Here is a 72089-nt window from a genome sequence, read left to right on the forward strand (position 1 = left end):
CGGCCATGTTGAAATTTAATACTGTTTTCTAGGAGTTGTTTGGCTTGTTGAGCTGAACTGCGAATACTCAAAATAGACTTTATAAAGATTAACAAGTTTCACAAAAATGTTACTAAAAGTTGTATAACCATCTCACACTGCAAAGTCTTTAACACCTCGAACACTTCACATAAAATAACAACAGCACCCGAGCAAACCTAAAAGGAAGGTGTCATTACCAGTAGCACAGCGGTGCTTTATTCAGTAACATCAGCATCTGCAAACCCTCCAAACATTGCTTCACGCTTTCTATATTGTTTGGTAAAAATAAACTTTACAAATACAGGCAAGTATCGCTTTATATCTCTCCTGTAATGATCATGATTTCCCATAATTAAGAGGACAAATGCACGATGCTTGCTGGGCGTCTGACGGCATGCAGCAATGAAGACAGATGGATGTTAGTAGTCACACAGTTTCCTGGTTAACTTGCAAAACCGCAAATGCATTAAGGGACATGGAAACCTTACATGCATGCATTGTAGGATAAAAATTTTTTTTGCAATTAGGCTTCATTGAAAATTTTGTTTTCGATAGCCTCTTAGCTACACTTTCTGCTGCTGGCTGGAGAATGAGTTATTTAAAATTCTGTCAGTGAGCTTGTTTTGATGGGCAGTTTGCAACTCTGTTTTTCTCTGAGTTCCTGTCAGATGACTAATGACCACAGCTGGCCTTCAGCTTCATCTCAAGCCATGGCGACTTGATGTTAGAACAATCTATAAGAAGATTGACCTTGTGCAAGCTTCAATGGGTCCACCAGAGTCTTCATCGCCGTTATCTTGATAGTATCATGCCATCGGGTTACTGGTCTTCCTCTTCACCTTGTTCCTTCTATTCTTCCGACCATGATGTCCTTCTCCAGTTATTGCTCTTAAGTATGATGTGCCCAGAGTAGGCAAGTCGTAGCTTGGTGATCCTCGCTTCGAGAGACAAGTCTGGTTGTCCACCTATGTATATATAATGCAACAATGCTACTCACTTGGGAGCGATCTGAGGTATCACAGGCACCATTTATATTTAAAGTCCGGCTGGTTTATTTCAGTCCTCATAAACCACATCACTGGAAACTCAAATACAGCCCTTGTCTGGCATAAAGTAAAACATAAAGTAACAAGTCCATACAATAGTGCTGGTTAGCCCGTCTGGCTTAGAGTCCAGTTCTTAGTCCTTTAACAAAGGCACTCAATCCAAGAGATCTGCACCCCTCCATACATACAGACATGTGTGAGACAAACAGGTCTCATTTCACCAAGTGAACTACACCCAGGGGTGGAGATATGGTGAGCAGCCCTTCAGTTGTTCATAATCAACCTGTCAATGCCAATTAACCCCTTTTTGTCCTACATGCACTAAAGTATTACTTCAGGTTCATCTGCCATCCACTATGTGTCTAACAGCCACCTTATAATATATTTTTTTTTATAGGATCGCAGACAAAGAAAATAACAAACCCGCCACTGCACTATATTATGATAAACCACAGTAATTAGCTATGGCCACTAACAATATACAGAGCTGCGGTGTCGCACTCTGTACATTTTGCTTACATCTGGTCACTACTGGTGCAAATATCAGCTGATCATTGGAGGTACTGACTGGAGGACAGACCCCTTTGTTCTCATATTGATGACATATCCTAAGGTTAAGTTATCAATATATTAGTTCAGGACAACCCTATTAAGCACTTACCGTATATACTCAAGTATAAGACGAGTTTTTCAGCAGCACATTTTTTGTGCTGAAAAAGCCCCCCTCGGTTTATACTCGGGTATATACCCGAGTATATAGAAATTCCATTGGTGGATAGCGGGGGGGGGTTGCGGCGGCAGAGGAGCGGGTTGCGGCGACGGAGGAGCGGGGCACATGCAGTAGCCGGCTGCTGCAGCTACCACGTGTATCCGCTGCTAAAGGGAAATGAACATTCCCTCTTCTCCACTCCCATGGGCGTGGAGAGAATGAATATTCATTCTCTTTAGTAGCGGGCATGGAGGAGGGCTGAGCCGCAGCTCCTGCTGACAGTGCCCGCTACTAAAGAAAATGCATATTCACTCTTCTCCACAACATAGTGTGGAGAAGGCATGGAGAGACGTGAATATGCCGGCAGCTCATATCAGCATCTGAGAGCGCATGGCTGTGGGGGATGAGGAGGCCATACATATCATGATTGGGGGATAAGGAGGCCATACATACCAGGATTGGGGGATGAGGGGGCCATAAATATCAGGATTGGGGTATGGGGAGGCCATACATATCAGGATTGGGGGATGAGGGGGGCCATGCATACCAGGATTGGGGATGAGGGGGCCATGCATACCAGGATTGGGAATGAGGGGGGCCATACATACCAGGATTGGAGGATGAGGGGGCCATACATACCAGGATTGGGGGGATGAGGAAGCCATACATACCAGGATTGGGTGATGAGGGGGGCCATGCATACCAGGATTGGAGATGAGGAGGCCATGCATACCAGGATTGGGAATGAGCGGGCCATACATACCAGGATTGGAGGATGAGGGGGCCATAGCTACCAGGATTAGAGGAGGAGGAGGCCATACATATCAGGATTGGGGGATGAGGGGGGCCATGCATACCAGGATAGGGGATAAGGGGGCCATGCATACCAGGATTGGGAATGAGGGGGCCATACATACCAGGATTGGAGGATGAGGGGGCCATGCATACCAGGATTGGGGGATGAGGGGCCATGCATACCAGGATTGGGGGATGAAGGGGCCATGCATACTAGGATTGGGGGATGAAGGGGCCATGCATACCAGGATGGGTACATTTACTAGTAGCTGCTGAATTTCCCACCCTAGTCTTATACTCGAGTCAATAATTTTTCCCAGTTTTTTGGGGTAAAATTATGTACCTTGGCTTATACTCGGGTCGGCTTATACTCGAGTATATATGGTACGTGTAAATTTAGAAGTAATTTCATGAGCGTCTTCTTATAATCTAAAAGAAATGATTGAGGCAACTAAGATAGCAAATAGTTAATTGATAAGGGTTTATTTGCAAATAACATTCCACTCCTAAAACCTAGTAATTGTTCCTGGGTAGAAAGGATATGGAGGAAAAAAACAAAGAGAGCGCTACCTAATCGTAATCAGTAGAGGCTAGAGTATTTATAAATAATTATTTTATGCTCACCTGAGCAAGTTGTGCTGACAGGCACAACTCTATTGCAAGAGCTTATGATATCGGGGTTCTCAATGCACGGTTTGCAGCTCTTCCATGGGCGGTGGTGGCATATTTTTCCTAGCCCGACAAAAGCCTCCACGTGGACAGAATATAGTAATTGGATCCTGGAGGCGCTCCTGTGGAAAAGATGAGTTCCCAAGCAGCTACTGGACCTTTCCGATGTTTGGTGCAGTCAGAATGTCGAATAAACTACAGAGGTTAAAAAACTTGTGGATTCATTAAAACACATAATAGAAAGGCCGTTGTTACACATGAATAAGGATGGGGATTTGACAAATCACATAACGCGTTTCTGCTCAGAGAGCCTTCATGGGGTGTGTATCAACTTGAGCAGAAACGCGTTGTGTGATTTGTCAACCCCCCTCCTTTTTCATGTGTAACAACGGTCTTTTTATGATCTGTTTTAATAAATCCACAAGTTTTTTACCCTCCGTGGTTTATCCCACATTATCTGCAGTCCTACAAGCAAAAAGTTCTAAAAGCATCTTCAAGCATTAAGTGCAATAACTTCGGAATACATCCGGCCGCATTGACATAACTGTATTCTCATTAGTAGGAAAAGAACGTTTGGACATCAATTTAAATTCTCAGATCCTAATGACATCTTCAATTATAAATGTCTGAAGAGTTACTATATGTCTCTTAGTATTTTATTTCATCTATATGCTGCTTGGGTCAGGATGTTTATTTTCTTTAGTCATTCTTGAAGTCATTAAAGGGTTATTTACATCTTGGCAGGTTGTCGCTTATCCACAGGATCGATGATAACTTGCCAATCCTTGGGGGTCCCACCACTGGAACGTAATGATGGTCACATATGCGCTGTATGCAGCCGTCTCTGGTAACCCTATAGACAATGAATAGAGTGATGGCCACACGGGTGAAACTACATTGGGTGCAGTGGTTGTAGTGTCAGGGGCTTAGGTGAGCCAAAAAGGTTCCTTTCTCCCATAGAAAATGACCAATACTATAAAAGACCCGTGCTAGTTGGGGGATCCAGTTGGATATTTTACATTTGGTCCCATGAACTTTAAGTTACACCATTGCGAATGCATGGCAGCTCCTTTCCAATAGGGTATTTAGACCCCCGCTCGTCAGATCGGAGTGGATCCCAGTAACACCACACAAGGTAATCAGCTTCTGCCTTTGGGATTTGTTGGACTTGAAGGACCTGTGTTTTTTTTCAACCTTAGAAACAAATAAATTATCCTGTACAGATGGGAGTAAAATGGAAATTAACCTCACATTACTGTGGATTTTCCTGGCTCAACCAGAGTCCCAGATTATCCTCATCTGGTTCCAGTTTCAAAAACAAAAATGGGTCCCTTACAGGACTCCACAAGTCCAGCAGAAGACAACCTTGGAAGGAGAAGTATTTGCCTTTAGGGTCTAACTTCCTTTGGCGAGGAGGTGGTGGGAGGTTTGACAAGTAATTTATTGAACCTTATTAACGATATTTCTTCTTGCACTGGCAATAATTGAGAAGATGATGCAATTTAAGATGGGCATAATGGACCAAAAAGCCCTAATCTGACACTACCTGGGACCTTCACCATTAGCAAGAGCTGAGTTTTGAGCTTGTCTTCATCTGGAAGTCCAGTAGACCCTGCTCCATCGCAACAGAATATTTCAGAGTCAGGTTCTCGGGAACAGTGGGGGTCCAAGCTGCTGCACCCTTTAAATTATTCCTTTCCATTTATTAGGGCACTGGTTCCTAGTCAATTACTTTTCATACATTTTGGCTTTGCTCTTGTCTCACCCTTTGCTTTTACACCTGATAAACTTGTAAGAGAATTGCAAATAAATCCGACACATGGTTGCAAGAAAAGCTCAAACCTTTGATTATCGATGACCGATCGGTCACCGTGCTGTATATGCTGAGTACCGCCAGCATAGTACTGCTACTAGTCCTACTTTGCCCTGACAGTAATGCAGTGATAAGTTCACTCCTGATTTATGCAACTTTATTATCCTTCAGGTCTATTTGATGTATTAATGTAACTTTTCTAAGTTTGTGTTACTTTTCTTGCTTGAACTCTGCAATATACTGGTCCTCTATTATACCTCCTGCAAAAGTGTGAATGAAAACGATTGTCCCACTTTGGGGATTTTCCTTCCTTAAATTTGTGTATTTCACGCTCAAAATCATTTTATAATTAAGTTTTGTTAAAAATGTTGCACCGTTCGGCTTCTACAGACTCTTTGTTTCCTGACACATTCAACTTTGATGTGGTCTGTGGCCATAAATCAGCTGAGAGGAGCTTAGAAAAAGACAGATAATTCTCCTGCCCGACAGTCAGTATGAGCTCACTGACGGATTTTCATTTAACTCATTCTGCAGTCAGCAATAGACAATGCAGCCAAAAAACTTCAGAAGGCAAATGGTGCAAAATGTTTAATGAAACCTAATTGCAAAAATGATTTTTTTTTTAGCTGAAAATGCAAGCATTTAAGTAAAATAAGAAAATTAGCCCCAGAGGTGGACAACTCCGTTACTTTAGTCACGATTGATCCTCATCCCACCATTGCCAAGTTAAATGGAAACATCAAGTTATAAATTTATTCATACATTTCCAGGAGGAATAACAGGGGAGAAGGACAAAATGATAGCGCCGCTCACAGGCAGAAACAGCACCAGGAGGTAATTAGAAAGAAGCTTCTATTTATCATTAAAACACATTGGCATATTTTTAAAAGTACTGGACAACCCTTTCAAGCCTCATTCACATTTCTGATTTCTCCACGTATGAAAAAAACAGACCGATTATTCTCCTTAGACTCTGATCAGAGTTTGATTGGTGTTGTCCGAGTGTCATCTGACTTTCTTGTACACGGAGAAATTAAAAAAAAAATTCTCCACCTTCTCCAATCTGACAGTCCATGAAAATCACTTCAGTACAGTCGGATTGCCAGTGTTAGTACTTACTGCCTGGTTCTGGAGTTGGAGGTATAGTTCGTGGTTGGAGTTGGCATTTGGAGATTTGTTCAGGAGATTGTTGCTTAGTGTTTGTCTGTGTGCACATCCTCATCCTCTCCTATTTGGTTTCTCCTTCTTTTAACTCCCCTGTGTTCCACTCTGTTGTTTGGTGTGTGTATTTTATATGATTGTCATTTTCATTTATCCCTGTCCGTCTTCACTTGTTTGGTTAGTATATTCTTATACACTTCGGCTTCCCACCTCTTGGGGGAGGGGTGGGGCAGATAAGGGTTGATTTAGGAGCATAGTAAGGCACGTGACCCCGGCATCTCCAACTTCAGGAGCAATCCAGCGAACAGGGATAGACTAGGGCGCTCCTAGTTCTAGAGACCTGGTTAGCGACCCCAGTTCCTAGGCACTGTGTGACATTTTTTTTGTGATGTTCCAATACACACAAAGGAAATAAACATTTATAACAAAACATGTAATTTCAATCATTTTCTGGGAGAAATACTTAATTTTCTGGAACAATTTCAAGGTTGCCAACACTTTCGGCCATGATTATATATATAAAGTATATACATATAAAAGAAAATTCTATTTGCCGCTCTTCATGCTTGCCATTACTTTTGCAGTTTTCCATCTTGAGGACGCCTATTCCCTTAGATATCTGCTAATAGCAACACGGAGATGTTACATTTCCATTAAGAAGTTAATTGCTGGCATTTTCAGACCCGAGATGACGTGGCATTAATATTGCAAATTAATTGAAGAAAAAAAAAACAGTTGAGTAACTGGCACCAAAGGGAAGAAGAGTGCGCTAATGGTGGGAAGGAACAGACGGGAGGCCTCGTCTGATACCAGACAGTTACAGTAAGGAGGATTCAGTCTATACTTCAGGCACCGACATCTACATCACAGTACTTGAATGTAGCAGACGGTAGAGGACGACCAGATCTGGGCACAAATCATTGACCTTTTGCATCTACCGGGCAAACAGAAGAAATGTACCAGACATGGACCTTACCCAGCGCATGCATCTTATATCTCGTCAGTACCTGCACAGGTAAGAACTCTTGCTAGACCATTGTCAATATGCATACCAATATACCATATGAATTGCACTAATTAACCCTTTATTTAATATCTTATAATGTTTCGAAGCCCAGGAATATAACTCAACTCTTAAACCGACCCTTGTAAGACTTACAGACTACTTGATGCATGGGTACAACAAGGGGGTGAGACCGGTGGAAGACTGGAAAAGCGCAACGACTGTGTACATAGACATCATGATATACACCATTCTGGGAGTGGTAAGTATGAAAGTTCACTACCCCTTCTGCTTGTATTTGTAGTTCCCCTTCTATATCTAAATCTAGGTAGCTCTCCATGGTCATGTGTGGGTTCATTCCTGATCTGCAGCGCTACAATAACCCAGAGAAATCCATCTGATATGGCAGGAAACCTTATTATCATTCCTCGCAGGAAGAAAACCACAATAGCAAATCATGCAAACCCAATTTAAAGCTCGACGACTAATTTGTTTTTAATCAAATGTTATGAAACAAATGCAGAAAAATAGAAGATGATTCTACAAATGCCGCAGATGAGGATTTGCATGGCAAAATGCATTTTATTTTTACATTCTTTATAGAGCAGGGGCGAGTGCATAGGGAATAAAGGGGCTTCTGGAGACCCTGAAAAGACAGATTGCTACTGGTATCATTGAACAAGTTAGGATTCCTGTGCATATATAGAATACAGATACTGTATATATACATACATAATAGATTTTTAAACAAACTGCCACCACCAATATCAAAATGTATGCTGTGCAAACATATGAAATATATAAACATATATTTATGAACATCTCATTTTATAGGAGATGCATCTACCTACTTTAAAGAAGCGTTATCATCCATTTTTTTATCCTTTTAATATATTACAATCATTATATTACATAGCACTGTACACTTACAATTGCTCATTTTGCCTTTCTACCCAGCTAATTCTTCTCTTTTCCATTAGGGGCTATGATATCACATGATTAAAAACTGACTAGCTGAATCCTTCTAAGCTCTATGTAGAAACAGGAAGTCTCTTTTCGTTGCATGAGTCATCATTAGAACTACAATTCTACATCACTGTAAAGTCCCTGGCAGCCCAGCTCCATCCTCTCTTTAACTTCTGACTCAGCTGCTCCACTCATCCCCCTGCCAGGGACTTTGCAGTGATGTAGAATTGTAGTTCTAATAATGACTCATGCAGGAAAAATAGACTTCTCGTTTCTAAATAGTGTTTTCTCCATCTGTGAAAAACTTTTGAAACTCTGACCAAACGCTGATGGTAAAAACTGACCTAACTTTGATCAAAATACTGATGAAAGTAGGACCGATTTTCTCATGCAAGAAAATCACTGACGTCCTCGGGGTGGCTGCTGATGAGCATATGAAAAATTGTCCGAGTTTCATCCAGAAAGCATGGACAATCTTTTTCTTCCAGGAGAAGTCCGTGTTTGGAGTTCAGCTCTGGACACTTAGTGTCCTGTCGGGTATGAACCCCGAACTTTAAAGTTCGGGTTCGCTCATCTCTACTCGCCATGTGTGAATTCAGGATATCAAAGCTCATCCAAGCCAATTCTGAAAATATATAAGACCTTAGAGTTACGCTTTAATCTCGTACATTCTTCCAAGAACATTGAGCAAGAGAAGAGTTTGTCTCATTCAGTTGCTTTGAATGTCTGTGTCATGTTAGTTTTTTGGAGACAACCCTACCTGCGCAAAACCGCTATTTTTGTTTTATTTGATTTGCGAAATTTTTTGATTTTATGTTCCCTCTTTAAACATAACTTGGTCATATCTCCATTTTTTTTTGCAAATAATTACTGTCATGAGGATGAGAAAAATCAAGTAATGACAACTTACATCTGGTACAATCAGGTAAATTTTCTCATTTTATATTTTTAATAATTTGCATATTTAATTTCCCAGAGGAGCCTGCCTGACTTATAAGTCTCCTCACTCTAACATGCCAGGCTTGGCTGATCACTCTCCACAAGAAAAAATGTTACCCCTTAAACTCCAGTCCAGAGCCTCTCACCTAGCCAAATCAGATCTCATACTTTGCACTGATGAGGGGCATCCACCCCGAAACATTGTGTCTGGAAATTTAGATTCTGGTTTCTCTTTTATCTTAAGTCATATTGCAAGGCTCATTAAAGAGTCAATATTGACTTTTAGGATTGCGCTTCCAATAGGTGGCACTATAGAGTTCTAGCCCTCTTCCTCTCTGAAGGGACAATTTGCATATTTAATTTCCCAGAGGGGCATGAATGGCTTATAAGTCTCCTCACTCTGACATGCCAGGCTTGGCTTGTCACTCTCCACAAGGAGAAATGTTACCCCTTAGACTCCAAATAAACACAGTATTTTTTTGTCTTTCTGTGTTTCTATCAATCTTTAACTTTATTATGAAATATTACTAATTTCCTTATCTGATAGTTGTCGATAACAGAATATTAAAAAAAACAAAAACGGGGCAGATTAGTAAAAAATATGTGCCACATTTATTAAGTATTTTAGATACTTTTTGCGCCTCAATAGACAATAATATATTATGGACATCATAGGGTCCACTTGATCCATCCCCACATTATATGGATAGCCATTTTAATGGCTTCCGTGAAATATATACCACAATGCTTGACTGGCTGCAGCTTCACTCAATTACATCAGCTGTTTGCTAGAGGTGCTGGGAATGGGATCTGGGGCTAATTAATAAAGATGAGCGAATTCAAGTCTTAACTGAATTCTCCACAAATTTAGCAAAAATCCAAATTCTACAGAAAACATTTTTTTGCAATTTGCTCCGTGCAAATTCAACCTCAGAAGGACGGCGGCAAAATCCCCCCAAAAGACTGACACGTCACTGCTCACCTGTCCCACCATCCTCATTGCCAGCTGTCTGGTGCTCCACTCCTTTCCGCCATTGTGTGCCTCATCTTTGGCCTCTTCATTCTAAGCTAGGACTTCTGTCACCGACCAGGCATCTGACGTTCCTGCCGACTCGGCACACAACGCGAAATAAAAATGTTGCAACGTACGTCGTGATCTTACGATGCACAGTGACGTCCGAGGCCCGAAAGTCCCAGCTTAGAGTGAAGAAGGTGAAGATGTGGTGAACGATGGTGGAAAGGAGAGGCGCGGTGGGCCAGATGGCAGCCAACAGTCAGGAGGAAGAGGGAAAGGTGACGTGAGCAGTAAGATGAGTAATAATTATTTTTATTTTTTTTAACGCTTACATTTATTATGCTCTGGGGTCTGCAAATAAGGAACATCCAATTCACAGTCAATGATTTTTCTGCGAATGGACTTTCCTAATAAGATCCATGCAATTTGGCAATTTCAAATCTCACAAGATCCGCTCATCTTTACTAATGAGAAAATCCCTTTAACCTTCACTGTTTTAGAATATAGAGAAAATGCAATGAATAACACATACACACACAGTAAAAACAATCAAATACAATAACCATCAGCTTAAAGGGATTGTCCAGTCTCAACAAAAACTTTACACGAGGTAAGATAATTAAATTCAGCATACTCACCTGCTCTAAATTCTGTGAATCTGCCTTTGTGGTCTGCGCTGGGACCTTTTCACTTCATGTCCCGATGCAAACCAATGGATCTAAAGGGAGTATGTCACAGGTGTGTCAGAAGTGACAGACAGTGGCCCTGCAGTTGGTTGCTGGAGATCTCTATGTTTGGCATTACAGACAACTTCTTAGAAGCTGTATCTCTAGGACCCAGCGGCTACCTTCCTCTGGCTAATTAACACCCTGGCCTGGGTGTATAAATACCTGCTGTTTGCCAGAGGGAGGTGCCGGTGATATTCATTACCCCTTGAGAAGGCTTGAGCAAGAGCAGTATTTCTTCATCATTGATGCTAGAGGATGTGTGCGCATTTGTTTGGAGTCAATTACAGCTAAGCGATTTTCCCTTGTTTGTCCCCCCTTTTTGTCTTTAGTGTTCAGTGGGATCAACTAGTGCTCATCCCCTCCCTTCCCTAACCTGAGCCTAATGCCAGGGAAAGTAAGGGCGAGGTACGCGTGCGGCAATTGGTGAAGAACCAATATAGGGAAAGGGAGTTAGTGGAGACAGGGAGACGCTAGATCTGCCTAGGAGGTCTCCACCCCCCCCTTTCCCTAGAGTCTGGGATCCCTTTCCCTCTTCTCTTTGTGTTGGTCTTTACCATACCTTGCGTGACATTGGTACAACTATAATAAGTCAGTGGTCAAGAATGGGGGCGGCCAAAGGTCACGTCAAGGTCTATGGGCATGCAAAATTTGGTACCTCATTCTGTTCCTCTCCAACTGTCAAATGGCTGGTGCCTGTAAATACTGTTTCTTCTTTGCAAGGCGTTGATTATGCAGAGCACAGCAGGTGAGATGGCTATGTCATTGACTGCTGCACTCTACATAGGCAGTAACCAAAATTAGAAAATTCAGCATAATGAAGTGAGCTTTCAGCTTTCTCATCTTGGCTGCTGCCTAAGCAGAGCTTAACAGACGATGACAAACTCATCTCGACTGCTGCGCTTTGCAACAGAAGCGATCAAGATGGCAGAAGATGAGCAGCAAATGAAAGAGCAAAGTATTGAATTATATGCACTGCACGTTATTACATACAGTCATAATTTAATACTAAGAGCTGTAATTACGTGACACTATTTCTAACCCTAACTAGGGCTAGGGTAAGAGCTAGGAATTTGTTTAGAGTTAGAGTTAGGCTTAGGGCTAGAGATAGTTTTAGGGTTAGGATTGGATTTAAGAGAATATGAAAAAGTTCCAGCTTCCATGATCCATTAAAATTAAAATAAGCTTTTTTTAAATTATCTACAGACACAAGTACAATAATGCAACGCGTTTCTGATCACCTACCATCCTTATTCATAGCCTTAAAAAAATTGCTGTGCTATGAAGAATTATAAGTGATCTGAAATGCGTTGCATTATTGTACCTGTGTTTTACCCATTGTCCGTAGATTATTTAATAAAAGCCGGTTTTAATTTTACTGCATCGTGGAAGCTGAAGCTTTTTCGTATTCTCTTACTGCCGTGCACAGATCGTATGAGCCATACACCTGGGGTGAGTTAGCTGGATTTTCTTTATACTAGAATTAGATTTAGAATTAGGGATAGAATTAAAGGTAGGGCTAAGGCTAGGGATAGGGCTAGGGTAATAAAATTGTTATGTGAGAAAGTATTTAACAATGTGTAGCTTTTTATTTTTAAAACGTTATATCTGACTTCAGCACAAAATAAACGAAAGCCAAAAAACTATTCTTTTTTTTGTCGATTTAAATATTACTTTTCAGTGCTTTACTTGCACTATTAAAAGTTTTATATGAATGTAATACAGTACAGACCAAAAGTTTGGACACACCTTCTCATTTAAAGATTTTTCTGTATTTTCATGACTTTGAAAATTGTACATTCACACTGAAGGCATCAAAACTATGAATTAACACATGTGGAATTATATACTTATATATCCAGCAGCATGATAACTGCGCGTATAGTTGTATTTATAATACACATTTACTATTTTTGTAATATTTTATGCCATACAGTCCTGGGTCGATGAGTTTCTTACTTGGGATCCGGAAAAATTTGATAATGTAACAAAAATTTCAATTCCTACACAATGGGTATGGATACCAGATATTGTGGTCACTGAACAGTAAGTATGCGTTACTACACAGTAAGTATGCGTTATTACTTTTAACTCTTTCATATGATAGGTGAATTGTTAATTAGAAATATACTGAGCAGTCATGGGCTTAAAGGGGCGTTTTGGTGAAGACAGCACTTGTCTATTTTGGTCCGTGTCTGTGACTATGAACGGAGCTAAAGGGCAGTTGAATGCCCAGCCGCTTAAAGGGGTTGTGCGGGACTTTCATATTGATGGCTTATTGTTAGGATAGATCATTAATAGCTGATTGGTGTGGAGCACGACACACAGCGTCACGATTTCCCCACTCAGTGTGTCTTGGTCTCGGTGACTGACAGCTCAGTCTTCCTATCTGGTGCAGGGGTGTGCTGGGCTGTCTATGTTTTGATGGACAGTTTAGCCATCCAATCTGAGTCTTGGAGGTGCTGAGCTTCTTTCAGGTGTTCCCTGTTCCAGGTGATTACCCAGCTACTTAGCTGAGATGTCAGTCCCAGATGACTGCCAGACATACCATATACTCTTTAGTATGACTTGTATTTCTGAGCTCTTTTTGTTGATCTTTTGCTGCATGACATTGGACCTCGCTCTGACCATCCATTTGCCTAGCCCCTTTGCTCTAATTTGCTTTCTTCCCGGTATTCTGACCTCGGATGTGACCTGACTTTGTCTTTGTCTTTTCCCTTTAGTTTACTATGTGCTCTCTTAGTATCTGAGACCAGAGAGTTTGACTACCCTACCTCACAGCCTGTCCTTCAGTAGTGACAAGCATCACACCCAGTGCCCCCACCGATCAGCTGATACCGATGTCGATGCTCAGTTGTGGAGCTTTACAGCACAGTTCCGTCAACTGTATAGTAGCTGCAGCCGAGTACTACACACCCATCCCCAATTCAAATCAATAGGATGCAGATGTGCAGTACCCCGCTTTGGCGATCAATATAAAAGTCCTGGGCACCACCTTTTATTCTACTTCTCCACTTTTTTTTTTTTTTAAACTTTTGCCAACTCTCTATAACTCAGCTGACCTCCAATTTGCCGAATTTGCATTGATCAAATTGTAAAATATTTATACACTGGTTAATACAGACTCGCCGAGAATTAAATTCTACTTGCATAAATGTATGTGCTCATCTCTAAATTAAGTTTCATATATCTTTTATATTATGTGTTCTGGATAAAAGTCATTTGGTCTTAAAAAAAACCAAAACACTGACTTTAATTTTTCCTTGGTTTCCAGAGTGGATGCTGTGGAATCTGCAGACGTGGCTTTCGTCTACCTTGATTATACGGGCAGAATCTATAACAACAAACCCATGCTAATAAAATCTTCCTGCAAAGTAAACCTCTATTATTTCCCATTTGACCATCAGAACTGCTGCCTGACGTTTACTAGCTGGATTCACACAAGTACGTCTGTCCGAACTTCCACCGCTACCTTACCGTATTGTTGTGATTTGATTGGTTATGTTATGCACAAGTTAACTGAGACTTTAGAAAATTAATACCTTAATTAGTATTAGTTAAAAAAAAGTTGAAATTTTTGTATTTTTTTTAACTTTTGCCCTTTTCAGTACAAGACATGGATTTATCTTTTTGGAGACATGCAAATGACACAAAGAGTTTTACAAGTCTCTACAAGAAAAATGGTGAATGGGATATTCTGGAAGTCATTCCCAGCTACTCGGTACTTACTGAATACGAAGATGGTCACAACTTTGGGATGGTTGAGTTCTATGTAAGTTAATGCCTTTTTGATTGTTATTATTATTATTATTATTATTATTATTTGTATTTTTGAATTAAATTCCTGGCATTTTAGATTTTGTTGTTATATCGATCTAAATCTGTGACTACTACAGAATATGACATTTTAATCAGTGCTGTAGGTCAGTGTTTCCCAAACTCCAGTCCTCACGGCCTCCAAAACATCATGTTTTCAAGATTTCCTTAGTATTGCACAAGTGATGGAATTATTATTAAGGCATCAGACATGGCCACGTGTTCTCTCATCTGTGCAATACTAAGGAAATCCTGAAAACATGATGAGTGTTGTCCCCGAGAACTGGAGTTTGGGAAACACTGATATAGGTAAAAAAGATATTCTGATGTGTCCTACAACATACCAGTGGATGCCGCCATTGCACCTGCTACATGGCGCCTTAACTTGTTTGGAGCGCCATGTGAGAGGCAAAGGTCCCTTGGTTGGGGTCAAATTGTGCCTGTCCATTTAAATTGGGAGGGATTCATCATTTATATATATACGATACTCAGCTTTCTACAAATAAGAGTTCCGGGTAACATTCAGCTGATGAGGAGGTCCAATGAACATGTTATACTAGCAGTGTCAGATTATATAAATTAAAGCGGACTTGTCCACAAATGTTATATTGCATTTTTAACCCCTTCCCAACATGTGACTTACATGTAAGTCACACGACAGGTGTGGGTGTACGGTGCAAGCTCAGGAGCTGAACCCGCATCATACTCATCAGATGCCAGCTGTGTTACACAGCTGACATCTGTCTCTACTTGCCTCTTAAATGCTGCTGCCAATTTCTGACAACTACATTGAAAGGCACGTGGGTGATGCCAATGAATGCAGTTTCAGGGGGCCTGATCACATGTCAAAGTTCCCTAAGGGGACTTTAAAAAAAAGTTTAAAAAAAGTTTTTAAAACACACACAAAAAAAAAGAATCACCTCCTCCCTTTTGCCACTTTAAAAAAACAATAATGGTAAAGTGAATGGTGTCATTCAAAACTACAACTTGTCTTTTAAAAGACAAGTCCTCATATGGCTTCCTCAATGGAACCATAGAAGGTTATAAATCTTGGAAGAAGGGGGGGATAAGACGAAAGCACAAAAATGAAAATTGGCTGTGGCGGTAAGGGATTAAAGATATCTCTTTGACCTGGTGAAGCAGGTGTACTTACATTGAAAATTCATGACAGAGATGGCTGTGCAATACTACCATTAAAATTAGCATTTTATGAATCCAGCTCAATGTAATATCAGGTGAGAAGACTTAAAAAAAAAAGAAATTTATAGCCACACGGATATGTATTTTTATAGTAAATATGTGACGCCCGGGTGGAGGAGAGAGTTGGATAAAAGTACTACGTCCATGTTGGTTGGACTAGGGGACGCCTCTCCTTCCCCACTCGCTAGCCCACCCTGAGAGTTGGGGTACTCGGAAGCCGGGCCACTGTGCAAGGTGGATGTAGTCGCGGCCTAGGCCCGGTCCGTGCCCAGGGTTGTCACATTAAAAAAAGTTAAGGACTAGGAGGGACGGTGACAGTGATTCGAGTGGTTATATTGACTATGCCACCTGTGGTTTCTGGTGATGCTCCAACAGCACTGCGTTCAGTCTTCTGAGGCGGGATGTAGTGGCAGCAACAGATGGTACTACTCCCCACAGGCGGAGCAGGGCCTCAGGGCAGAGGAGGCAGGAGGATGGGAATAGTAGTGAGAGATGTGGTGCGGTGTGGTACGGTGCCGCGTTGCAATAAGAAACCGGAGGCCATAGGGTTAGTCTTCCAAGCTTTACTCACAGTAGATTGCGCAGCTGCAAGGCTTCTCCCTGCTCCTCACGGCGCTCTGCGGCCACCAGGACCGGGGGTCCGACAACCTCCAGGTAGTTCAGGTGCTTTGGTCAGGACCCCTCACCAAAGTGTTCCTAGACTTTCCACTAGTTCCTCTCCTATCCGTGTGTATACTAAGGCCGGGTCTCCCTCTGGACTATGCACAGAACAAGGGTACGGGTGGCGACTCCGCTCCGTCCGTTACCCGGTGGGATCCTCTGAGCCTCCGGGCTTCTCTGACTAAGACTTGAAGTGACAGAGTCAGATATCGGGGGCCGGTACCCCTTTTGCAGCAGGACTCCCTCTGACTAGGCCAGAATAGTGAGGCAGGTGGCGTATGCCACTCTTCCTGCATCCTCCTGGGATCCTTTTGCCTGTGGAGCTTTACTCCTCTGCTCCCCTCCAGGCCTTCTTAGGTAGGGACCTTGACCGGGTAGAGACAGCCGTTAACTCTTGCCCGCTCCTCGTCTCAAGGCCAGAGAACGAGGACCATGTCCCCATCAACTGCAGGTTCACACAGAAAGCCACGTTCAGTGATGAAGATCACAATCAAAGACCATAAGCCCAAGATGGCCATTTATTAAATATGAAATATTAAGTGTAACCTAAATGTGCGTCCTCCACCCTCACCCACTACTAGGTTCCCCCTATCTTTGGTTCCCCCCATCTCCTCTTATCCCGGCTGGGGCAGCACCCTGGTGCATATAAGCCCCCCTCAGGTGGGAGAGGTGTAGTGTTGGATGCAAAGGTGGGGTCCTGACTGCTGCACCATCCTTACCTCGAAGGAGAGATACCACACCTCATTAAAGAGATGCAGTACCCCTGTGGCGACCGAACCCTCAGGGGCGCCACAAATACACTAGCCTCATCAGGCCAAAGAAATCAATTTAATAATGTGTGATATTTGTATTGTGAAAAGTAGTTATAGATACGCTTTAAAGTGGTTTGTCAACATGACATAACCCCTTAGACTGTAATTCAATTTGCTCCTTGTAAATCCTGGAGAGAAAAAAAATCTTCATATACAGAATTCACTCTTAAGACATCTGCAAGATAAAAATCTGAGGAAATTATATATATATTTTTTTTACTTTCAAAATTTGGGTCGATAAATTTGGCTCTTGTGGGATGAAAATTTTAATTAGTTACTCATCGTCTTTGGGACAGTAGAGTATCCAAAATTGACCCCATTATTAGGGTAGCAGATTACCATTACCCTTAGTGCACTCTGTAGCATGTAGACCACTTCTCGACTCTTTTCTTAGGTGAAACAGAGAGTGGGTTGGGGTGAAAATAGAGTTTTTCTCTAACCTCCATAGTATACAAAAAAAAGGGTCATGACTACCTCCTAGAACAGGGGTCATGTTATCGACGTAACAGTTTCCCCAGGCTTTGGTGCCTGAGGGTAACAAAAGCCATAAAAGAAGACGTCAATATTATAACCAAGACTTGGTCAGTTTGAGACACTAATACAGAATTGTTGGGGCTCATGGGCATCCAGTTTATCCCAAAGCTGTTGGACGGGATGAGGTCTCGCGTGCAGCTGGTCATGTTCTTCCACCAACATCATCAACCATGTCCTTTTGGACCTTGTGCATGGGGCACAGAAAAGGGCCTTCCTCAAACTGTTCAAACTTCCCCTTGAATGCTGAAGTATTAAGAATTCACATCACTGGAGATAAGGGGCCTCTGCTGACCCCTGAAAAACAAGCCTGCAAAAACCCAAATTTTTGGCAGATTATTTAAATATAATCATTTTAGCATTTTGATTTTTTTTTCATTTATTTTCCTGCCTCATTCTTTAGATAATAATAAGAAGAGAACCTATGTTTTATGCTGTGAATCTTATATTGCCCGGTACGTTATTAATGATCATGGATATCGCTGGATTTTACTTACCCCCGGAAAGTGGAGAGAGAACATCTTTCAAGATCACTCTGCTCCTCGGATATTCTGTCTTCCTCGTCGTTGTATCAGACAATTGTCCTCCCACTGGAACACCACTAATAGGTGATTTTCTTTTTTAATAGTCCTGCACTAAAAGACGAAAAACCAGGCTTAGCAGAAACATTCCCTAGAGTCGTTATTCTCCAGGACTGTCTCAACTCTTTGTGTTCCTTCCTTATAGGCTCATATTTTGTAATATGTATGGTACTTCTTGTGATCAGTGTGATGGAGAGCATATTCATAGTCCGAATAATACATCAGGAGACTCTTCATCGATCGGTTCCTCAGTGGGTGAAGACACTAGTCCTGGAGAAGATGGCTACACTGGTCTGCTTAAAGGGCAAGGATTATTTTGCTATATCAAGCAATAATATATCAGATATATCAGAGCAAAAAGAGGACAATAATAGCACTGGTAAGTAATAGACTGGAGGTTAAACCAACAACTATATTTCATACATAGCACTTAAAGTGAACCTGTCACTTACAATCTTTATGTAATTTTATTACACAGTATAAGTGTCCGTGTTCTCCTGAATCTGGCGATGTTTTTCTTCTGTTCCTGCTACTCTCCAATTCTTAGATATGGCCCACTCTTCCCTGGGTATAAATCTGGCCTTTTTTGCCAACTGGGTTTAGTCATCAGATAACACACCCACAAAAAAAATCTAATGATCACGCCCATTTGGATAACAAGACTAGATTTACGTAGACAGAGGAAGGGGCTATATCTCAGGAAAAGAAAAACAACACCAGAGTCAGGAAAACAGCAACATTTACAACAGGATACGCAAATTACAAGTCTTCTTTCAAGTGGTGTTCCCAACTGGGACATTGAGAGGATATGCTATAAATGAGTCATCTATAAGGGGGCAACAACTGAGAGAAGCATTTCAAGAACGGGGCACAGTTGCGCTCAGAAATGGAGAGGTGGCTCCATACGGCTACATCTCCCTTACTGACAATTAGTATTGAGCGAGCATGCTCGCTACTGCTTGGTGCTCTCCCGAGCATCTCATTGCTTGAGATGCTCGGCGCTCGCCCAGTATTTCCGGGGTTGCTCGGTGGGAGCTCGGGTCCCCTCCCTGCATGTTTGGAGATCTTTACAGAGCCAATGAACATGCAGGGATTGCCTGCCACTGACTGTAATGCTGCAGCCATGTTTGTTGTGGCATTACAGTGATTAGCTGGCCGCACAGCGTCATCAGGTCTATATCAGACCGGGCGCCGCCATGCTCGTCACAGTCACTCCGGAATCAGACAGTGTAGGGAGAGGTGTTGCTGAGCTAGGGAGAGATTTGCTTGTTTCTAGTTAGTGTAGGGAGAAAAACCGTACATTACACATATCCATCTTAACAAACAGTCCTTCTGAGGACTAATCCATCTGCAGAGATATCAGGCAGGCAGTGTATATAGGCAGGCAGGGTATATAGCCGACTGCAGTTCATATAGCACAAGAGGCTCCATTCCAGTTTTGTCTGCTGCTGCTGTTAGATATTTCTAGAAATAGGCCCAGGTCTCAGAGGCCAGGAATATTTTTTTTTGGATCTTAATTCTCATTATTTGCTTAAAAAGCAATTCAGAGAACATCGTTTTTCTGCGCCATTTGCTTGTTGGCACTGGGCAAGCTGAAATTGTGCCACAACAAACACCCACATCTTCTCGCTCGACCTTCCTGTCCCAATTAAAAGGGGACCGCAGAACACCACTATTGAACACAGAGCAGTGTCAAAAGGTTATTGGTTGGATAGCAGATAATGCTTCCAGTCACTTAACCACCACCACCTTGTCTTCCACACGGTCAAGTTTCAGTAGCCGTGAGTCTGGACCGCATATTCCTCACCCTGAACCTCCTTCCTCTCACCATGTCGAGTGGCCAAAGACAACTGATCCCACACTTGGAAACTCCAAAGAGCTGTTCACTTTTCCATTTATAGATTCGGGCCTCTCGTCCGTTCCACTTGAAGCGGGGCAAGAGGAGATTGCATGTAGTGATGCCAAAATATTTGAGCAGCCACGGTCACACGAAGGTGACGGTAGGAAAGTGTCACAAGAGGTGAACGATGATGAGACACAATTGCAAGAAAGTCAGGAGGAGGACCACAGTGTGGAAGTGGAAGACATGGTGGATGATATAGTAACTGACCCAACCTGGCAGGAGGACATACAGAGCGAGGAGAGCAGCACACAGGGGGAGGGAGGCAGAGCACCCCAACAGGCAGGAAGAAGCAGTGTGGTGGCCGCAGAAAGAAGGCAGGCAACTGTTCCCCGTAACACCAACACAAAGGAAGTTGCCAGTACAACTGTTAGGTCTTTTTAAAGACTCTGCCAATAACCCCAAAAAGGCCATTTGCACCACCAGCCAGGCCAGCATCAGCAGGGGTGGCAAAACGACCAGCCTGACCACCACCAGCATGATCAGGCGCATGGCAGCAAAGCACCCGACTTTGTGGGCCGAACCCAGGGTCCTGGAACAGTGTCTGCGGATGGCACCACTGCTTGTTCCGCTGTTGTGCATGCAAGCCAATCCCCTGTCCATAGTGCATGCGAAGATGCCTCCTGTCCTGCACCTGTCATTGCACACTCTCAAGTAGGAGCATCAGGAAGCACGTCCACGTCCTTGTCCCAGTGCAGCGTTCAGTTGTCCATACCCATGTCCTTGGAATGCAAGCGCAAATACACAGCCAACACCCCACAGGCCACACTACTAAATTCCCACATTTCGAGACTGCTTGCGCTCGAAATGTTGCCTTTTAGGCTCGTGGAGACGGAAGCATTCCACTACCTGATGGAGGCGGCCGTTACTCGGTAATTGGTCCCCAGCCGCCACTATTTCTCCCAGTGTGCCGTCCCCGCATTACACAAGCATGTGTCCCAAAACATTAGCCGTGCCCTCAACAACACAGTTACTGGGAAAGTCCACCTAACCACGGACATGTGGACAAGTGCTTGTGGGCAGGGACGCTACATCTCACTGACTGCACACTGGGTTAACATAGTGGAAGCCGGGGCCCAGTCAGACGTTGGGACAGAACACATCCTCCCAATGCCAAGGATCGCAAGGCCCTAGGTTAGTCAGGGTTTCCACCACAGTCTACAGCTCCTGCACCGAATCCTCCTCTTCCTCTTCAGCCTCCATCTTCGAAATGACCACATCAGTCACCAGCTTGAAGCACTGCAGCACTGCCTCGGCCAATCGGCAACAGGCTGTGTTGAAGCTAATATGCTTAGGTGACAAACTGCACAATGCTGAAGAGTTGTGGACAGCTCTGAAAGAGCAAGCAGATCTGTGGCTCACACCGCTGAACCCACAGCCTGGTATGGTCATGTGTGACAACGGCCGGAACCTGGTGGCGGCTCTAAGGCGAGGCAAGCTCACACACATACCATGCCTGGCCCATGTGCTTAACCTTGTGGTTCAGCGATTTCTCAAATCCTACCCAGAGCTGCCGGATCTGCTTGTTAAAGTTCGCCGCCTGTGTGCCCATTTTAGAAAGTCAGCTACAGCTTCCGCCGCCCTTGCCGTGTTTCAGTAGTGTTTGCAGCTTCGGTCTCACAGACTCCCCACGCGTTGGAACTCTACACTGCAGATGTTGGGGAGTATTTGTGAGCAGAAGAGGGCAGTTTTTCAGTACCAGCATCAACAAGGCCGTCGGTATTCAGTTCAGACTCCACACATAAGACCTCAGGAGTGGACATGGATGCCAGACATATGTACCATCCTCCAAAACTTTGAGAACTCCACCAAGATGGTGAGCGGCAATGACGCCATAATTAGCGTCACCACCCCGCTTTGACAAAGAGGATGCATTGCAGGCGGAGCATGATGAGATGGAGCAAGGAACCATACAGGGTGATTACACACAGCCCAGCCTCATCTCATCCCAACGTGGATTGGGTGACAATGAGGAAGAGGAGGAGGAGGAGGAGGAAGAACAGGAGCTAGTTTCATGTGCTATAGACGGTATTACCTGCACAACTGTCATACCGTCTGTTCAGCGTGGATGGCCTAAGGACAGAGAGGAGGAGGATGAGAGCATGGTCACTCGTCCTCTTGGTGAGGACACAGAAGTCTTGCCTGTTAGCAGTCTGGCACGCATGGCTGAGTTTATGTTACACTGCCTTTCCCATGACCCTCGCATTCTCAAAATTTTGGGTGACAGTCATTACTGGTTGGTGACACTTCTAGACCCATGCTACAAGGAGAACTTTATATCTCCTATTCCTGAGGCAAACAGGTCTACAAAAATGGGGCAGTACCAGAAGGCCCTTGTTGTGGAACTATTAAAAAAATTCCCATCTGAAAACGCTGGTGGCAGAGGTCACAGTTCGTTGGACAACCAAGGACTACAGGCGAGAGAGACGCAACTCCAATCCAGCAGAGGCAGGGGAACACTGTCAAAGTCCTGGGAGAATTTTCTCAGCCCCTTCCATCGTACAAGCCCTGAGGCGCGGGGTACTCTCACAAGGAGTGCAAAGGTTGGGAAGATGCTGAGGGAGTACTTTGCCGACCGTACCAACGTCCTCCATGATTCCTCTGTGCCTTATAATTATTGGGTATCCAAGCTGGATACGTGGAATGAACTGGTTCTCTACGCCTTGGAGGTCCTGGCCTGCCCTGCCGCTAAAGTTTTATCAGAGCGGGTTTTTAGTGCCGCTGGTGGAATTATAACTGATAAGTGCATCCGCCTGTCAACTGGAAATGCTGACAGGCTGACTCTTATAAAAATAAACAAGGGCTGGATTGGGCCAGACTTCTCAACACCATCGAATAATAACAGCGTAACAAAAACTCAAATCCAGTGTCTTTTTTTGGCAGGTGTATTCCCATGCACCTTTTCACACCCATACATGGGTATACGCGTCCTGATTTTGGCTATTTGTTCTTTTCCTCCTGCTTCTCCTCATTCTCATTCTCCACCACCATATCACCAGGGTGACCGTGGTCTGTGATGCAAAACAAACATCATTTTTAAAGGGTGTTTATGATACCCGTAAAAAAAAATTTTTATACAGTATGTTCATGTATACACCCCAGTGGTAAATGTTTGTCAGCCCATACACTTAGTGCATGGGCATTACAAGTATAGGATACCCGCTTCTTTCTAATGGGAACATTTTTTTATGAGGCCCTCCTCCACGTCTTTTCTAAGGGGCATTGGAGTGCCTCTCAATTTTTTGCAGCCCTTGCATTCACTCCATAGTCCAACACTATGGGAGACCCACTTCCTAATAATGGGAACATTATTTCATGAGGCCCTCTACATCTCTACCAAGGGGCATTGGAGTGCCACCCAATTTTTGGCAGCCCTTGCATTCACTACATAGGCCAACACTATGGGAGACCCAGCCGCTGGACTCACTACATATTCTATAACTGTATAGCAGACCCTCTCCTTTCTAATGGGAACATGTCGTACTCGTTACTGTAGCCATGCTCTCTGTGTCTTTAAATTCTTTGTGGGATTTTTCCTAAATTTTGTCAGCTGTTGGACTCACTGCATACCCTATAACTGTATAGCAGACCCTCTCCTTTCTAATGGGAACATGTCATACTCATTACTGTGGCCCTGCTCTATGTGTCTTTAATTTGTTAGTGGGGTTTTTCCCAAATTTTGGCAGCCCTTGCAGTCACAGCATGGGCATTACCACTAAAGGAGATCCGCTCCTTTTTAATGGGAACATTTTTTTAATGAGACCCTCCTCTATGTCTCTTCAAAGGGGTATTGGGTTGCGTCCAAATTTTTGGCAGCCTTTGCAGTGACGGCATACGCAATAACAGTATAGGAGACCCACTCGTTAATAATGGGAACAACAAAGCATAGCCGGCTGATGGCTCTCTAACAATAGCGAGGGCCGACTGCTGGCCTTTTAAGAATAGTAAGGGCCGCCTGATGGCCGTATAAAAATAGGCTTTGTGACTTTCAGAGTCCCTCCATCATAAATGAAACAGGATGTGTCTGATGATGTGTCACACACCACATGGCCAGATAAGGTTGTAAAATGTTAAAAAGACATTTCCCGGTGAATGCATTTGTCTTAAAAAATAACGTAAAAAAAACAGTAGGATCTTTCCTTAGCATAAAAAACAGTCGCCAGTGTAACCTCAATGTAATCACATTGTTCAGCTCCTGCACCTCCTCCTCCATCTCCGAAATGACCATATCAGTCACAAGCTGAAAGCACTGCAGCACTGCCTTGGCCAAGCGGCAACAGGAGGTGCTGAAGATAACATGCTTTATACTTAGGTGACAAACTGCCCAGCGCTGCAGAATTGTTGAAAGCTGTAACACAGCAGCCTGATCTGTGGCTCTCACCGCTGAACATACAACCAGGCATGGTCATGTGTGACAATGGGCGGAACCTGGAGACTGAGAAATGACAGCAGGAGTAGATATGGTTTCCCTCTATGCCAGTCCTTTCACCGAGCTAAAGAATATGGCTGTGATGAAATACTACTCCCACTGAGAAGCTGTTTCAGATTGAAAAACATTGGGTCCACCAGAGGATTTAATTCTGAGGGCTCACCTTTCTCCACCGCTCAAGAGCCCCATGGCAGTTGCAAAGTTAGCGCTATCATGAGCTCTCCTGATGTAGAAGCCAGGGCTCACCAGAGGATTCTCTGGTGGGACATTCCAACCCTGCCAAGAAGCAGTCCTGGCTAAGAAAAGTGTGTGGGAAGGTTCCCAGACACTCTATGGCTGCTTTTTTACTGAGGTGGAAACCCATGCAAACACAGGGAGAACATACAAAATCCTTGCAGATGTTGTCCTTGCTGGGATTTGAACCCAGGATCCCAGGCTGCAAGGCTTCAGTGCTAACCACTGATCCAATGTGCTGCCATTCATCCTCTGATATCTAACAGGCTGGAGAAACTTGCACCTACTGCCACTCTATCTTCAGCTCCTTTGTGAGAAACTAATGTATTTGGGCAGCCACTCAGTCTACCAAATAAAATTCCTGAGAAGGAAATTGGGGATGGCTTAGCTACTGGTACTGGGGGAAGTGCTAATACCATGGCGCCGTACCATAGTTTACTGGAAATATTCCAGGCTGGTAGGAGGCAAGCAGATTCCCACAGAAAAGTACCATCAGTAATGTTCAGGGATCCACGCTTGTAGAAGGCAGAGGCAATACCGGGAGAAATAGTGGCAGCTGGGGACCGAATATGGACACCTGGCCGCCGCCATGAGGTTGTGGACAGCTTCCGCCTCCACGAGCCAAAAAGGCCACATTTCAAGTGCAAGCAGCTGCCCATAAATCTGGCAGTTTAGTTTTGCGGCCTGTGGGTGGGTGGCTGGCTGCATACTTGCTCTTGCATTCGAAGTAACAGAAAACTAAGCAGATGGTGGCCTCTATCATCATCATGGCCTCACCTCGGCACTATTAACTCTCCTGAAGGAGAAGCCAGGGCCCACTGGAGGAGTCTCTGGTTCTCTGGTGGGCCCGTCCAACCCTGCCGAGAAGCAGCCCTGGCTAAGAAAAGTGTGTGGGAAGGTTCCCGGACACTCTATGGCTGCTTTAAGAACGTGGATTGGAAGTACTTATGCATGTTATTTCTCAAACCGCATTGCCGATCAGGCAAACTCTGTAGTCATGAAATTAAAGGCGCAAAGAAAGATGTTTGCGTGTCGAAGCACCACCGACAAGTAAGAGCTGGTGATGGTGAAGGACTTCCTGGGAGAAATGACACCCAGAGTAGATACAGTTTCCCTCTATGCCAGTCCTTTCATCGAGCTAAAGAATATGGCTGTGGTGAAATACAACTCTCACTGAGAAGCAGTGTCAGACTGAAAAGCATTGGGCCCCACCAGAGGATTTGATTCTGAGGGCCCACCTTTCTCCCCCGCTGAAGAGCCCCATAGCAGCTGCAGAGTTTGCGCCTATCATGAACTCTCCTGATGGAGAAGCCAGGGCCCACCCAAGGATTCTATGGGAAGTACGTGGGAAGGTCCCCGGACACACTATGGCTGCATTTTTAATGTGGACTGGCTCCGTACCATCCCTGGCCACATTCACCTGTCCACGTGTTTGTGGTTAGGCGGTGCTTCCCAGTAAGTGCACTGGGGAGGGCACAGGTAATATTGTGGGACACGTGCTTGTGGAAGGCGGAGACAACAACGGGAGAAATTGTGGCGATTGGGGACCGAGCATGGACACCCGTCCGCCGCCGGCATGAGTTTGTGAAAAGCTTCCGCCTCCACGAGCCTAAAAAGCCACATTTTAAGTGAAAGCAGCTTTAGAGGACTTCCTGGGAGAAATGACAGCTGGAGTAGATATTTCACCAAGCAAAAGAATATGGCTGTGGTGAAATACAACTCTCAGCAAAAAAAGCTTTGGACTGGCTCCGTACCGTCCCTGGCCACATTCACTTGACCACGTGTTTGTGGGTAGGCGGTCCTTCCCAGTAAGTTCACTGGGGAGGGCACAGGTAATGTTGTAGGACCCATGCTTGTGGAAGGCTGAGACGACACCGGGACAAATAGTGGCGGCTGGGGACCGAGTATGGAAACCCGGTCGCCGCCGCCATAAGGTTGTGGACATCTTCCACCTCCACGAGCCTAAAAGGCCACATTTCAAGTGCAAGCAGCTGTCAAAAATTTGGCAGTATAGTATTGCAGCCTGTGGGTGGGTGGCTGGCTGCATACTTGCGCTTGCATTCCAAGGAATGGGGTAGGGACAACTGAACGCTTCACTGGGACAAGGACGTGGACGGTGATTGTTGCAAGTCTGCAATGACATGTGCATGGCGGGAGGCATTTTCGCATGCGCCAAGGATCACTTATCATGGGCACTCTTTTAGGCAGTGACCTGGGAGTCAGAGATACTTTCAGGAGTCTTCCCCATGCTGTTTCCATGTTTTTTCACCACTGTATGCATGTGTCTGATGATGTGTCACACATCACATGGCCAGATAAGGTTCTAAAATCTTAAAATGACATTTCCAGGTGAATGCATTTGTCTTAGTTGAAAGCAATGCAAAAGTGCAAAAACGCATCAAAAACTCTACGTGTGAACATAGCCCAAGGTGTTGAGGAGTATCTTTGGTTTTGGTAATTTATTTTGCCTTATATACAAGTCATTACCCTGGAAAAAATGTTCTTTAACATATTTCCCAGGAAAATCCATTTTGGTTTAGTTTTTGTATGTTTTATTGTGAGTCCATAAAAGTGGCGTGATACTCTGGCAACGTTGTTGACAGCAGTGACCTGGGAGTCAGAAATGCTTACAGGGGTCTTCCCCATGCTATTCCCATGTCATTTGAGCACTGTTCCCATCGATTTGGGCAATTTTTAGGCCCTCTGCAGACCGCTGGGGGGAGCCGCCTGAAAAATGCTCGAGTTTCCCATAGACTTACATTGGGCTCGTTGCTCGGGTTGAGTACCCGAGCATTCAAACTTGCTCGACCCGAGCATCGAGCACCCGAGCATTTTAGTGCTCTCCCATCACTACTGACAATATAGATCTGGGTCCCAGTTGTGGGACCTGCACAGGGTCGGACTGGGGCACCAGGACACCGGAGAATGCTCCTGTGGGCCCGGGTCCTCGGTGGGCACCCAAGCGGGACACACGGGGGCCTGCTGGTTAACATGGCCACCGGTGCACCTGCATTGGGGCCCAAAGGTGGAGGGGGGACCCTTGCTGTGCGCCTGATGAGGGAAATCTGGCCTGCTTCTTGGGCCCCCAAGCTTGGGGGGCCCATGGCCAGATTGCCCTCTCGTGTGCGGCAGCGGTGGGCAGGGAGCGATCCCTCCACTCCACTGCTGACAGGAGAAAATGGCAGTGGAGTGAAGGGATTTGTCCTGCACTTCCTCCGTGACACAGGCTCATCATGCAGCGCGGGCCTCTGTCAGGAAGAAAGATGCCGGCAGGAAGCAGGGGACAATGCTGCGGGGGAACGAGCAGACAGGGTAAGTGTTTTTTTGTTTGTTTGTTTAACTAGAGCGACTGGAGGAGCTGGGGGGAGAAGAGGGAGAGCAATAGTGCTGGAGCAGGTGGGGGGAGAAGAGGGAGAGTAATGCTGCTGGAGCAGGTGGGGGGAGAAGAGGGAGAGCAATGATGCTGGAGAAGGTGGGGGCAGAAGAGGGAGAGCAATGGTGCTGGAGAAGGTGGAGGGAGATGAGGGAGAGCAATGGTGCTGGAGGAGGTGGGGGGAGAAGAGGGAGAGCAATGGTCCTGGAGGAGGTGGGGGGAGAAGAGGGAGAGCAATGGTGCTGGAGAAGGTGGGGGAGAAGAGGGAGAGCAATGGTGCTGGAGGAGAAGGGGGGAAGAGGGACAGCAATGGTGCTGGAGGAGGTGGGGGAGAAGAGGGAGAGCAATGGTGATGGAGGAGGTGGGGGGAATAGGTAGAGCAACGGTAATGGAGGAGGTTGGAGGAGATATGACAATGGTGTTGGAGGAGGTGGGGGGGGAGATATGGCAATGGTGCTGGAGGAGGTGGGGGAGATATGGCAATAATGCTGGAGGAGGTGGGGGAGATATGGCAATGGTGATGGAGGAGGTGAGGGGAAGATATGGCAATGGTGATGGAGGAGGTGGGGGAGATATGGCAATGGGGCTGAAGGAGGTGGGGGGAGATATGGCAATGATGCTGGATGAGGTGGAGGGAGATATGGCAACGGTGATGGAGGAGGTGGGGGAGATATGGCAATGGTGATGGAGGAGATGGGGGAGATATGGCAATGGTGATGGAGGAGGTGGGGGAGATATGGCAATGGTGATGGAGGAGGTGGGGTAGATATGGCAATGATGATGGAGGAGGGAGATATGACAATGATGGAGAAGGTGTGGCAGAGCAATGATGGGGAATTATTTGGATGCTATATGCTGTTAATATCTGGTCTGGTCACAGTGTGGTGGTATTTCTCCTTTGTATGTGGTATTATTCGGTCACTATGTGGTGGTAATATGTAGGCCAGTAATGATGTGGCAGTATTTCTCTCTTGTTTGTGTTAGTATTGGTGGGGGGAGATATGTGAATGGTGCTTGAGGAGGTGGGGGAAGATATGTCAATGGTGCTGGAGGAGGTGGGGGGAGAAATGGCTATGGTGCTGGAGGAGGTGGGGTAAGATATGGCGATGGTGCTGGAGGAGGTGGGAGAAGATATGGCAATGGTGCTGGAGGAGGTAGGATGGAGATATGGCAATAGTGATGGAGGAGGTGGGGAGAGATATGGCAATGGTGATGGAGGAGGTGGGGGAGATATGGCAATGGTGCTGGAGGAGGTGGGGGAGATATGGCTATGTTGATGGAGGAGGTGGGGGAGATATGGCAATGATGATGGAGGAGGGAGATATGACAATGATGGAGAAGGTGTGGCAGAGCAATGATGGTGAATTATTTGGACGCTATATGCTGTTAATATCTGGTCTGGTCACGGTGTGGTGGTATCTCTCCTTTGTATGTGGTATTATTCGGTCACTATGTGGTGGTAATATGTAGGCCAGTCATGGTGTGGCAGTATTTCTCCCTTGTTTGTGTTAGTATTGGTGTTGGTATAGTGGATTGTGTTGTGTATGGCGGTCATTTGTTCTCTCTGATATTTAATTAGGAGAAGATTCTTTATTTCCATTGGTGATTAAATACTTGGAACAAGATGCGCTTACAGGGGTTCTCCAGGGAAAACAACTAATCACCTCTCCACAGGTGATAACTTATTGATTAGTGGAGGTCTGAATTCTGGGACCTGCACCAACTGGTAGAATGTGGAGTTTTTATTCCCATTAGACTGGAGCTCAAGTGCGACTTGGCCACTGATCAATTCATTCCCTCAGTGACTGCTCTTGTTTTTTTTATGGAAGCCCCAAAGAAAATGAATGGAGATGTGATCAGACGTCCCACCTGCTGCTGCATTTTAAAATGGGGATAAGTGTCCTGTCAGGGATAAAACTTCCCCATTCTTCCGATAGCTGCATTTTCCAATGTTCGGAGCCAAACGATCAATAAGTTATCACCTATCCTGTGGAGCTCATGGATCGGTGATAACTTGTTTTAACCAAAGAACCCCTTTAATGCAAACTACCGTAATTGTACATCCCAGTTATAGCATGTGCACAGTAGCAGGAGCCTCCTGCGATTTATAGTCGACGCTCCACTATAACAGGGATAACGGCTAACAGGTATTTGCATATAGCTGTAGGTTGGGCCTCAAGGATCAATTCCCCCTTTGGGCCCCAGACACCCCAGTCTGACACTGGACCTGCATCTATTGGACCTGCGGAGACATCTGTTTGTCTGAAAGTTTTGAACACAAGTAAGGGCAAATCAACAGGATGTGCTGTAAAAATGTATAGCACATCCTGTTGATTTGCCCTTACTTGTGTTCAGAACTTTCAGACAATCAGATGTCTCCGCACTTCTGCCGTTTCTTCTTTCATACGCATGCAATCTCATAGACACAGAGAGAGTTTGAAACTGCAGCTACATCCCCCTCTTACCCCTTCTAATAATTAAATATATTGTATACTTGCCAACTGTTCCTAACTTCCCAGGACTGCCCTGAAATTTCAGATACAGTCCTGGTAATTTCAGGGCACAATTGGAGTGTTGGTTATGTAAACCACATCCAAAAGTTAGTTGCCCATGATGGGTTAGGACACTTCCAAGAGGGACATAAACATTCCCCCAACACTAAATGTTGATAAATATGGCTATGATAATGCTCATAATGGCAGTAGTCATGCTATAATGGGAAAAACCATCACAGATCCATCAAGAAATTAATAATTTAATAATCGATTGCCTTAGACATATATTAAAGGGGTTGTACTAAGTTTGAAAGTTCTGACCTATCCTTTGCTCAATTCATTCTCTATGATGTCTCCGGAGATAGCCGAATGCTGCGCTCAGTTGTTCTTTGGCACTCTCATTAAGAATGAATGATGCGGAGGTGCACGTGCTCGACCTCCACTCCATTCATACAGGGCTCTTCAGAACATCATTTTTGGGATCGGAGGGGGGCCCATCAGTCGGACTAACAACAATTGGGAAGTTATCCTTTATGTTTTGGCTCATCTGGTGAGGTGGATCCTCTAAGGCCAAAGTCCAGGTGGGCACACGGGCCACCAGCGTTGGTGCAGTAGGTTGATAAGGTGCACGGGAAACAGGTAGCAAGGGTACTGGAGGCTGCAGGCTGATAGAAGACTGGGAAACAAGTAGCAGGGATACTGGAGACTGCAGGCAGACAGGAGACTAGTAAGCAGGTAGCTGAGGTACTGGAGGCCACATGTACACAAAACTGAGGACCAGTAAAAGTCTTGATACCAAGACACCGGTGTGTGTCCTGGTAGGCCTTATATAATCCCAGGCAGACAATTATATGGGAGAATGTCACCTACAAAGCCCAACATGGAGCACAATAGAATTCAGTGGACCGGGATGAGGAGAGCAAAGCCCGAATCCGGGACAGGTGTGTAACACTCTATCCTATGTTCCATTCATTCTCAATGGGATCATCGGATAAAGCCAGGTGCTGCGCTCAGCTGGTCTTTGACACTTCTATGAAGGATGAATGGTGCGGAGATGCGCATGCTTGACCTCCGCTCCATTCACCTAAGGCTCTTCAGAACCTTGTTCCTGGAGTCAGTGGGGGTCGCATCAACCAGATTGATAACGAGCAGGAAGTTATCCCCTATGGGTTCAACCCATTTAACCGTATGACTATTTTCTTTTTATGCTTTTTCAAAGAAAAATTGACAAACTACAATGATGAAACTATGAAGTACCATATCAGGCAATTGGCCACAGCACAGGACCCAGACGTGCAACTCAGGATAATAAAAGAAATCCAAGAAAGCCTGAAGAAGAATACGGACAGGTTTATCTCCAGGGAGTGGCTCCATGTTGGATACATCATTGACACGTTCCTTTTCCGTCTATATATTTTAGCTGTAGTTCTGTTCATGGCTTCCATGGCAGCTATATGGGCTCACCGGCCCCAAGCTTAAATCTTACTGGATCAAATCCAAAAGATAAAAGACAGGATGGACCCTATTAAATATAACTGAGCATAAACCAAAGTCATGTGTAGGACATACGCTTCGAAAAATGTAATGACCCACATTAACTAATATTAAACAATTGTTTGATGTGTAAACTTAGTCATTCTAGGAGGTCTGAAGATATGTCAAATGTATGATAGTGGTGCATAGATTACTGTCAGAGCTTAGACAAAAGACCTCATTTTGTCAACCAGGCTAAAAGAAAACTGTGTTACCCATAGCAACCAATCAGAGCACAGCTTTCATTTCTTAAACCGCTAAGTTAAAATGAAAGCTGTTCTGTGATTTGTTGCTATGGGCAACACAGCCATTTTTCTGAGACACTTTTGATAAATCGGCGCCATTGTATCTTACACAAAAAAATACATTTATACGGATTATTTTTTTATTATCATCATTTTACCGTTTACAGTGAACGCAGCTGATGTCTTCATATCAGAATTGCAGGATGTAAACATGGATCGTTTAGACTCCTAATGATTTATTATGGTTTTCCAATGTGTCTGTAAAAAATGTTATCTGATTTTTTTTAAAAGGCTGTCCCGAAAAAAAATAAAAATTCCAGTTGGCATCCCAGAGCCTATGTGTTAACATGTATTTCTTTTCTGTGTATAAACTGCTGTATATAGACAATGAGTCAATGGAAATATATACCAATGTTAGAAATAAAATGATACAGCACAGTCACTGCCTCGCAGAGCGGGGTTCGGAGCAAACATATAACTAGTAACAAATGAGCAAAGCAAAAAAAAACAACATAAAATACGAATCATCAGGGATTGGGCCACCACTAGTGATGAGCGAGTATGTTCGGTTAACCCCTTCGGTGAGTATACTCGGGCGAGTACCGAGAATCTTCAGTGTACTCGGTGATATGTTTGAATCACTCCCGTGTGCATGATTTACGACTGTTTCACAGCTTTAATACATGTGAGGAATGCGAAAGAAACAAGCATTCCTCACATGTATTAATGCTGTCAAACAGTCAAACTCGCCCGAGCATACTCGCCGAAAGGGTTAACCGAACATACTCGCTCATCACTAGCCACCAGTAATCAGCATCTGAAGACTGAGGCTAAGATTTAACATATCAATGACTTAGCTAACATTTTGTTATATGTGTGTGTAAATAGACAAGACTTTCCTAAGAGGTGACATCAGGTACAACCACGAGGAGTTCCCTTTGGATCTGGCTTATAAATGGCAGTCAGTGCACAAAGCATAGACAAAGTTTGGATGGGAGATGAAGAAGATGTTACCCTAGTAGATAACGTTTATAGGACCATAAATCACAGTAAAAAGAGAAGAGTCGGCAATTTCTTCTGGATCTACACATCTAATATCAGCATCAAAAATGGCACGCAGATGGATTTTGTACAACAGCCTTTTCTTCTGTCTTATTGGTTGCATGGGCGAGTTAAGAGAGGTTTTTTTTCCATATGCATGCAATTATAGGCAAGTGAGGACCAAACATTATTATTAGTCGAAAATACCTTGGACTGTGTATAATATATAGGTATTAAGAGAACTAGTACAGGAATATACACCAAAATATGAATTTTGATATTTTTTGCATTAGTGAGTTGTCACACTGGTAACGTAAACTGAGAACTCGATTCCAGTATCCAAGTGTAAGGGTGTGACAGGGGCTGCCATATGCCTCTCCCTCTATAAACTGTGTTCGTATGAAATGTGTGACTGTTATATTATGTGAATCTGCATATAGTTTCATAGGCACTAATGTATGTGGATAATGAAATGTATTTTGATTAATGTATAATGTTATTCATGTATAGTTTATAGGGAAAGCATAGGATATAGTTTAGGATTTAGTTGGTGATAGATAGAAGCATTAGGGCTGATAGGCATTGGTCGGCCTATTAGTGTATAAGAGATAAGGTATAGTTTAGGACATAGGAAGTTAGTGACTGCAGCAGGGTAGCGATGGGGAAATTTGCCCAGCAACCAAATGCGAGTTGGTGATTGGTCCAGTTAAAAAGTGGGAGGAATTTGGGCCAGTATAGAGCAACGGTTTTTCCAGTCTGTCAGTCAGAGATGTAGTTGTTGTTTGTGATGTTAAAGTATATGCAGGAGGGATAACTGAGAGGAGAGGAAAGGTTCAGGACGAGTGGGCCGAAGATCAACAGTGATATAGCAAGAGGCAGAGAAAGAGAGGAGCAGCACTATAGAAAAAGCAGCAAACTGCAAGGAAACTTCCCTAAACGTCCGGGGTCTACGGCCCGTAAAAGGCATGGAGGAGCCAGTCTTACTTACTTCCCAAGAAGGGGAAATGGAAGTTGATATCCCTATAGGAAGCAGAACCGGGTGAATCATACTGGGGAACAAAGAGTTAAGAGTGAAGGGGGTGTTGAGGAGGGCTGAAGCTGTATCTGTTGTACCCCAATGTGCTGTATCTGAGACAAAAACTGAACTGAACGTTTATAGTAAAAAATGGTTTTGTTAAGGAAGAATTAAGAGTCTGAGCTTGACTGTGTGCCTGCCTCTGATGAAGGCGGCATGCATGCTGTCGAAACGCGTTGTGGATTATACAAGGTTTTCTAATAAAAGGACTTAATTGACCATTTACCCCTGTCTTATTCAGAGGTTTTTTATCCCCATCCATCACCCTAGCGCTTAAGATCACTGGCATATTCGCATCACTTTCTACTGTTTGTCCCTTTGGGACCGCTGGTGGAGCTGCTTTGGGTTTTGTTTAATATTACTTACTATTTTGGAGGAGCTAAGTGACATTTCCATTCACCGCTGTTGCAAAGACCTGCCTGCACGCCGTCTAGGACTTGCATCACATGATAACTCACGTGACAAAAGAGGAAGTGTTTGGGGAGCGGCACAACAATCGGCTGGGCTCCTTTGCATCTCCAGCCAGACAACACGGCATTCAGGCTTTTACCGTAGGTGTGCAAGGGTGCGCAACCTTCGGGGTGAGTGGCCTTTTCCCCCCCAATTACTTTTCATTTAATCACAGGTGTCCTCACATTGCGCCCCTGTTTCTCTTTTTGGCTTTCTTGCCTCTGAGAAAGGGACAGAGTATCAGATGAGGCCCTCAGCGGAAAAAGTAAGTGTTATCTACTACACAGAGCCCACACAAAGAACAGGACTTTATTTTTTATTCGTGGGGAGCCAGGGTGTGAGAGAAGAACATCAGCCTCTCGCCATGACTACTACCCTGCGCCCCTCACACAAGGTGGAGCCACTCCAACAGAATGTCAAGTATGTAGAAAAAATATAAAATATGGTATTATTTTCAGCAAAAATTATTTACAGAAACATATTTGTTGAGAATAACATTTATATAAGAATAGCTAGTGCAACTTCATGTTTATTGGGTAAATAATGGCATGAAACTTTTTATTGATGAAACTTAAATCTTATATTATTTTTATTTTTTTTATTTCACAATATTTTTATTGAATTTTATCCACATTTAAACACGAACTCTAACATGGTTCGTATGGGAGGGGGGAAAAGGGGGGGGGATTTGTGAATGGGGAAGGAGGGTAGTCAGTTATATTAGCATTGTTTATCCAAGGTAATATAAATCAAAACAAAACAGAACAAGTAAAAGCGAATACGCTTAGCAATGACACATTGGAACAACATGTTACACCTGTGTGAAAGGTTTGGGAATGACAATTGTCTGTCTATGATTTCCCTTTAATTGTGGAATTTTTTTGACCATAATAACCATTTTTTTAAGTTTCTTGTTGAGCCATTTATGCTGGAAGCATATCTGAACTCGTACGATTTATGGAGTGAGATTCTGCCTAGAAGTTCGAAGAAGCGAGGGGGATCTGGTTTCTTCCAGTTGTATGCGATTGAATTTTTTATTACCAGACAAATGTGAATGATAAGGTATCTAGTGTGTGAGGTCAGTGATTCCAACTCTAAGGACAAGAGAGCCTTCTGGGGTGTAAGGGCGATTTCTTGGTTGGTTAGGTTATTAATTAGTTTAGACGACTGAGCCCAAATTTTTTTAATTTTGAGGCAATTCCAGAAAATGTGGATCAGATCTCCGTATTGCCCGCAATTTCTCCAACAGAGAGGGGAATTGTTGGGGTCTATATGCGAGAGCCTTAAAGGGGTATAGTACCAGCGTGATAGCGTTTTATAGTATCCCTCATGTAACGCCATGCAAATGTTGGAGGAATATGACGAGCAGAGGGCGTTTTCCCACATCTCCATTGTGAAGGATGTATTTAAGTCTACTTCCCATTTTTTCATGAATGTAGCTTTTTTTAAAAGTGCGTCTTTGTTAAAACTAGAGTAGATATATTTCAGACTCCAGAAGATGTTATGGTTTGTATTACTAAGTAAGTTTATGGAGGCCTCAGACATTGATTTCCTGCTGGATAGAAATATCCCTATCATGTCCTTAGTCATTGAGTAGTAGAAGAACTCGTCGGATGTCAATTTAAATTTGGATTTTAGTTCTGCAAAGGGAATAAAATTGCTACCGTTAAAAATGTCTTTGATTTTGCTTATGCCTATGATGGGCCAATGAGAGGGGAATGGGTGATTGTAGATTGCTGCGATTTATGAAAGAGGAAAATTCAGTGAGTTATTTGAATTGTTTTTGCTTCTATTGAGAATAATGAACTTTCCCCGAGCAAATAAAGCAGCTTGGAAGATAGGGTGGGATGGAGTATAATGGGATTTCTTGAAAAGTTTATTAAGGAGTAGATTTTGGGGAAGAAGGTTACCATTGAGCAATGTCTCCAATTCAATCCATGCTGGAGGGTGTTTTGAATGTAACCAGTATTGGCTTTGTTTAATTAAATTTGCTAAATAGCAAGCGTTCACATTGATGAGACCAATGCCACCGTTAACTTTGCTTTTATATAGCAAAGCTGTCGGGGTCCTCGCTTTTTTACCGCTCCAAATAAATGTATTGATAAGGCATTGCATCTTGGTTATGTATGGGGCGGGAATAATTAAGGGAAGGTTTCTTAGTACGTATAAAATTTTAGGTAGTACAAATGCTTTCAGGATTAGCGACTTGCCTAACCACGACAGATCTTTGTCGTTAAAGTATTGTAAGTCTTTATTTATTGTTTCTGTAATTGAAACCATATTTTTGGTGATAATTGAGTTTATATTTTTTGTGATGATGATTCCTAGGTATGTGAATTCCTCCTCTTCCCAATCGTAGTTAAAGTCTTTTTTGATTTTATTTATTATGCAGTTGCTTAGGTTGATTTGGATTATTTTTGATTTTTTGTTGTTTATTTTGAAATACGATATTTCCGAGAATTTTTCCAGGGTGTTTGTTACCTCTTTGATGGAATTGAGGGGGTCGGCTAGTGTAAGGAGGATATCATCTGCAAACAGACTAATTTTAAATTGTCGGGAGCCTGCCTGTATACCTTTGATATTTTCGTTTTCCCTGATTTTCAGTGCGAGGGGTTCAATTGCCAAAGCAAACAAAAGAGGTGATAGGGGGCAACCCTGCCTGGTTCCGTTATTTATTTTTATTGGGCTAGATAAATGGTTGTTGGTGTATATTTTGGCAGAGGGGTTAGAGTATAAGGCGAGGATGGAAGACAAAATTTTTTCGTCAAAACCAAATTTCATTAGTGCAAGTTTTAAATATAGCCAGTTGAGACGGTCGAACGCTTTTTCAGCGTCAAGCGTCAGGAGAATTGATGGGGTTTTGGATAAATTCAATAATTTGATAATATTAATGAGGCGTCTCGTTCCGTCTGTAGACTGTCTTTTTTCCACAAAGCCAATGTGGTCGTTGTTTATTAAGGTAGGTAATATAGATTTTAATCTATTTGCCAACACTTTGGAGTATAGTTTAACGTCGGTGTTTATAAGGGAGATGGGCCTGAAGTTTTTGACATCCTCCAGATTTCCTTTGGGTTTGGGTATAAGTATGATTATGGCTTCCAGCATTTCGTCTGGGAATGAGCCCTGAGATGCTGCCTTATTGAATACTTGGGTGAGGTGAGGGGTAAGAATAGATCCGAACGTTTTGAAATATTCGTTAGTGAATCCGTCGGGGCCTGGGGATTTATGGGGTTTTAGTTGTGTTATTGCCTCGACGACCTCTTTTTCTGTAAAGGGGGATGATAGGGTTTCTAAGTCATGGTTACTGGCTTTTGGTAGATTAATTGAGGAAAGGAATTTGTTGATGAGTTCTTTGTTAGGCTTTGGTATGGAATCATTTGTGTTAATATTATATAGTTTATGATAGTATTTCTCAAACGTGGAGACTATCTCTTTTGGGTGATGTTTAAGTGTGCCATCCTCCGATAGAACTTTATTAATTCTGTTTTGTATATTCTTTTTCTTAATGCGGTTCATCATAAATTTAGTCGGTTTGTTCAAGGATGCATAAACTTTAAATTGTGAGTTCTTGACTAAAGATTCGAAGGGGGCAAATAATTCTTTTTTGAGTTCTACTCTTAAATTATTAATTTCTTGGCCAGTTTTTTGAGAGGGTGGGTAAGTGTTGGTTTGGATCTCCTCCTTAGATCTAATTAAGGCTTGGAGTTCTATAATTTTAGCTCTATTCTTCTTTTTGATGGAGGATGACAGTTTCAGCAATGTCCCTCTGAGGACTGCCTTTATGAGCATTCCAGAGAGTAAATGGACTAATGGTTTCATCTCCATTTTCAATGAAGTATTGTTTTAAATTTTCCTCAATTATAGATCTATACTCTGGTGAATAGAGGAGGGACGGGTTGCATTTCCAGAGAAAGCTATTAGTGAGTGGTGGGCCTAACCTAATTTCTCCCAGCAAAGGGGAGTGGTCAGAGATAGTTTTTGGGAGAATTTCAATTTTTTCAATTTTTGAGATGGAAAAGACATCAGTTAGAATAAGGTCTATTCTAGACGCAGTCTGGTGGGCGTCTGAAAAAAACGTGTACTCTTTTGAGGTAGTGTTGATGCACCTAAATGCGTCAAACAGCTCGTTTTTTATTAGCCACGGGTTTAGGGAAGCAGATAGATATCTTCTGGGGGATGAGGAGTCCATATGACCATCAGGAACCATATTGAAATCACCCAGTATAAACAGTTCTTCCTTCTTGATTTTGGAAATCTTTTTCATCACCTTGTTAAGAAAGCTGATTTGTCTTTTGTTGGGGGCATAGACGTTTACAATTGTACAGATCTTGTTATTGACCCCACAAACAAGAATGTGATATCTGCCATTAGGGTCAGAAACCTCTTCTTCAAGTTTAAAGGGGACGGTGTTTTTGATTCTAGTGGCAACCCCTGCTTTTTTTTTTATTCTTGTTTGTAGACTCAAAAATGTTAGTAAAGTTTTTATGGCCGAATTTGGGGTGATTGGATTCAGAGAATTTTGTCTCTTGTAGACAGATAATGTCAGCTTTTTGGGACTTAATTTCTTTCCAGAGGGAGAATCTTTTATTCGGGCTATTTAGTCCCTTAACATTATATGATGATATTTTAATACTCATGTTGGAGAATGCTTATATTCAGTTGGGAAAGGTGGAAAGATTTAGGAGATGGAATCAGGTAGTATGTTAAAGCTTTTTAGATGACTACACAGGTGAGTTATTATAAATGTGTCATAAAATGTGTGAACAGATCACAATGCAAACAACAAACAAATGAGAACAATAATACAACTTTTAGATTGTACGTGATAAGCGAAGTGAATATTTGTATAATAAAGTCACGACTTCTAGACAAACCTCCAGGGGATACCTACTAGTCCGTAGGGTTTATTTCTGGGGTAAAAAGTTTGTGAAGTAGTCTGATGTAGAACAACCAAGTTGCTCCAGGGAATACCTACTAGTCCGTAGGGTTTTTTTCGGGGAAAAAAGTTTGTGGAATTGTCCGATGCAAAGCAACCAAGTTGCTAAAAGAGAAAATCCCAGAATGAAGAAGTCCAGTTAGGATTGCATACAAATAGTAAATATAACATGCCAAAATACATATTAAATATATGTTGAAAAGTTATGTAGTTATAACACGACATTAGGTTCTTCAAAAACAGGGAAGGAAAACGCTGCTTTAATGGAATAAGCAAATTTTTAGAAAAGGTAAAGGTAAGCCGGAAGTTCAGCGATTGTCCCTCTGGGGGAGAGGAGGATCTTTAAATGAGGAGTCATCCTTCAGAGAGGCTATAAAATTGCGACCTTCCTCTGGGGAGAAAAGAACGATGGTTTTCCCTTTGTGGAAAACTAGAAGTTTTAGTGGGAAGCCCCATCTGTATGGCACTCCTGATTCTCTCAGCTAGGTCGTAGTGTCTCTGAAAGATTTTCTGGCATCAATTGTTTCCTTGGACAGGTCAGTGTAAATTCTTAAGTTATTATATGGTTCAGGAAAGGTTTTTTCTACCTTGATGAAGTTTTGTATTTTCTCTTTTGTTTGGTAAAAATGGATTCGAAGAATTGTATCCCTTGGGGTATCCGCTGAAACTGAGTTGGGACGGGGTAGCCTGTGGATCCTATCTATGGTGAGTTCTTGGTTTGATAATGTGGGTATAGCTTTTTTGAACACTGATTTGGCGTAGTCGGAGAGACCATGTGGTGGGACTGACTCCGGGATACCGTGTATCTTGAGGTTGTTTCTGCGGTTACGATCTTCTAAATCCACCAATTTTGCTCTGCGCTTGTTGATTTCTGCTTGGGTATTAAATTGATCATTTGTTGTTTTGTCAGATTTGGCTTCTACTAAAGTAAGTCTTTTTTCGTAGTCCTCCAGCCTCTTGTTAAAGACTTGGAAAGTGGAGTTTATAGCTTCGGTTTGTTAGTCCAAAGTAATTTTCATATTTTCGTTGATAACTTTGGCTAACTCCAGCATGTAGGTTTCAGTGTTGTTTGTGGGTGGAGGAAACTCTTTGAAGGTACATGAGTTGTGAGAAGTTTTTTCAGAAGTCTTGTGTCCGTGCTCTGTTTTCTGTTTGCTCTTTTCAGGGCTAAAATTTGGGGATGAGTCTGTGTAATCAGAGTCTAAGTCAGTTTCAACATGTTCCTGATAAACTGTGCCTTTGTGACCCCAACTTTCTGGTTTCAGTCTCTTGTGAGAGATGGATGTGTCCATTCCCTCGAAATTCAATTTATTAGCTGTAGTTGAAGGAGGGTGATCCTTGATTGGATTTATGGGTGGGGTCGAGTTAGAGGAAGGAGGATTTTGGGATGAAGTTTGTGTGGCTTCTTTTTGGTAGTTATTTTTGGAGGTTAGTTTTTCTTCTCTTTTGAGGGGAGACCTGGACTTGAGAGGGCTCCCCAGGCTTGGAGAATCCTCCAGGGGATTGCAATATGTATGGTATTGAGGATTTTTCTCATTTTAATTTTTGGACTTGTTTGATGAGGTAGAAGATCTGGTACCTGCGGAAACATTTTTCTTAGTGGAGCTCATGGTTGATGATGTCAGCTAGGGCGTGCTTTGATAATTTTCCAGTCAGGGTTTGGCTGGGACTTCAGTGGTATAGAACAGCGGTGCCAAGTTTGAGGAGGTCACAACTGTATCGTACAGTTTATGTCAGAGAGTCTATACGCAGCTGTGTCCTGTGTTCAGAGTTGATAGTAGTTGGAAGTAGTGCAACAGATGCAATGAGGGACGCTGTTGCGTTTCCGAGCTGTTTTGCAGGACGCAGCTAGGCCCTGCACTTAGTGCTGATAGCGATCAAGTGTGACACTGAGTCTTTTGAGGGACGCAGCTGCAACCCGCAGGTGCGTTGTGTCACAGAACGCAATTGAGTTTTGCGATCGCAGTGTCCAGCAATCCGATGTAACACTATAAATGTTTGGGAGGACGCAGTTGCTGCACGCAGATGCGATGTGTCACAGGACGCAGTAGAGTTTTGCATTCACCACAGTCAGCGTTCAGGTATGACGCTCTAAGCAATTAGGAAGACGCAACTGCGACTCATAGATAATGTCACTTTATGATATAGTACGCAGTTGTGATCTACAGTCCCGGCTGTCAGAGATTCAGTTTGCGTTGCGGAAGCGAGAACGGAAGTGTCTGAGTCACGTGTTCTGAGCCTGTTACAGCTCGCAGATATGTCTTAGTCTTAGGGCTGGACTGGGACGGTTCATGCACTACAGGTTTGCTTATTTTCACCCCCCAAGAGGCCTGTTTGCAACGTGAGGGTGATAGAGGTGGCACAGGCTTATATGGGATAATTTCGCATAAGCGACGCAGCTGCGAAGCTGGGGCGGGGGCGGAGCGATGCTGCGGATCAAATCTGCGTCGCCGGCCGGTGTTACCGGACGGTGATCCCCCACACAGTTCACTGCTATTCCCTCTTTCAAATGATTTTGTGATTATTTGATAATGAAAAAATCTTTTTAATAATTATTTATCAATAAAGATTGTCATTTTTATACTTGCTAGTGGATTTTGGAAATTCTTTTCCAAGTTTAGGTTCTATGATTGAGGATTCACTACATAGTCTTGTTTATGCAAAATTTAATGGGGAGATATGACTTATCTATCTCCAGCCAGTATATATTACTTATATCTTTGGAATAGTTTCTTGCCCTTGGAAGAATGGTGGAGGTCACAGTGGAATAAAAAGACAATATCAATGCCCCTGGGAAAAGTGGTGGAGGTTGCAGTAGCTTAAAAAGATGGTTTTAATGCCCCTTGGAAGAGACGTGGAGGTTGCAGTAGCATAACAAGACGGTTTAAATGCCCCTTGGATGAGACGTGGAGGTTGCAGTAGCTTAACAAGACGGTTTTAATGCCTCTTGGAAGAGACATGAAGGTTGCAGTAGCTTAACAAGACGCTTTTAATGCCCCTTGGAAGAATGGTGGAGGTCGCAGTAGCTTAACAAGACGGTTTTAATGCCCCTTGGAGAAGTGGTGGAGGTCGCAGTAGCTTAACAAGACGGTTTTAATGGCCCTTGGAAGAGACGTGGAGGTCGCAGTGGAATAAAAGACAATATCAATGCCCCTTGAAAAAGTGGTGGAGGTCGCAGTAGCTTTACAAGATGGTTTTAATGCCCCTTGGAAGGGACGTGGAGGTTGCAGTAGCTTAACAAGACGGTTTTAATGCCCTTTGGAAGAGACGTGGAGGTTGAAGTTGACGCGCCCCCTGAGCCTGTGTTGTGCAGGGAATACCCGGAGCCAGATCACTGGGGGTTGTAGTCTCCATGGCGCTGACCCGGTCCGTGCCCAGGATGGTCAATTCAGTGGCAGTCTTATTGGTAAGATAATAGTCCGACTACGCCACCCGTGGATTGCGGTCAGTGGGGACCGCCGCTGCAAGGCAGACCGCTGAGGCCGGTGTTATGTGAGCAGCTAAGAATGGGATGACTCCCCACGGGAGGAGTACAGCCTCAGGGCAGTTAGTGTGGATGATGGGGGTGATGGTGCACGAGAGCAGCAGGAATAACTCAGAGTCCGTGCAGTGCAGTTCAGGGTCTTTACTGGTGTTATAAGGCAGACCCTCCCGGGAGTACTGGTTAGCAGTAGGGGCCTGGTCAGTCTGTGAGCAAGTAGGATCTCCCCTGGCCAGGTGGAGTTGTAGGCCTCACCATCTATCTGCACTCTTTCCTGGCTACCTTGCTGTATGCGGGTAGAAGTAGCCCACGTCCCTGAGTATACCGTGTGGTGCTCACCCGTATGGCCGGTGACTTGGGACCTCCTGTTAGCCTCCGCTCCACGACGGCGATGCTGGTCCCTTGCTTGTGACCGTGCCTCCGGGCTTCTATGGCCAGGGGACCTGGAATCCCCTGCCGGTTGGATTCTGCTGCTGGACCTGGATGTCCCCACAGCTTCGGACTCCGTGTCCGGGATTAGTGTCTACAGCCAGGGCGAGCTATCTGGCTTCCAGCCCCTGGCTCTCACTCCTGCTCCTACAGAGCTCCTGGTTCTTCCTTTCCCTGTGCCTGCTGTCCTCCAGACCAGACTGCGTCTCTGTCTGGGACTCTCTCTTCTAATCCCGCCCCAGACCCAGTTTATAAGGGCAGATTCCTCCCCTCCCAGGTCTGGGCGGGCGGTGTTGCATGCTTAGGGCTCCTGACCAGAGAAACCTCCCACCTGCTCTCAGACGTAATATTTCTATTACTGTGGTAACCAGACCCCTGGGGTGCCACATTCCCCCCTAGTAAATTTTAGTACTCCGGGACTAAACATATTTTTAAAGAAACATAAATGCAGGGTATAACAATAACAAGACAACATGAAAAAGTACATTTTGTGGTCACGGCGTTTCCGTAACCGGGTGTCCATATCACCCAAGGTGAAGTTTTAAGCGAGGTAGGGGACCTGTCCAAAGAAAACCCCTTGCGTGGCTGCAAGGCTGAAGCTAGCTACTTTGGGCCGCAAGGAGGCCACGCCAGACAGGTTTTCTCTTCCGCGGCCGTCTTCGCAAGAGGCACAATGTGCAACTATCTACAAGAATTGTTCCGGTTATCCAGCGTCCATAACCTGTTAGTCCAAAGAACCCTGCAGGGAAACTGAGAAACATAATTAATAACAGGCAACAACAAAGACCGTAAACATTTTCAAGAAACAGGTAAATTTACAGTGCATTACTTTATATTCTCCAGCGGGCGGGCATCTGACCTCTAGTGACTCTAGTGGACCTACGGAGCTCACTAACTGGTCCGGCACTACAGGGTGTAGGAGGTGTTATGGGTAAGCTGGGCAGCTGTCTGCGTACTCTTTGGCTCACTAGGGGCACGGCAGGCTCACTACTAGCAGAGGGTTGATCCTCCTGCGCTGCTGGTGTGGACTCTTCTGCCTCCTGGGCCGGCTGCTCTTCCAGCTCTACCTGGTCTTCTGTAGGCACTTGAGGGGCTGGCTGGAGAAATGTGAGGACGGGCACCACGATAGCGTTGTTTACTTGTGTCCAGGACCGGGGAAAGTCTCCGAGTACGGTGCTGATCATTTCCTCCTTTTCCTCTATGGGTTGAGGGTCTTCCTGATCTTCATCTGTGCTTTGTAACTTCTCGGGGCACTTTTTCAGGTGGTCTCTGGAGACAGTGGCTGTGGTCTCTCCTCCATCCTTGCTGATGACGTACACCTTTGGATTATTGTGGCTTGAGGGCAGTACGGTGTACGGGTCCTTTTCCCACTGGTCGTCCAACTTATGGAGCCGCCATTTTCTTTTCAAGACCTGCTCTCCTGGTACCAGGGGAACAGCGGGAGCATGTTGGTTATAAGTCCTCTCCTGCCTTTCTCTTGATTGACAGAGACTTCGCTCGACGCTCTCCTGTACTTTCCGGTACTGCTGCTGCCGTTCTGTATCCCAGTCTGCCTCTGGCGATGTGTCCTCAGGTGTCAGGACTCCTATATCCAGGTCAGCAGGCAGCTTACCAGGTCTTGCTCGCATTAGGTAAGCCAGGGTACAGTTGGTGGAACCTACCGGGATGTGGTTATACAGGTCCACTAGATCGGGCAGTTTCTCAGGCCACAGACTGCGTTCTTCCAGGGGCAATGTTTTTAGCAGATCTATCACCACCTGGTTCATCTTCTCGCAGAGTCCATTGGTTTGGGGGTGATAGGGTGTTGTTCTTATCTTCTTGAAGCCATATAGGTTGCAGAACTCCTGGAAGACGTCCGCTTCGAAGGCTGGTCCTTGGTCCGTCAGCACTTGGTCCGGGTACCCGTGTGGGCGGCAGAAGTGCAGCTGGAAGGCTCTGGCTGCTGTCTGAGCCGTCAAGTCTTTGACAGGGACCACCACCAGGAACGGGGAGTAGTGATCCACGATGGTTAGGGCGTAGACATACCCGCTTCTGCTTGGAGCCAGTTTAACATGGTCCAGAGCGACCAGTTCCAGTGGCAGCCTGGTGAGGATGGGCTGCAGGGGAGTCCTCTGGCTGGCACGGTCCCTCCTTCTTAGATTGCACGGGCCACAGTCTCAACACCATCTCTCAATGGCTCCTCTCATGCCTATCCAGTAGAACCGTTCACGCAGCAGGAACTTCAGCTTCTTCCATCCGAATTGCCCTGCCCCATTGTGGTAGGCCTCCAGCACCATAGCTGCGTCCCGTCTCGGTACCACAACCTGCCAGATCAGTTCATGTGTCCGGGAATTGACCATTCTGCGGCACAACTTCTCCTTGTAGAGAAACAGTCTGCTTTTTTCCGTCCACAGTTGCTTAGTCTCTTCCGGAGCGTCTGGGTCCAGGCGGGCGTCAGCCTGGGTCAGCATCTCCTTCACCAGATGGACTGTGGGGTCACTGTCTTGCGTCTCCGCCCAGTTGTAGTGGGGTAAGGGGTTGAACGTAGCGGATCGCTGGCCCCTCACACGGTTAGAATACTGGGTAATCCCATGACGGTGGAACGCAAGGAGTTCGACCTCTTCCAGTTCTTCTGGATCTTTCCCTCCGTCCGGTAGGTTTGGCATCCTGGACAGGGCATCCGCGTTGGTATTGGAGCGTCCTGCCCGGTATTTGATTGTGAACTCATAATTGGACAGGCGGGCCATCCATCTCTGCTCCAGGGCACCCAGTCTTGCAGTGTCCAGGTGTGTCAACGGGTTTTTGTCCGTGTACACGGTGAACCTGGAAGAGGCAAGGTAATGCTTGAAACGTTCGGTTACTGCCCACACCACTGCCAGGAACTCTAGCTTGAACGAGCTGTAATTATCAGGATTTCTTTCCGTGGGTCGCAGTTTTCGGCTGGCGTAAGCAATTACCCGTTCTCTCCCCTGCTGGATCTGGGACAGTACGGCTCCTAGCCCGATGTTGCTTGCGTCCGTCTGGAGGATAAAGGGCTGGCTGTAATCAGGGTATGCCAGGATTTAATCCCCCGTGAGGGCCATCTTCAGCTGGCGGAATGACTCCTCTTCCAGCTTTTCCCATCTGAAGGGTGGCTCCTGGTTTTTGACCTTCCTGGACTGGCCTATCAGGAGGTCCTGCATAGGAGCTGCCTTCTTGGTAAAACCGGGAATGAATCTTCGGTAGTAGCCTACCAACCCGAGGAACTGCCACACATCCTTTATGCTGGATGGTCTTGGCCAGTCCTTAATCACGATGATCTTGTCAGGGTCGGGGGCTACTCCGTCAGCACTCACCACGTGTCCCAGGTACTGTACCTTTGGCTTCAGTAGATGACACTTCGAGGGTTTTACCTTTAGGCCATAGTTTGCCAGGGCTTCAAACACTTCTGCCAGGTGTTCCAGATGGTCCTCATAGGTCTTGGAATAGACGATGATATCGTCCAGGTATGATAGGACCGTCTCGAAGTTCCGGTGTCCCAGACAGCATTCCATCAACCGTTGGAAGGTTCCTGGTGCGTTGCAGAGCCCGAACGGCATACAGTTAAATTCGCTGAGTCCCATCGGGGTGGTGAATGCGGTCTTCTCCCTGTCCGCCTCTGCTACAGGAACCTGCCAGTACCCGCTAGTGAGATCCAAAGTAGAGAAGAAATTAGCAGATTTTAATGCAGCAAAGCACTCTTCTATCCTTGGTAACGGGTACGCATCTTTGTGTGTGATATGGTTGACCTTCCTGTAGTCTACACACATTCTCATGGTGTTGTCTTTCTTTTTCACTAGGACTAGTGGAGCTGCCCAGGGGCTACAGCTGTCCCTAATTACCACAGCCTCCTTCATGTCTTTTAGCATCCCCTTGGCGTGTTGATAGTGTGCAGGGGGTATGGGTCGGTATCTCTCCTTTATGGGAGGATGGTCTCCAGTGGGGATGTGATGTTCTACCCCCTTTACTCGCCCGAAGTCCAGCGGGTGTTTACTAAACACTCTCTCGTACTCTTGAACCACCCGATAGACTCCCTGTTTATGGTGTGAGGGAGTGGAGTCAGTACCCAAATGCAGTTGCTGACACCAGTCCTCCATTGGTTTCTTAGAGCCGTTACCTTCCTCTGGTTGAGATGGAGGCAAGGGTTCCACGGCCTGTACAGAGTTCTGGTTGATGGTGAACAATTTGGCTAGCGTGGCATACCGGGGCAGGTATACTTCTCTCTCCCCGATATTTATGATGCGGACGGGCACCCTCCCATGGCGTACATCGACTACCCCCCGTGCTGTCAAAATGGTGGGCCTACTGTCTGAGTAGACGGGTTCTACCATTGCTTGGTAGTCTCTACCTCTTAGACCAATAGCTGCCCGGCACCAAATCATCATCTCACTTTTCGGGGGCATGGCAATAGGGAACGGGTCACACATTCTCACGCTACCATCTCACCACCAGATAGTTCCACCTGTTGCCGTTTCATCAGTGCCCGGATCTCTTTTTGGAGGACACGCTGCTGGCTGGAACTGGCGTTCTTGGCAACCTGTTGCAAAATAAGAATCACCTCTGCAAGACAGTTTTCGATTACGTTAGTAACTAGGGTTATTTTTGGGTGACTCTCGCGACGGTCAATGTCCACAATGATCAGTCCTTGTGCCGGCAGTTCAACCTTACCGACCTTGATGGTCACCTCTTTAAATCCTATCTGTGGCACGGGCTGACCATTGCTGGCGATAATGCTCAGGTCGTCATCTGGGTAGCAGGTTATGTCCGAGTCATTACAGTACCGCTTGAAGAGCACGTATGGGATGGTAGTCACCTGTGACCCAGTGTCTAGTAGGGCACTCATAGGAATGCCATCCAGTACCACAGGCAAGACCGGACGTCCCCCTACGTATTTATCACGCCAGTTCGATGGGCCTGATGATCTTATGCCTGGGGGTTGGCCCTCTACCCCAGGTTGTGCCCGTTTAAATGACAGTACCTTGCCATATGTCCGGGTTGATTGCAGCGGCGGCAGATGGGTTTTCCGTCCTCGTTGTATCGGTTGCTGGGTCTTCCTCTGGCCGGTGGGGTCCTCCTCAGTCGGCGCCACGGGACGTCCTCCGGTCCGGATGCCAGCTGGATCTTTCCTGGAGAAGAGACCTGTAAAGACTGCACAGTTCTGGTTAGCGCGGCAACGCTCTTAGTCAGCTCTTGGACCTGATGGTGCAGGTCTGTAGCCGGGTTATTGTTCAAAGCCTGCGCATCAGCTCCCACAGGCCCTGCAGACAAGGGTGCCGCGTCCTGGTGATAAGTGATAGCAGGGCGCCTGTGGGTCACAGCGCCACCTGGTGCCGATTATCGGAGCACCCGGATGGCTCTGTCCTTGAACTGTGCAAAGTCCAGGTCAGGGTCCTGTAAGGCCATTGCCCGCAACTGGGTTCGGTGGGCATTGCACAGTACACCCTCAATAAATTGTTCGGTCAACAGCTTGTCTTCATTGCCCACGCTGTCAGGGTCTGCCTGCTTAATGGCTCTCAGGGCCTCTTGTAGGTTTAGAGCATAGTCTCTTATACTTTCGTGTGCCCGTTGTTTGCACCCGTAAAATCTGAGCTTTATTTCGGCTGAGGTTCGGGTATCAAATGTGTCTTTCAGCCGGGCTAGTATTTCTCTGACAGTCCTCTTCTTCCTAGGTGGCCAGGACTTTACCTCCCTTTGGGCTGCCCCGATTAACTGGGCCACCAGGATGCTCACTTCCGTGAGGGGGTATACCTGGAAGAGGCTATCCAGTCTTTCCCAAAAGTCACTTAGGGTATGTGACTCCCCTGAGTACTGGGGTAGCCAGGTTGCCCCCTGGATATAGGGCATGGTGAATGGCATGACCGCAGCAGCGGTTGCGCTGGCGGCCGGTGTGGCGGTGGAGCTCCCCTCGGTATCCGACATCCTCCTTCCCCCCTAGTGGACCGTGGCCTACCTTGCGATGCTCTTCTTCCGTAGGCCGCGGCTCCGCAGGCGATCGTCGGGGTCGAGGACCTTGCGTCGCGCTCCTGTGACGTCAGCGTCGCTCTTCCTCCCTTCCAGGACCTTACGTAGCGTCAGTGCGTGAGGCGGAGCTTCGGATCTTGCGCGCTTTCGGCGTCCACACCCCTCTTCTTCCCGCGCGGCGTCCCGAAAATGGCGTCCGATGGCGGGAAGCGGCTGCGGATGGCGGGAAGACGGCAGAAGATGGCGGGAAACAACCCAAGATGGCGTCCGATGGCGGGAAACGACTCCAGACGGCGGGAAACTTCACCACAGGCAAGTACAAAAGTCTCCTTCAGGCACGCAATACCCGTTGGGGCGGGTTGGTTTGAATCCTGCCGACTATGCCAAAGTTGACGCGCCCCCTGAGCCTGTGTTGTGCAGGGAATACCCGGAGCCGAATCACTGGGGGTTGTAGTCTCCGTGGCGCTGACCCGGTCCGTGCCCAGGGTGGTCTATTCAGTGGCAGTCTTATTGGTAAGATAATAGTCTGACTACGCCACCCGTGGATTGCGGTCAGTGGGGACCGCCGCTGCAAGGCAGACCGCTGAGGCCGGTGTTATGTATGCAGCTAACAATGGGATGACTCCCCACGGGAGGTGTACAGCCTCAGGGCAGTTAGTGTGGATGATGGGGGTGATGGTACACGAGCGCAGCAGGAATAACTCAGAGTCCGTGCAGTGCAGTTCCGGGTATTTACTGGTGTTATAAGGCAGACCCTCCCGGGAGTACTGGTTAGCAGTAGGGGCCTGGTCAGTCTGTGAGCAAGTAGGATCTCCCCTGGCCAGGTGGAGTTGTAGGCCTCCCTGTCTATCTGCACTCTTTCCTGGCTACCTTGCTGTATGCGGGTAGAAGTAGCCCACGTCCCTGAGTATACCGTGTGGTGCTCACCCGTATGGCCGGTGACTTGGGGCCTGCTAGCCTCCGCTCCACGACGGCGGTGCTGGTCCCTTGCTTGTGACCGTGCCTCTGGGCTTTTATGGCCAGAGGACCTGGAATCCCCTGCCGGTTGGATTCTGCTGCTAGACCTGGATGTCCCCACAGCTTCGGACTCCGTGTCCGGGATTAGTGTCTCCAGCCAGGGCGAGCTATCTGGCTTCCAGCCCCTGGCTCTCACTCCTGCTCCTACAGAGCTCCTGGTTCTTCCTTTCCCTGTGCCTGCTGTCCTCCAGACCAGACTGCGTCTCTGTCTGGGACTCTCTCTTCTAATCCCGCCCCAGACCCAGTTTATAAGGGCAGATTCCTCCCCTCCGAGGTATGGGCGGGCGGTGTTGCATGCTTAGGGCTCCTGACCAGAGAAACCTCCCACCTGCTCTCAGACGTAATATTTCTATTACTGTGGTAACCAGACCCCTGGGATGCCACACAGTAGCTTAACAAGATGGTTTTAATGCCCCTTGGAAGAATGGTGGAGGTCGCAGTAGCTTAACAAGATGGTTTTAATGCCCCTTGGAGAAGTGGTGGAGGTCGCAGTAGCAAAACACGACGGTTTTAATGCCCCTTGGAGAAGTGGTGGAAGTCGCAGTAGCAAAACACGACGGTTTTAATGCCCCTGGGAAAAGTGGTGGAGGTCGCAGTAGCTTAAGAAGATGGTTTTAATGCCCCTTACAAGAGCCATGCAGTACAGCATATCAAAAACATTATTCCCATTATTGGGGAGTGGGTCTCCCATAGTCTTTGCCTATGCCTTCCAAGCAAAAGCTGCCAAAAATTAGAATGGTGGAACTTGCAATGCTGGCAACACGGACCATGGTCACCCTGGTGGTATAGTGGTGGTGGAGGCTGAGGATAAGGAGAAGAGCAAAATACAGCTGAAATGAGGAAGCGTATACCCATGTGTAGGTGTGAAGCGGTGCATGGGAATACACCTCCCGAAATAACACAGTGGATTTGACTTTATGTTACTCTGCTGTCATTTGGTGGTGATGAGAAGTCTGGCACAATCCAGCCCTTGTTCATTTTGATAAGGGTCAGCTTGTCAGTATTGTCAGTTGACAGGCGAGTGCGCTTATCTGTTATAATTCCCCCAGCGGCACTAAAAACACGCTCCGATGACAAACTAGCGCCAGGGCAGGCCAGGACCTCCAAGGCGTACAGAGCCAGTTCATTTCAAGTGTCCAGCTTGGATACCCAAAAATTAAAAGGCACAGAGGAATCACGGAAGATGCTGGTACGGTCGGCAAGGTACTCCCTCACCATCTTTTGAAACTTTCCACTCCTTGTGAGAGTACCCCGCGCCTCAGGGCCTGTAAGCTGGGCGGGTCTCAGAAACCTGTCCCAGAACGTTGACAGTGTTCCCCTGCCTCTGCTGGATTGGAGCTGCGTCTCTCTCGCCTGAATGCCTGGGTTGGGCAATAAACTGTGACCTCTGCCGCTAGCGTGTTCAGATGGGAATTTTTTTAACAGTTCTGCAGCAAGGGCCTTCTGGTACTGCCCCATTTTTGTAGACCTCTCCACCTCAGGAATAAGAGAGTGAAAGTTCTCCTTGTAGCGGGGGTCTAAAAGTGTCACCAACCAGTAATGACTGTCAACCAACATTTTGACAACGCGAGGGTCACGGTTAAGGCAGCGTAACATAAAGTCAGCCATGTGTGCCAGACTGGTAACGGGCAAGACTTCCGTGTCCTCACCAAGATGACGACTGACCATGCTCTCCTCCTCCTCCTCCCCCCTGTCCTCAGGCCACCCACGCTGAACCGACGGTATGACAGTTGTACAGGTACTACCGTCTACAGCGCATGATACCAGCTCCTGTTCTTTCTCCTCCTCCTCTCCCTCATTGTCCCCCAATGCACGTTGGGATGAGATGAGGCTGGGCTGTGTGTAATCGCCCGCTACGGCTTCTTGATCCATCTCATCATTCTCTGGCTGCAATGCCTCATCTTTAATTCTCTGCAGAGAGTGTTGCAAAAGACAGACAAGTGGGATGCTGACGCTAATGATGGCGTCATCGCCACTCACCATCTTGATGGACTCCTCAAAGTTTGTCAGGATGGTAGATATGTCAGACATCCAGGTCCACTCCTGAGGTCTCATGTGTGAAGTCTGACCTGAATATCGACGGCCTTGTTGCAGCTGGTACTCCACAACTGCTCTCTTCTGCTCACAAATCCTTTGCAAAATGTGGAGTGTAGAGTTCTAACGTGTGGAGACATCACACACCAGTCGATGTGCCGGAAGCTTCAAACACTGCTGCAACACAGCAAGGGCGGCGGAAGCTGTAGCCGACTTGCGAAAATGAGCTGACAGGCAGCGTACTTTGACGAGCAGATCTGGCAACTCGGGGTACGATTGAAGAAACCGCTGAACCACGAGGTTAAGCACATAAGCCAGGCATGGTACGTGTGATCTCGCCTCAGAGCCGCCACCAGGTTACGGCCATTGTCACACACGACCATGCCTGGATGTAGGTTTAGCGGTCTCAGCCACAGATCTGCCTGCTCTTTCACAGCTGTCCACAACTCACAAGCAGTGTGAGGTTTATCACCTAAACTTATGAGTTTCAGCACAGCCTGTTGCCGCTTGGCTGAAGCAGTACTGCAGTGCTTCCAGCTTGTAACTGATGTGGTGATATCTGAGATGGAGTCTGAACATGAGGAGGAGGAGGATGATGCGCAGGAGTTGTACACTGTGGGGGAAACTCTGACTGACATAGGGCCCGCAATTAGTGTTGAGCATTCCGATACTGAAATATCGGGTATCGGCCGATATTCGTGGTATCGGAATTCCGATACTTAGTTCCGATACTTTTAGGATATTGGATACCGAAATCGGAATTTCCCATAATGCAATGAGCCAGTTTCATTTTATTCAGCCAATGAGGATCCTCAGAAGTGTGGGCACATCCTGTTAGGCATGTAGGCATGTTAACTAATGGCATGGCTGCTGAAATGATGTCATGATGCACTATAAAAGCCGCCGCCGCCATTTTGAGCTCACACTGCTGTGAATTCAGTTAGGGATAGGACGCTGTTGTTCTGAGGGACAGTTTTAGCTACCTATTTGCTCTATTCTGCTTTACCCAAGCTACTTTATAAATCGCTGTGCCTTGCAGTGCTAGTGCACAGTTCTCTGTGCTGTTCACCGCTCTCTGCAAGGTCTCTGTGTGTGAGTGCAGCTCACGCTGTAGTGTGTGCTTCAGCCAAGTCTGGTTGTAGTGCACTCAGCGTGCGTCACTGCCTCATACATTGTCCTTTTTTGCTAATTGATCATTTTTCCTGATTTCTCCTATTAGTGTGGTGGTTCCATCCGTATCCAGCTACATTGGTTCCAAACACACTATATAGGAGTAGTTAGAGAAGTTTTATTTTGTCTTGCAGCGCTAGTGCACAGTGCTCTGCATCTGCACTGTTCACGGCTGACTGCAAGGTCTCTGTGTGTGAGTGCAGCTCACGCTGTAGTGTTTGCTTCAGCCACGTCTGGTTGTAGTGCGCTCAGCGTGCGTCACTGCCTCATACATTGTCCTTTTTTGCTAATTGATAATTTTTCATGATTTCTCCTATTAGTGTGGTGGTTCCATCCGTATCCAGCTACATTGGTTCCAAACACACTATATAGGAGTAGATAGAGGAGACTTTCTGCAGCCTTGTGCCCTGCAGCCCCAGCCAGATTAGTATTAGCCTATTTTTTGTAGCCTCATCTATTGCATTGTAGGTTACCTTCCTGCATTGTAATAGCTACAAAAAGTTTGTGATACTATCGGTATTACATCTTTGGGCACATCCAGTGTCTTTTTGTGACAAAAAAAAACTAAATAAAGTTCACCAAACTCTCCACTTTACAGTTGTGTAGGCCACATTAGCTCATATTAAAGTCTACTCCACACTTTATAAAATTAGTGTTTCTTATACCTGTTAGCAGCTGTTCAGGAATAAGCACACTAAGCCCTTAGTACTTTTCTGCCTATCTTTATCAGTCTACCAAGATGAAGAAGGCAGGGAGTAAGGCATGTGGTCGTGGTCGTGGGCGTGGAGTTTCTGCAGGGAGAGGACGTGCGGATTCTGTGCCTGCATGGAGAGGACGTGGGGATTCTGTGCCTGCTGCGGGCACCAGTGACTCAGCATCCCCCAGTTTTACCAGGGAACAGTCCTTTATGCGCAGCTTTGTAGGAGCTAGCCGTACCCCACTGCTGCGGGAGGGCCAAATTGAAGCCGTTGTCAGATGGATGGCAGCTAACGCATCGACTTCAATTAATTCCAGATCCTCTCAGGTCCTGAGCACTGAAGAGCACCCATCTGTCTCTTCACCACCTGCCAAATTGCCCAGGCAGTCAGAGAGCCCTGGACAGGAGCCATCTCTACTTCTGTTCTCTGAATCTCTTGGCTTGGAAAGAGGGGGCCAGCCAAGCAGAATTCGAGAATTTGAAGAAGAGGTAGTATGCAGTGAAGCGCAACCGTTTTGTCTCTCTGAATCTGAAGAGGCGGGTGGGCCAGTGCCTATGGTCAGCAGCACACCTCAGTATGCATCTGATGATGAGACTCAGGTGCCACTTTCTGGTGCGTACTGTGCTGTCGAGACTACCCAGGAAAAACAGTTGTTTGAAGAGGGTGGTGTAGATGATGAGGTCCTTGACCCATCATGGCGTGAGGGACAGGAAGGTGGTGGGAGCAGCTCTGAGGAAGAGATTCCCCGAACGGCCCAAAAAGGAGGGAGAGGGAGGGGGCAGACTTGGTTGCCTGTAGCCTCCACTTCGGCACCCATTAGGAGCACGGCTCTTCCAAAATCCAAAGCGGGCGCTCCCAAGACTTGCAGTGCCTGGTCCTTTTTTGACACAGTTGCAGATGATATTTGCTTTGTCAAAAGCAAGCTGTGTAATTGACTCACCCCCTGGGCCGTGGGGTACTCGAAACTGGGTCTTCTAGTGTACGGTGCTGATGGGGGTAGTAGTGGCAACCCGGTGGCGTGGCTCAGGGCGGTCAGACCAAATTGTGGCAGTCTATCAATCAGTGCTTTAAATGTCCGACTACGCCACCCGTGGATTGCGGTCAGGGATAACCGCCCCTGCAGGGCAGGCCACTGGGGCTGGTGTTGGTGTGCAGCACAGAGGTAGGATAACTCCCCACGGGAGGAGTGTAGCCCCAGGGTAGTGTAGGTGGATGTTTGGGGTGATAGTGCAGGCCGCAATAGTAAGAGTTCAGAGTCCGCTTAAAACAGTTCAGGATCTTTATTGTAGTTATTATTAATGACCCAACAGTGGTTTCAGTTAGGAATGGGCCTGGGTGTCTGAGAGCATTCGGGGAACCCCACTGGTCAGTGTGAGTGTGCAGGCCTACCGCTCTCTCTATGCTCTTTCTGACTATCCCCCTCTTCGTGGTGTAATAGCCCACGTCCCTGAGCTGGCCGTGTACTTCTCGCCTGTATGGCTTGTGACTCGGGCCTTGGGTACCTTTTGCTTTCTCCTCGCTGTACTGGTCCCTCTGTGTGGCGGAGCCTCCAGGCTTCTTAGGCCAAGGGACCTGAAATCCCTCGCAGGTTGGTTCTCTGCTGCTGGGCTTATAACCCTGACAGCCTCGGACCCGAATGTCCGGATGTGTGATTCTCTCAGCCAGGACCGGCTCTCGTCGCCTCTGTCCTTGACTCACAGTCTCTCCTCTGCCTCACGGACTCCTCAGCTGCTGCTGACCTGTCCCTTTTCTCTGAGAACCCTTCTGGTCACTTCAGAAGTGGGTTCTTGTCTCTCTAACCCTGCCCCAGTTCCAGCTTTTATAGGGCAGCCAGCTCCCCCTACTGGCCTGGGACAGGAGGTGCTGCATGCTAATGGTCCCTAACCAGGGAACCTCCCTCCTGCTCTCAGACACAGATTATTGTTTGTGGCATCCAGGCCTGGGGTGACACATTCCCCCCTAGTAAAATTTAGTATTCCGGACTAAACACATTTTTTTTTTTTTTTTTAAGAAACACAAGTACAGGGTATAAACGATAACATAACATATATACAAGTACATTTTGTCCTTAAGGTCACAGCGCTTCCGCGACCGGGTGTCCATATCACCCAATAAGGTGAAGTTTTGAACGGTGCAGGGACCTGTCTCCATAAACCCCAAGTTCCTGGCTTTGGGCGTGGCGACAAGGCTGAGCTACCTACTTTGGGCCACAAGGGGGCCACGCCGGACAGGTTTTTCTTCTGTGGCCATCTTCGCAAGAAGGCACCAAGTGCAACTATCTACAAGACAGATCCGGCCATTCAGTGTCCATGACCTGTCAGTCCATTGAACTAGGAAAAACTGGAAAAACATTATTAATAACCAGGTAACAAACATAAAACATTAACTATATACTTTGCATTCAGATTCTCCAGCGAGCTGGTATTTGACCCCTAGTGCTCCTGGTTGACCTGCGTAACCCACTGTCTGGTGGTGGTCTAACCTGGCTTTCCCCACTAGCATTTAGGGTACAGCTACTAGCTAGGTTTACAGGCAGTGCAGGCAGCTGTCTGCGGGTCCTTTGGTTTACCGCAGGCATGGCAGGCTCACTGTCAGCAGAGGGTTGACTCTCCTGGGCTGCTGGCATGGGTTCTTCTGCCTCCGGGGCTGCTTGTTCCTCTTGTTCTTCCTGCTCCCCTGTAGGCTCCTGCTGGGTTGGTTGAAGGAAGTGTATGACGTGTACCACTATTGTGTCGTTTATCCGAGTCCAGGACCGGGGAAACTCTCCAAGAACTGTGCTGATCATTTCTTCCTTGTCCTCTGCGGGTTCAAGGTCATCTTGATCTTCTCCTGCACTCTGTAGTTGCTCGGGGCACCGTTTTAGGTGGTCTCTGGTAGTGGTTTCTCCTCCATCCTTGGTAATTACACATACCTACGGGTTGTTGCGGTCGGACGGCAGTACTGTGTACGGGTCGCTCTCCCACTGGTCATCTAGCTTGTGAAGCCTTCTCTTCCGCTTCAGGACCTGCTCACCAGGTTCCAGGGGACCAGCAGGGGTGTGTTGGTTGAAGAGCCTCTCTTGCTTTTCTCTTTCATTTCTCTCAGCATGCCCTCTGCATTCTGATAATGTGCAGGGGGTACAGGTCTGTGTCTCTCTTTTATTGGTGGGTGGCTCCCCGTGGGGATGTGGTGTTCCACTCCCTTTACTCGGCCGAAGTCTAGTGGGTGCTTACTGAAGATTCTCTCGTACTCCTGAACCACCCGGTAGACTCCTTGTTTTTGGTGCAGGGGAGTAGAGTCAGCACCCACATGGAGTTTCTGGCACCAGTCCTCCTTGTGTTTCTGGGAGCCATTATCCTCCACCGGGAGAGATGGAGGCAAGGGCTCCACAACCCTGAGAGCATTGTGTTCGACAGCAAACAATTTGGCTAATGTAGCGTACCGGGGCAAATCTACTTCCCTTTCCCCAATGTTTAAGATCCGGATGGGCACCCTTCCATGGCGGACATCAACCACCCCCCGGGCTGTCAAAATGGTGGGCCTGCTGTCTGAGTACACGGGTTCTACCATGGCTTGGTAGTGTCTCCCTCTTAACCCGATTGCAGTCCGACAACAGATCATCATTTCACTTTTGGGAGGCATGGCAATGGGGAACGGGTCGCTCATCCTCACGCTACCGATCTCACCACCAGACAGTTCTACCTGTTGCCATCTCATCAGAGCTCTAATCTCTTTCTGGAGGACCCTCTGTTGGCTGGAGCTCGCATTCATCGCCACCTGCTGCAAAATTACAATTACTTCTGAAAGACAATTTTCAATCACGTTAGTACCCAAGGTTATTTTAGGGTGACTTTCTCGACGGTCAATGTCCACAATAATCACTCCCTGTGCCGGCAGTTCAACCTTAACAATCTTGATGGTCATCTCTCTGAACCCCACCTGCAGCACGGGTTGACCATTGCTGGCGATGATGCTCAAGTCATCGTCTGGATAACGGGTTATATCAGTGTCACTCCAGTACTGCTTGAAAAGTACATAGGAGATGGTAGTCACTTGGGATCCGGTGTCCAGCAGTGCACTCAGGGGGATACCGTCCAGCACTACGGGTAAAACCGGGCGTCCCCCTACGTTCTTATCATGCCAATTAGACGGGCCTGGTGACCTTATGCCTGGGGGTTGGCCCTCTGCCCCAGGTCGGACCCGTTTAAAGTACAGTACCTGGCTATGTGTCCCGGCTGGCTGCAACGGCGGCAAATCGGCTGTACATCCTCAGTGTAACGGTCGGCGGGCCTCCCTCGGAACGATGGGATCCTCCTCCGTCGACGCCATGGGACATCTTCCGGACTGGAAGCCAGCTTGATTGGTCCTGACGGTTCCATCTGCAACGACTGTACGGTCCTGGTCAATGCAGCAACACTCTTTGTTAGTTCTTGGACCTGATGGTGCAGGTTTGCAGGCGGGGATGGATTTAGGGCCTGCGCATCAGCCCCCACAAGGTCTGCGGGGTAGGGCACCACCCCCTGGTGGTAAGTGATGGCAGGGTGCCGGGAAGCTACAGCGCCACCTGGTGCGGGTTCTCGGAGCACCCGGATGGCCCTATCTTTGAACTGTGCAAAAGTCAAATCGGGGTTCTGTAGGGCCATGAGGCGCACCTGGGTTCTGTGGGCGCTGGACAGCAGACCTTCTATGAACTGGTCAGTCAATAGTTTATCTGCATCCTGCACGCTACCAGGGTCAGCTTGTTTAATTGCTCTCAAGGCTTCCTGTAAATTTAGGGCATAATCTCTGATACTATCTTGAGCTCGCTGCTTACATCCATAGAACCGCATTTTGATTTCTGCTGAGGTACGGGTATCAAAGGTGTCCCATAGACGGGTCAGAACCCCCCTTACAGTCCTTTTCTCCTCAGCTGTCCAAGACTTTACCTCCCGCTGGGCCGCACCAGTTAACTGCCCTATCAGTATGCTTACTTTCTGTTCTTCTGTCAGAGGATAAACTTTGAACAAGCTATACAGCCTTTCTTTAAAGTCGCCCAAGGTATGCGACTCGCCGGCATACTGTGGCGGCCAGGCCGCTCCGGGGATAAAGGGCATGGAAAACGGCATTACAGCTGCAGCGGCTACGATGGTGGTAGAGGGTCCCTCCGCATCCGACATCTTCTTCCCCCCTAGTTAACCGTGGCCTACCTTCCGGCGATCCTCTTCTGTAGGCCGCGGCTCCGCTCGCGATGCTCTGGGCGAGGACCTTGCGTCGCTCGGTGATGACGTCGGCGTCCGCTGGATCTCCTTCCAGGACCTTGCGCAGCGTCTCAGCGTAGGGTGGAGCTTTAGGTCTCGCGCGTTTTTGACGTCCATGCCCCTCTTCTTCCCGCGCGGCGTCCCGAAGATGGCGTCCGATGGTGGGAAACGGCTCCGATTGGCGGGAAATGGCCCCGAATGGTGGGAAATTTCGCCAAGGTAAGTACACAGTCTTTTTCCAGGCACGCAATACCCGTTTGTGGCGGGTTGGTCACAATCCTGCCGACTACGCCAAAGCTGACTCGCCCCCTGTGCATGGGGTACTTGAAACCGGGTCTTCTAGTGTACGGTGCTGATTGGGGTAGTAGTGGCAACCCGGTCCCGTGGCTCAGGGCGGTCAGACCAAATTGTGGCAGTCTATCAATCAGTGCTTTAAATGTCCGACTACGCCACCCGTGGATTGCGGTCAGGGATAACCGCCGCTGCAGGGCAGGCCACTGGGGCTGGTGTTGGTGTGCAGCACAGAGGTAGGATAACTCCCCACGGGAGGAGTGTAGCCACAGGGTAGTGTAGGTGGATGTTGGGGGTGATAGTGCAGGCCTCAATAGTAAGAGTTCAGAGTCCGCTTCAAACAGTTCAGGGTTTTTATTGTAGATATTATTAATGACCCAACAGTGGTACCGGTTAGGAATGGGCCTGGGTGTCTGAGAGCATTCGGGGAACCCCACTGGTCAGGGTGAGTGTGTAGGCCTACCGTTCTCTCTATGCTCTTTCTGATTATCCCCTTCTTCGTGGTGTAATAGCCCACGTCCCTGAGCTGGCCGTGTACTTCTCGCCTGTATGGCTTGCGACTCGGGCCTTGGGTACCTTTTGCTTTCTACTCACTGTACTGGTCCCTCTGTGTGGCGGAGCCTCCAGGCTTCTTAGGCCAAGGGACCTGAAATCCCTCGCGGGTTGGTCCTCTGCTGCTGGGCTTATGAGCCCTGACAGCCTTGGACCCCAATGTCCGGATGTGTGATTCTCTCAGCCAGGACCGGCTCTCGTCGCCTCTGTCCCTGGCTCACAGTCTCTCCTCTGCCTCACGGACTCCTCAGCTGCTGCTGACCTGTCCGTTTTCTCTGAGAACCTTTCTGGTCACTTCAGAAGTGGGTTCTGGTCTCTCTAACCCTGCCCCAGTCCAAGCTTTTATAGGGCAACCAGCTCCCCCTACTGGCCTGGGACAGGAGGTGCTGCATGCTAATGGTCCCTAACCAGGGAACCTCCCTCCTGCTCTCAGACACAGATTATTGTTTGTGGCATCCAGGCCTGGGGTGACACATAATCAGAAGGTGAAAAGAGGGAAAAGTGTCAGCAACCTCAATACCACAAATATGTGGAAACATGTGCGGACCAAGCACGTGGTGGAGTTACAAAAACACACTGAAGACCTAGGCCAACCTACAGCGCCACCAACCACCTCTTCAGCTCGTGTTGTAGCCTCTTCCTCCAGCTCACACACAGCTGGTTCGGCTTCCTCACAGGATCGCCATGGAAGAACCTCTGGAACTGTTGTACAGAGACACAGTATAATTCCACCCACAGCACCACGTTCCCTGTCATCCTCACACTCCCAGGCCAGTCTACAGTCATCGTTAGCACAGGCATGGGAGAAAAGGCGCCCATACTCGGCAAACCACCCCCGAGCACAGGCTCTGAATGCTGGCATTGCAAAACTACTGGCCCTTGAAATGCTATCATTCAGGCTGGTGGAGACTGACACCTTCCGTAACTTTATGGCATTGGCAGTCCCACAATACAACGTGCCCAGCCGCTTTTATTTCAGCAAGCAAGCCGTCCCTGCCCTGCAACAGCATGTGGAGGGAAAAATTAAACATGCGCTACAAAACGCCATCAGTAGCAAGGTCCACCTGACCACCGATGCGTGGACCAGTAAGCATGGACAGGGACGATACCTTTCCCTCACTGCCCATTGGGTAAATGTTGTGGAGCCGGGTACAGATCTTGAGAGTGGCGCTGTACGTATTCTGCCAACTCCAAGGATTGCAGGAAGCCAGTCTGTACACATTGACACCTCCTCATACTCCAGTTCCTCTGAATCAGCTCTGCAGGAGCCAGCCGTGGCCAAACGTCAACAGGCCGTATTAAAATTAATTTCTTTCGGGAAACGAAGCCACACAGCGCAGGAGCTCTGGAATGCCATCAAGCAGCAGAGCGACGTGTGGTTTGTGCCAGCGAATCTCCAGCCAAGCATGGTAGTGTGTGACAATGGCCGAAATCAGGTGGCAGCTCGGGGCCTAGGTAACCTCACTCACATCCCATGTCTGGCACATGTGCTCAACTTGGTCGTGCAGAGTTTTTTGAGGGACTATCCGGATCTTGATGCACTGCTGCACAAGGTCCTCATAGAGTGCGCTCACTTGCGGCGTTCCAGCAATGCAAGATCGCGCATTGCAGCTCTGCAGCGCCGATTACGTCTTCCGGAACATCGCATCATATGTGACCCACCCACCAGGTGAAATTCAACGTTACATATGTTGGAGAGGTTGTGTGAGCAGCAGGCAGCAGTAATGGAGTACCAGCTGCAGCAGGCGCAAACAAGTTGCAGTGCGCGCCGTTCATACTTCACCACCACTGAGTGGGCCTCTATGAAGGACATTTGCCACATTTTGCGTGCCTTCGATTATTCCACACGGATGGCGAGTGCAGATGATGCAGTAGTCAGCATGACTATCCCCCTTATCTGCCTGCTTGAAAAAACACTGCAAGCACTAAGGGACGAGGTTTTGGAAGAGGTGGAGGATGAGGAGTCACAAATGCCATCTGTTTCTGTACAGTCTGCGCAAAGTGGTTCCTCACAAAGGCCTAAGCAGGGGACACTTTGTGAGGAAGATCAGGAGGAGTCAATGGAGGAGGAAGACATCTGTCCAGAGGAGGGAGGTACACAATGCTCTAGTAGTCAGTATCTAGAGCGAGGGTGGGGTGATGCAGAGCAGGCAGAGATCACGCCTCAAGCAGGGGATAGCGTTTCTTGGTCAGTTGGCAGTCTGCAGCACATGGTTGATTTCATGCTGCAGTGCCTGAGAAACGACCGCCGCATCGCCCACATTCTCAACACAGCTGATTATTGGGTGTCCACCCTCCTAGATCCTCGCTACCAGGACAACTTACAAAGCCTCATAACACCGTTGAACCGGGAGCATAAAATGCGGGAGTACCAAGACGCACTGGTGCATTCCATCATGTTCTCCATTCCAACCGAGAGCAGTGCTGCTAGTGCTTTACAAAGCAACTCAGTGCGTCAAGGCAGTGGAGGAAGCTCTGCACAAAGAGGGAGCAGAAGCAGCACCTCAGCACAAGGCAAGACCAGTATGGCCCAAATGTCTACACCATCACAGACGGCTCCAGTCAGCAGGAGGCAACGTTTCCGTCAGATGGTGACAGACTACATGTCTTGCTCTCTCAGTGTACTCCCAGACAGCTCTTCCCCCTTCAAGTTTTGGGTCTCTAAGCTGGATACATGGCCAGAGCTTAGCCAGTATGCATTGGAGGTGCTGGCTTGCCCTGCTGCTAGTGTATTATCGGAACGCGTCTTTAGTGCCACAGGTGGTGTACTAAGAGACCGTCGCATGCGCCTATCCTCCGATAACGTTGACCGGCTTACTTTTCTGAAAATGAACAAGGCCTGGATCTCGCATGAATTTGCCAGTCCTCTTCCAAAATAAATAATTGGTTGGCAACAGTATCCAGGTCTCCTGTTGTGTTCATGTTTCTACCACCTGAACTGTAATCCCTGAGCTCCAACACTGCCAGTTGCTGCTCAGAAGTGCCATCTGCACAGTCAATGCTTGCTCCCGTGTTATTGGGGTTCAGTAACGTCAGCTGATCCCCTGCTGTGTGTCCGGCAAATTCTCCGGCTCTGTCCACATCCACTTTACTACTAATTTAAAACTTGCTCCAATTACACCTCTGGCTCCTCTGTTTTCAGTGTTATCCCTGAGCTCCAACACCGCCAGTTGCCGCTCAGAAGTGGCGTCTGCACAGTCAACATTTGCTGCCGTGTTATTGGGGTTCAGTAACGTCAGCTGATCCCCAGCTGTGTGTCCGGCAAATTCTCCTGCTCTGTCCACATTCTCACTACTACTACAGATTTAAAACTTGCTCCAATTACACCTCTGGCTCCTCTCTGTTTTCAGTATTATCCCTGAGCTCCAACACCGCCAGTTGCCGTTCAGCAGTGCCGTCTGCACAGTCAACATTTGCTGCCATGTTATTGGGGTTCACTAACGTCAGCTGATCCCCAGCTGTGTGTCTGGCAAATTCTCCTGCTCTGTCCACATTCTCACTACTACAGATTTTAAAGTTGCTCCAATTAGACCTCTGGCTCCTCTGTTTTCAGTATTTACCCTGGGCTCCAACACCGCTAGTTGCTGCTCAGAAGTGCCGTCTGCATAGTCAACACTTGCTGCCGTGTTATTGGGGTTCAGTAATGTCAGCTGATCCCCTGCTGTGTGTATGGCAATTTCTCCTACTCTGTCCACATTCACACTACTACAGATTTTAAAGTTGCTCCAATTAGGCCTCTGGCTCCTCTGTTTTCAGTATTTACCCTGAGCTCCAACACTGCCAGTTGCTGCTCAGAAGTGCCGTCGGAACAGTCAATACTTGCTGCCGTGTTATTGGGGTTCAGTAACGTCAGCTGATCCCCTGCTGTGTGTCCGTCAAATTCTCCTGCTCTGTCCACATTCTCACTACTACAGATTTTAAAGTTACTCCAATTAGACCTCTGGCTCCTCTGTTTTCAGTATTTACCCTGAGCTCCAACACCGCCAGTTGCTGCTCAGAAGTGCTGTCTGCACAGTTAAAACTTGGTCCAGTGTTATTGGGGTTCAGTAACGTCAGTTGATCCCCAGCTATGTGTCCGGCAAATTCTCCTGCTCTGTCCACATCCACTGTACTACAGATTTCAAACTTGCTCCAATTACACCTCTGGCTCCACTCTTTTTTCAGTATTTACCCTGAGCTCCAACACCGCCAGTTGCTACTCAGAAGTGCTGTCTGCACAGTTAACACTTGGTCCAGTGTTATTGGGGTTCAGTAACGTCAGCTGATCCCCTGCTGTGTGTCCGGCAAATTCTCCTGCTCTGTCCACATCCACTCTACTACTGATTTAAAACTTGCTGCAATTACACCTCTGGCTCCTCTGTTTTCATTATTTACCCTGAGCTCCAAAACCGCCAGTTGCTGCTCAGAAGTGCCATCTGCACAGTTAACACTTGGTCCAGTGTTATTGGGGTTCAGTAACATCAGCTGATCCTCGGCAGTGCCTTTGGCTTAGGTGCCTCCTTCTCGGTATCCAAGTTCCACCAACCTTTGCTGGTCCTTGGTAGTGCTTTCTGGCACAGGTACCTCCTGCTTAGTAACCGAGTTCCAATACCATCAGCTGGTCCTCGGTAGTTCCATTGGCTCTTGTACCTTCTGCTACCCATCCGGGTTCCAGTACCATCAGCTGGTTCTCGGCAGTTCCTCAGCCTTCTTGTACCTTCTGCTACATTTCCAAGTTCAAGCTTTTTGAAATGGTTCTTGGTAATCACTCTGGATCTCCCTGACGACGACCCTGAAGACAAGGACCCTGAAGACCACCCCGAAGAAGACGAGGACCCCGAAGATAACGACCCTGAAGATGAGGACCCTGAAGACCACCCCGAAGAAGACGAGGACCACGAAGACGACGATCCTGAAGATGAGGACCCTGAAGACCACCCCGAAGAAGACGAGGACCCCGAAGACGACGACCCTGAAGACGACGACCCTAAAGACCAGCCCGAAGGAGACCAAGAAGATGACCCTGAAGAAGATGACCAAGAGGACAAAGAACAAGAAACAACCACCAAGATACGGAAGAACAAGAGACAGAAAATCAAGAAGCAGAAGAACAAGAAGCTGCAGAACAAAAAGCGGAAGAACATTAAGCATAAGACTAAAAATCAGAGCAAAAGATATTATCTAAATTATAAGCAGAAGAAGACTAAGCAGTGTATGGGGGTGAGTCCGTTCCTCCTCGTGGTGCCCCTGGAAAAGACCTGCTGCTGCAGGCCAAACTGAACGCGGACAAATCCTGTTGTAAATCTTTTGTGACAGGCAGAACGAAAGGTGTAATCTTCAAACTTTTATAGATAACAACTACAGGAATGCCTGTCATAAATAAGAATATGATGAAGAAGAAGAATATGAAGAAGATGAAGAAGTAGAATATGAAGAAGAATAATAGTTGAATAAGAAGAATATGAAGAATGTAAAAAAAAAGAATAATACGAAGAAGGTGAAGAAGAAGAAGATGAAGAAGGTGAAGAAGAAGTTGATGAAAAAGATGCTGATGCTGAGGATGGTGAAGGAGAAAGTGTGGGAGAAGTAAAAAAGAAGGTGAAGAGCATGGAAGTAGTGAAACATAAATATCTGACAAAATATATAAAAAACTTAACATAGTCAATATTTTCGTAACTCAGAACGTCTTAAATAAAATATTAATTCCTGCTATTCCATTTGATTGGGCTAAACCTCTATGCCTTTATGGTCTCCCCCACCTCCCCCAATACATTCTACATTATTCTTAGTTGTTTTCCTTCATGTAGAATTAACCTAAAAGGAAAGGGTTTATTTTCATTCCGATATTTGTGTCCCATTGACTTGCATTGGTTTCCAGTATCGGAATCGGCGATATCCGATATTTTTTGGGTATCGGTCCGATCCAATCCGATCCGATATTTCTCGATATCGGAAGGTATCACTCAACACTACCCGCAATCCTCGGTGTGGGGAGGATGTGTTCCGTCCCAAGGCCCGACTGGGCCCCAGCTTCCACTATGTTTACCCAGTGTACCGTCAGGGAGATGTACCGTCCCTGGCCACAAGCACTTGTCCACGTGTCCGATGTCAGGTGGACTCTCCCAGTAACTGCGTTGTTGAGGGCACGGCAGATGTTTTGGGACACGTGCTTGTGTAGTGCGGGGATGGCACACCGGGCAAAATAGTGTCGGCTGGAGACCGAGTACAGAGGGACGGCCACCGCCATAAGGTTGCAGAAGGATTCCGTCTCCACCAGCCTAAAAGGCAGCATTTCCAACGCAAGCAGTCGTGAAATGTGCGAATTTAGGACTGTGGCCTGTGGGGCTTTGGCTGCGAATTTGCACTTTCGTTCAAAGCTCTGGGATATGGACAATTGAACGCTGCGGTGGGACGTGGACATGGACGTTGATGCTGTTTCTTGAGAAACTGCCATAACAAGTGAAGACTGAGAGGAGGGGGCATCTTTGCATGAAGTATGGACAGGGGATTGCCTTGGACGCACAACAGGGGGTTCTATTACACGCACAACAGCGGAAGAAGCAGTGGTGACACCTGCTTACACTGGTTGTGGACCCTGGGGTTCGCCCCACAAAGTCCCGTGCTTTGCTGCCATATGCCTGATCATGCTGGTGGTGGTCAGGCTGGTAGTTTTGTCACCCCTGCTGATGCTGGCATGGCAGGTGGTACAAATGGCCTTTTTGGGGTTATCAGCAGAGTCTTTAAAAAAATTCCAGACTCTGGAAGACCTACTGGTTGTACTGGCAACGTCCCTCGTGTTGGTGTTACGAGGTACTGTTGCCCACCTTCTGTGTGCAGCCACCACACTGCTTCTTCCTGCCTGTTGGGGTACTCTGCCTCCCTCCCCCTGTGTGCTGCTGGCCTCGCTCTGCGTGTCCTCCTGCCACGTTGGGTCAGTTACTAGATCATCCACCACCTCCTCCTCTTCCACTTGCGCACCACGATCCTCCTCCTCACTTCGTGGCAATTGTGTCTCATCATCGTCCACCTCTTGTGACAAATTGCCAGCGTCGACTTCCTGTGGCCGTGGCTGTTCAAGTATTTGGGCATCACTACATGGTATCTCCTGTTCCACCACTTCAAGCGGAGCAGGCGAGGGGCACAAATATGGAAATGGACCAGTGAACAGCTCTTCAGAGTGTCCAAGTGTGGGATCAGTTGCTGTCTGACGACACTCGGCATGGTGGGAGGAAGGAGCATCAGGGTGAGGAGGAGTATGCGGTCGAGACTCACGGCTACTAAAACTTGACCGTGTGGAAGACAGACCGGAGGTGGTGGTGCCCAGGTAACTGGAAGTATTATCTGCTATCCAATTAATAGCCTGTTCACACTGATCAGTTCGCAGCACTGGTGTTGTAGTGTGCTTCCCTAGTAATTCGGTCAAGAAGTGGGAGCGAGAAGATGTGGCTATTGGTTGTGGCACATTTTCACCTTGGCCACGGCCCCATCCTCTACACGCACCATCACCAGAACGTCCAGTTCCACGTCCCTTGCCACGCACCTTGCCCATTGTAAATGAAGTAAAATAGCTTACACTCGCACTATCAATGGAAAAAGGGTAATAAAAAGGAGATTAGAACCGTGGAAGAGGAAAACCACAGTTCTATTTTTCTGGCCTACACCAGAATCTTTTAAACAGATATATTTGTGACTGAACAGACAGGGAGACACTATTACTGTTTTTTTACGTAAAACAGGCCAAAAGCTGGATAATACAGAGATGTGACCCGTGGAACTGCAAAACCACAGTTCTATTTTTCTGGACTACACCAGACTCTTTTAAACAGATATATTGATGTCTGACCAGTCAGGGAGACACTATTACAGTTTTTTTTGCGGCAAAAAATGCCAAAAACAGGATAATACAGAGATTTTACCCGTGGAACTGCGAAACCACAGTTATAGTTATGTGGCGTATACCAGACTCTTTTAAACAGATATATTGGTGTCTGACCAGTCAGGGAGAAACTATTACTGTTTTTTTATGGCAAAAAATGGCAAAAACAGGATAATACAGAGATTTGACCCGTGGAACTGCAAAACCACAGTTATAGTTATGTGGCGTACACCAAACTTTTTTAAAAAGAGATATTGGTGTCTGACCAGTCAGGGAGACACTATTACTAATTTTTTTTTACGGCAAAAAATGCCAAAAACAGGATAATACAGAGATTTGACCCGTGGAACAGCAAAACCACAGTTATAGTTATGTGGCGTACACCAGACTCTTTTAAACAGATATATTGGTGTCTGACCAGTCAGGGAGACACTATTACAGTTTTTTTTACTGCAAAAAATGCCCAAAACAGGATAATATAGAGATTTGACCCGTGGAACTGCAAAACCAAAGTTCTATTTTTCTGGCCTACACCAGACTCTTTTAAACAAATATATTGGTGTCTGAACAGTCAGGGAGACACTATTACTGTTTTTTTTACGGCAAAAAATGCCAAAAGCAGGATAATACAGAGATTTGACCCGTGGAACTGCAAAACTACAGTTCTATTTGTCTGGCCTACACCAGAATCTTTTAAACAGATATATTTGTGACTGAACAGACAGGGAGACACTATTACTGTTTTTTTACGTAAAACAGGCCAAAAGCTGGATAATACAGAGATGTGACCCGTGGAACTGCAAAACCACAGTTCTATTTTTCTGGACTACACCAGACTCTTTTAAACAGATATATTGATGTCTGACCAGTCAGGGAGACACTATTACAGTTTTTTTTGCGGCAAAAAATGCCAAAAACAGGATAATACAGAGATTTTACCCGTGGAACTGCGAAACCACAGTTATAGTTATGTGGCGTATACCAGACTCTTTTAAACAGATATATTGGTGTCTGACCAGTCAGGGAGACACTATTACTGTTTTTTTTACTGCAAAAAATGCCAAAAGCAGGATAATACAGAGATTTAACCCGTGGAACTGCAAAACTACAGTTCTATTTTTCTGGCCTACACCAGACTCTTTTAAACAGATATATTGGTGTCTGACCAGTCAGGGAGACACTATTAATGTTTTTTTTAATGGCAAAAAAATGCCCAAAACAGGATAATACAGAGATTTGACCCGTGGAACTGCAAAACCACAGTTATAGTTATGTGGCATAGACCAGACTCTTTTAAACAGATATATTGGTGTCTGACCAGTCAGGGAGACACTATTACTGTTTTTTTTTACAGAAAAAATGCCAAAAGAAGGATAATACAGAGATTTGACCCGTGAAACTGCAAAACCACAGTTATAGTTTTGTGGCGTACACCAGACTCTTTTAAACAGATATATTGGTGTCTGAGCAGTCAGGGAGACACTATTACAGTTTTTTTTACATCAAAAAATGTCAAAAACAGGATAATTCAGAGATTTGACCAGTGGAACTGCAAAACCACAGTTCTATTTTTCTGGCCTACACCAGACTCTTTTAAACAGATATATTGGTGTCTGAACAGTCACAGACACACTCAATTTTTTTTTGGGGGGGGGGGGGATACCAAAAGGTTAATAAGACGTGTATTTGTACAGTCTGACTGAGGAAAAAAAAAATACAGGATTTAGATGAAAAAAATAATAATTTTTCCTGGCCCCTGAGACCGGGGTGATAAGTCTAGCAATTTGACCAACAGGAGCACACAGGACTGTAATGCAGCGTTTGCTGGTATAACAACTGTGTCTCCTATACAGCCTGCCTGCCTGCCTGATATCTGGGATGGATATTAGTCCTGAGAAGGACTGTTTGTTTTATTTGACAGGCTTTAGAGACCCTACACTACCTATTTTGCACTATATATCTCTCCCTTACTCAGCAGCACTGACCCTACACTGGCAGATCCGGAGCGACTGTGTCCAAGATGGCGGCGCCTGGTTTTAATTACTCGAGGTGACGCTTTGTGGCCAGCCAATCACTGTAATGCCCACAAACAACATGGCTGCGGCATTACAGTGACTGGCTGGCAATCCCTGCATGTTCATTGGCTCTGTAAAGAGCGCCAAATGTGCAGGGCGGAGACCCGAACTCCCGCCCGAGTAACCCGGAAATGCTTGGTGCTCGCCGAACATCCCGAGTAGCTTGATGCTCGGGCGAGTAACGAGCAGTGTCGAGCATGCTCGCTCAACACTAATCATTATATAACAATGATCCGATATTGATATTATTATTACTATTATTATTATTAATATTATTATCGACATTAAATGATATTGCCAAGGAAGAAAAGAAAAATGATCCTGTTATCCTAATGATGAACCTATCTTCTTTGAGGATTTCAGTTGATGTCCATCATCCTCAAAAAGGGGGAATTGTTAAATATTAATTATGGATATTCATTTTATTCTTAATTCTGATTTCTGTACCATACATACATAAGATTGCATCAGCCATCGTGCTAGCGTGTCTAGATGACATGAGCTATTTGTGTATTTTTTGTTCAGCACCATAATTAGAAGAACAAGTGCCATATGACCGGCCTATAAAAGCCAATGTTAGAGACAGGGGGGTCTCTTGCCATTCCACAGGACACAGGACAAGGGTCTGTGTGTAAACCAGCTGCTGATGTAGGCCCAAGGGACACATGGTGTCATCCTGACACACATGCTGGACACAGACAGACGCAATTTGCCATCCAGGTTCCCAGGGAAAGATGGGTGAATATCAACAATGAAGCTAATTATGGACAAATGGACAATTACTCTAACTATTTAACTATTGTATGTACCTTCTGCAATTATTCTTTTTAATGGACAATCCAAGAATAAATCGATACATTTTTTATAAGAATATCGTGATATAGAAGAAAGAAGTATTTTTTTACAGATACAAGTCTCTTCTTTTAACTTCTACCATAGCTTTTTCCACTAGTTCCCACTGTAGTCTCTTTTAACTCCTACAATAGAATCTATGACTAACTACTACCATAACTTTTGCTACTAAATTGTACCATAGCTTCTTCTCCAATCCCCTACAATAGTTTCTTCACCTTTCTGCCACCACAGGTTCTGCTCCTAACTCCTGTCTTAGCTTCTCCTACCAGAGCATCTACGACTAAC

The 72089-nt window shown here is 46.3% G+C and overlaps 1 protein-coding gene across 1 annotated transcript; it reads left to right on the forward strand.

The window, feature by feature from the left end:
• The first annotated feature begins 7383 nt into the window (after positions 1 to 7383).
• LOC141171803 (5-hydroxytryptamine receptor 3A-like) lies at positions 7384 to 32372 on the forward strand. The gene is made up of 8 exons (XM_073655440.1): positions 7384 to 7479; positions 9064 to 9108; positions 12799 to 12908; positions 14137 to 14306; positions 14471 to 14634; positions 18285 to 18489; positions 18608 to 18841; positions 32113 to 32372. The coding sequence occupies exons 1-8, from the start codon at positions 7384 to 7386 to the stop codon at positions 32370 to 32372; spliced, it is 1284 nt and encodes a 427-aa protein (XP_073511541.1).
• Positions 32373 to 72089: the final 39717 nt, after the last annotated feature.

The sequence above is a fragment of the Phyllobates terribilis genome, unplaced genomic scaffold (assembly GCF_046119375.1).
Source record: "Phyllobates terribilis strain yellow unplaced genomic scaffold, ASM4611937v1 Scaffold_12__6_contigs__length_324123572, whole genome shotgun sequence".
Classification (NCBI taxonomy): Eukaryota; Metazoa; Chordata; class Amphibia; order Anura; family Dendrobatidae; genus Phyllobates; species Phyllobates terribilis.

What these genes read in the sequence shown, in the direction of transcription:
- LOC141171803 (XM_073655440.1), top strand. Translation starts at nt 7,384, where the DNA reads ATGCATGGGTACAACAAGGGGGTGAGACCGGTGGAAGACTGGAAAAGC. An exon ending in TATACACCATTCTGGGAGTG is followed by an intron (nt 7,480 to 9,063) that starts GTAAGTATGAAA and finishes TACTGTCATGAG; the next exon opens with GATGAGAAAAATCAAGTAAT. An exon ending in CACTGGAACACCACTAATAG is followed by an intron (nt 18,490 to 18,607) that starts GTGATTTTCTTT and finishes CCTTCCTTATAG; the next exon opens with GCTCATATTTTGTAATATGT.